This window comes from Sphaeramia orbicularis, chromosome 24 (assembly GCF_902148855.1).
Source record: "Sphaeramia orbicularis chromosome 24, fSphaOr1.1, whole genome shotgun sequence".
Taxonomy (NCBI): Eukaryota; Metazoa; Chordata; class Actinopteri; order Kurtiformes; family Apogonidae; genus Sphaeramia; species Sphaeramia orbicularis.
Genome location: NC_043979.1, coordinates 936,132 through 1,008,220, shown reverse-complemented (window position 1 = coordinate 1,008,220; position 72,089 = coordinate 936,132). Strand labels below are relative to the sequence as shown.

The 72,089-nt window shown below is 38.5% G+C and overlaps 2 protein-coding genes and 1 long non-coding RNA gene across 4 annotated transcripts; 1 reads left to right on the top strand and 2 right to left on the bottom strand.

The window, feature by feature from the left end:
* Positions 1-1,841: 1,841 nt before the first annotated feature.
* Positions 1,842-26,140, top strand: LOC115414758 (zinc finger protein 292-like). The gene is given in 9 exon segments (XM_030128049.1): positions 1,842-2,045; positions 11,464-11,618; positions 11,818-11,896; positions 13,788-13,923; positions 14,912-15,114; positions 17,294-17,430; positions 17,556-17,697; positions 19,074-20,690; positions 20,693-26,140. Coding segments are annotated over 9 exon segments (7,659 nt in total). The 5' UTR covers positions 1,842-1,880; the 3' UTR covers positions 25,718-26,140.
* A 5,644-nt stretch (positions 26,141-31,784) lies between these two features.
* gjb7 (gap junction protein beta 7) lies at positions 31,785-42,406 on the bottom strand. 2 transcript variants are annotated; one of them, XM_030127893.1, is made up of 3 exons: positions 42,251-42,406; positions 35,188-35,309; positions 31,785-32,954 (listed from the first exon to the last, which is right to left on the bottom strand). In XM_030127893.1, the coding sequence occupies exon 3, from the start codon at positions 32,946-32,948 to the stop codon at positions 32,151-32,153; it is 798 nt and encodes a 265-aa protein (XP_029983753.1). In that variant the 5' UTR covers positions 32,949-32,954; positions 35,188-35,309; positions 42,251-42,406; the 3' UTR covers positions 31,785-32,150. The 2 variants fall into 2 exon arrangements, with proteins under 2 accessions (XP_029983753.1, XP_029983754.1); XM_030127894.1 differs by lacking the exon at positions 35,188-35,309.
* An 18,300-nt stretch (positions 42,407-60,706) lies between these two features.
* On the bottom strand, positions 60,707-66,061 carry LOC115414656 (uncharacterized). The gene is made up of 3 exons (XR_003934693.1): positions 65,996-66,061; positions 65,621-65,752; positions 60,707-60,763 (listed from the first exon to the last, which is right to left on the bottom strand). It is a non-coding gene; the product is annotated as an uncharacterized LOC115414656 (long non-coding RNA).
* Between the last annotated feature and the right edge of the window lie 6,028 nt (positions 66,062-72,089).

Below are 72,089 nucleotides of genomic sequence, written 5' to 3'. Positions count from 1 at the left end.
CATACTTGGACATTCAGAGGCTCCGTAGTTACCGTGGAAACACCGTCATCTTCTCCAACATTGGTTCTCCAGTCAAACCCATGCAGGTGGATCAATGACAGTGGGTGGATGCACTGGGTTTATGTTCAGTTAATGACAGATTTTATTGAAAAAGTCACCTTTTCTTCAGTTTTTTCTGTTTTGATACAATAACCTTTAACTTTAATCTGAGCTTTTATGAACATCTTCATGATCTTCATGAATTAAATATAGGAAATAAATTATTTTCATGGGGGAAAAAAATGCAAAATTCAGAAGATAATATTATAATAAATTGTGATAAATCACATAGGAAAGGTGAAATAGTTTTCATTTCATTTTTTGGGTGTAATAGTGGACGATAAATTAACATGGAAGCCACATATTGCTTATGTAAAAAAAAAAAAAAAAAGGTGTCTAAAAATATTTCTGTACTGAATAAAGCAAAATATATGTTGGATTATAAAGTAATGAGAATTGGATATTGTTGACTTATTCTGCCATATTTGAGTTATTGTATTGAGGTTTGGGCCAATACATATATGAGGAACACAAAGCCATTGTTTTTATTACAAAAAAGAGCAATAAGAATCATGTATAATATTAATTTCAGGGAACATACAAATGAGTTGTTTATTAAAGCAGGGGTCTTAAACATGCGGCCCGGGGGCCATATGCAGCCCGCCAAAAGTTCCAATTCAGCCTGGGGATGTTTTTGCAAAGTCAAAAATTCCACAGTCTTGAATTGAATTAAGCAAAAAAAAAAAAAAAAAAAAAAGCTCTAATTAAGGAAAAAATGTTGAATTAAGCAAAAAAATAAATAAAAATCTTAAATTAAGCAAAAAATCTTGAATTAACAACTTCAAATTTTTGTCTTTGTTTTAGTGCAAAAAAATAACATTAAATTATGAAAATATTTACATTTCCAAACTATCCTGTGACAATAAAATGTGAATAACCTGAACAAATATGAACAACTTTAACTGTATGAAATTCAGTCCAGTTTGAACTCTTTTCTTCCTGTTCCTCAGTGTTTAGTGTCTTTGGAGATCTGATCCACAATGCACATGGACTAATGAGAAGTGGAGGAAGAAGACTGGGAAAACTGCACTGATTTTACTGAAGAAATCTCAGTTTTTTCAGGTTATTCACATCTTTTTTGCTTGGATAGTTTATATAAGTAAGTATTTTCATAATTTAATGGGGTTTTTTTGCACTAAAACAAAGACAAAAGTTTGGAGTCGTCATTATTTCTAGGTTCTTCCATTTTACTGGTTCGGTCCACTGCAGATCAAACCAGGCTGAATGTGGAACCTGAAAGAAAGTTAGTTTGAGAGCCCTGGGTTAAAGTCTCACTGCAAACATCAGCAGCATGTTTCTGTGTCCAGTCCAGGGTCTGTATCTTCTCCCTCCTATAGACTGCACAGACTGCAGGAGCCATCTGAAGCCTCCTCTGCTCCTGGCTCTGTATGTTTTCCATCCTATAGTTTGCACAGACTCCATTTGCAGCCTCCTGTGCTCTTACTTCTTTCTTTTCTCCATCCTATAGTTTGCACAGACTCCATTTGCAGCCTCCTGTGCTCTTACTTCTTTCTTTTCTCCATCCTATAGTTTGCACAGACTCCATTTGCAGCCTCCTGTGCTCTTACTTCTTTCTTTTCTCCATCCTATAGTTTGCACAGACTCCATTTGCAGCCTCCTGTGCTCTTACTTCTTTCTTTTCTCCATCCTATAGTTTGCACAGACTCCATTTGCAGCCTCCTGTGCTCCTCAGTGCATTCTGCAGTCAGCTCTACGTAAACACCGCTCGCGGAGCCTACGTCGCTACGCCGGACTGGCACGCGCTGGAGCTGGGTGTGAAGATGGCGGACGAGGAGGCCGAGAAGGACCGTGGTCCTGAGAACGGTATCAGTGCAACCATAGGGGAACTCAAACAACGCTTACAAGAACTGCAGGACGTCGTGTTTAAGGAAAGGAATGAATGTCCAGTCCAGGCTTCTCTGAACTATTGCCAAGAATTTTGTAGGGTAAGTTATTCCCCTCACACATATAACCAACAAGCTAGCATGTAGCCTTAGCAGTATTACGTCTTGGCTTATTATTACCTGATGATTTTAACATCAAGTTTATGTTGAATGGGCTACAGCGGTGTTTTGTCCAGCAACCGTCGCAGTATAATTAACTGAGAAGTTCTTAAACATTGGAACACGGACAAAGTGAATTGCACAAATATAGTAAAATGATGGTCGACAGTCACAGTAGCTAGCTTAGCTGTTAGCATGTCTTTTGCTTTATCTGCTTCCAGTGGTTCATATAAGCTGTTCCACTGAAATGCTCTGAATGCTATTAGAGGTCTGCAACTTTAGTGTTTGGAGAATGAAAACAGCTACACGCTAATGCCGGTCCTTTCTGCTTCGTAGACTGTAAAATCACCGTCTTCTCACCTCGGCTCTGTGTTAGCTTAGCTTTACGCTCTGTATGTTTAGCTTTATGCGCGTTCACGTGATAATCATTTTACTGATTGTCTGTGCTGGTGCTGGCGTTAACGGCTCCGGTTAAAGCTTCTGTAGCAGCTCATTTCACCGCTTTTGGTGTGCTCAACAACTTAGGTTTTTAAGATGAAGATACTTTAAGTCATGTATAACTATTTGATGGGATTCCAGGGGTGTGTGGCAGGGATTTGAGACTCTTTCCCGCGATGAATTTCGTGTGTGTACGTGCCGAATGGAACGCACGCCCTTGCGGGATAGCGCGCATTTCTTCTGTTCATTGTAGTGGCACAGTCTGGATAAAAAGCCTCTGGCATTGGGTCCGGACAGTCTGCATACGCTGCGGTATATTCCCCCCAAACATCTATTTGCACAAGTTAGTGGTCAGTAGTCCGTGTTGGACTGATGGGTGTGTGTGTGTGTGTGTGTGTGTGTGTGTGTGTGGGTGGGTGGGTGGGTGGGGGGTTTGGATCAGATCCCCCTCCTTATCATCACTACACGTATTGTCCACTGGATCTGCATCATATGCGTTAGCTGCACCGCTCTGGGAGTGCAATGCACTGCTGTCAGGTTTTTATGAATGGAAGTGTGACAAATATCCCCAGAACTAGTGGACAAAGGAATACAAGAGAACTGAGGCAGTAAAAGGTCAAAAGTGCATCGTCTGGACCAGGGCCCTCAAACATGCGGCCCTCCAAAGGTTCCAATGCTGCCCTTGGGATGAATTTTCAAAATGCAAAAATTTCACAGTCAAGGCTGTGGAACTCATTTTAGTTCAGGTTCCACATACAGACCAATATGATCTACAGTCAAATAACAGCAGAAGAACCAACAAAAAATAATGACTCCATATTTTCTTCTTGCTTTGATGTGAGAAAAACAGTCTTGTATTATGCCTATAAATAGTACATATGTCACATTTTTTTCTTGTTTTAGTGCAAAAAATAACATTAAATGATGGAAATATTTACATATCGACAAAAATTTCCTTAGGGGGTCAAATGAGTGGCCTTTTTTGTCAAAAAAAACAGTTGTCATAAATGCATAGAACTGTGTGTAAATAATGCTAATCCATTTGTGCACAGACTACTGATATTCTTTGACAGTGGAAGCTCTATTTTCATAAATATTGGATTTGGAATAGCACGTGTATGTGAAAACTTTTGCTGGTGGACGGACGTGACAGTGGACGGACGTGACATTACCCATGATGCTCTGGGTAGTACCAGTACTTTATTGGAAATAAACTTATAGACTTACTATTGCTAATTCTCCTCTTACTCGTAAATGTTAGTATTGTGGATCTAAAACAATCCCAGCTGACACAAAAACACTAAATGTGTCAGTGGACGGATGTGACATGGTTGTTGTGGATCCCATCATACTGATGCTCGGCAGCCATGTCACCGTTTCCATGTCATCAAAATTTATTGTATAGTTTATCATCAGACTAAAGAGTAAATAACAACATAGAATTATTATTTCTTTATAAAAATGCTTATTATTAGAAAACTGTTGATTTAAAAAGTGCCGTGTGCCATTCTTCATGTATGTATTGGTGTAACATAAACAGGATGGATCAGCACCATACTCCAGATTGAACCTGTACAAATAAAACATGTGATATGTAGGAGAGAATCTAGGAAGAAAAACTGGGGAATCTAAAAGAATAGAATATTTGTTTTTCAGGTAAATTCAGTTCAAATATAACTTGGCCATTTATGACATGAAAATATAGCATTAATTGTGCTGAAATTGTTCATTTTTGAGCTGAAAACATAGTTCATATGAGCATCAACATGTTGAACAGAACTGAAATCCTGTACATTTGCAGAACTGTCATTTACCAACACAAAGTTCCTTTGGGGATTCACTTCGATTGATTTACTATGAACAAAGACACAAATAAGACTTCTAAGCAAATTTTAGCCAATTTACAAACTATCCTGAAACAATAAAATGTGAATAACCTGAAATGTCTAAAGAAAATTCAGCGCAATTTTAACTATTTTCTGCCTGTTCCTCAGTGTTTAGTGTCTTTGTAGATCTGATCCATAATGCACATGGACAAATGAGAAGCTGAGCCATAACATTGTTTAAATTGCATTCAATTTTCTTAAGTTTTTTATTTCAATTTCAGTTTTGTCAGGGTTTTTTTTTTTTTTTTTTTGATAATTTATAAATTTAAGTATTTTCATAATTTAATTGGGTTTTTTTGCACTAAAACAAAGACAAAAAATTGGAGTTGTCATTATTAATAGGTTATTCTGTTATTATTTTATTGGTCCGGCCCACTGGAGATCAAATCGGGCTGAATGTGGAACCTGAAAGAAAGTGAGTTTGAGAACCCTGGTCTGGACGAACATTATCCATGTTTCTAAATTCAGATTTATTTATTGTCATTCAATAAAAACATCCCAGATGCTGTTACAGAATGAAATAGCAAAATGCACAGCACAAAATAAAACACAGAAAAGATTTTAACCCTTTCATGCATAGTGGTCACTACAGTGGACAACTGTTCAAAGCTGTTCTGTTGTATATTCATGGATTTCGTTGTTTTAGTTGCGTATCAGCCAACACATTGGGCGCTCATGCATCATCCCATACACTGCAATTCATACCATTACTGTAACTTTACTGTTCTAGATAAACCTGATCTCCAGTAACATGTTTGTGTGTAAAGCAACTGCTTGTTATTTTTATTACACTGTAATTAACAACAAAAAATTTGTTTTTTGGGGGTTTTTTTTTGTATATTATCTCCATGAAATGAGTAATGATTAGTGTTAGAATATGTTAAAATGTGAGAAAATATCAGATTAGCAGCATTAAAAATGTTTTTCTGTCATAGTTGCCACACATTATATTAGTAAATACATGTTTCTTAGCTTCAAAAATTAAATGCATGGTGTCCAGCTGAGTGGACATTTTGGCAAATCCATGAAAAATTGGTTCATAAAAATTTTTTCAATGGCATTGTTTTTTTTAATGCCTAAAGAGGGAAAAAAAAAAACACTCAGGAAAGAAAAAATCTTGATTAAGGTTCTTGTAATTCATGCACGAAAGGGTTAAAAACACCAACTAAAAACAACTTATGTATGTGATGAAACAGTAAAAACTGCTCTAAAATAAATAAGTAAGTTAGTAAAGGTAAAAAAAAATATTGCACTATGGAGGGGTCACTATTGCACATTCTCTATTCTATTGCACTTCACCCCCTCAACTTTTGTTGAGCAGTTTAGATTGGTCATCATCTTGGCTACTGTCATCCATATTCACAAAGTAAATTTATTATTACGTGGCACATAAAACCTTAATCAAATATTTGTAGCATAAGCTCTTTATCCACACTTTTCAGTTATTATATCAAGGTTTGTGAAAACAATGTTTACATGTGCATTATTTTGGTCAAAACATAGAAAGTTGATTGAAAGTATGGATCGATCTGATTGTTAATTCTGTTACATTTATGCCAACACTGTAGTGTAAGTCTAATATTAGCTTACTTATGTTCATGCACCTTATGAAGATGAGCCATTCATTTGCTGAGAATTTTGGAACATAGAAAAAATATATATTTCTATTAGTCTTTTGAATGTAAATATCAAACAGTAGATGTGCCATGACTAAAATATTTAAAGCCAAATACCGAAATATATTTAAAAATGTGGTCCAATGCTGATTTTATTTTGTTTGTAACAAAATCAAAATATGTACTATGACCAAATAAGGTCCTAATTTAAAGCAGTAAATTGGGCAGATGTGATGGAATTGCCTTTAAGTGTTTTCGTACAGATATTGCACAAGGTAGATTTGACCAGATGACAAAAGAGGGAGTCAAAGGTCAAACAATGATCAGTGATGTAGAAAGAGTGTTGAAATGTGACACTTCTGTTTGTTTCATCCAGCATGTTTACACAGACAAAAGGAACTTATTATCATAATTATACAAAATATTTCCAGTTTTCTCGAGCAGTAGTGATATGGCCTTACTATGAATGACTGGCAGGCCTAGTCATGTTATGTTCATAAAAATTCTTCTTTATCGTATTATATGTAATTTACTCACAGTAACAAATTGCAGCATTTCAATCTATGGTATTAATGTAGAAAATCTGATTTAATTAGGATTGGGCTTTTTGTGTAAATGGAAGTAATCAAGTAAACGGATCCAGAGCCCAGACAGATGTGGCAGATCATATATGTTTAGGCTGAAGTTTGGACATGTGAGAAGCAGAGCGCAGGGTCTGTAAATGGAGCTGCATTTGCACTGGGCTTCTCATCCCACAGGCTCGTCTGTTGAGGGTCAGACTCACAAACCTTCAGTTACTTTTCTCACCAAGGTCAACATAAATACTTGGAACAAGAAAACTGACCAGGTGGATTATTCTCAGCAGAATTTATCGTTTTCATTTTTCTGAACACTGAGTGTGACTTATGTTGACCAAGGCCTCTGTTTTAGTGAAGGCAGTTCACGTGTGTGTATCTGAGGTGTTTATTTGGATACAGTTATGATTAGGGGTGTGTATTGGCAAGAATTTGGCAATACGACATAAATCAAAATACTAGGATCACGATATATCACAATATATCACGATACTGTTAACAAGGTAATATTTTTTGTTTTGTTTACTTTTTTTTAAAGATTATATCCTGAAAAAACTTACAGTTCAGCATTTGGATAAATAAAGTTTTAACATGTGGCTTTACCAGTACAAAAAAACCCACAAAAATAAATAAAAAATGTTTTACAGACGTTACAGTTTAAGATCCTGCTGAAATGTTCGTATCCTATTGCGAAAAGAATACATAGTGTTCAGTCCCTGAATCATCAGAACATTATTTTTGTATATTCCCAATAAAAAAAAAAACATTTGCCTCTTTCAGACAGTAAAAAGTGCTTTTAGGATGCTTGAAATAACCGTTATCAATTTCTGAAGCCCTATGTTTCATTTAGGATCCATTTATGATGAGAGCAGCATGTTTTGGATATTTGAATAAAGTCAATAAAATGATGTTCATTTTCAGTCCCCATGTCACACACCAGGAATTTAAATTTTTTTACTCATAAATGTTATTTGTGTCAATTGTACCATGTGTCATGTGACAGTACTTACTCAGACCTATTCATACATGTATGAAACAGATCAGTTATTGAGTTTAAACACACACTATTGAACAGGACATGTGTCCCTGTGGCACTGCTGAATCTGGTCCTAGATTGACACATAGATTTTAAAGGTTGCTATTTTCCTCCATTGTCTGATTTCCACAGCCAAACCGAAGGAGTAACAGAGGTGAGACAGGCTGGACTTTTACACAGCTGACCTGCATTCACCAATCAAAGGGGTGGTGATGCAGCACAGCAGATAGCGTGACGTATAACTTCTGCGTCGGAAATACTCCAAACGTAGCGGTGTTGCTAACCTCTCCAGAGTCGGCCTGTTCCACAAATGTTAGCATGGATAGAGTCCTCTGCCCAAAGAGCATACAGCTGGTGGATCTGAGCGTCCCCCCAGTTCCACATCTGTCTGGTCCCGTTAATTTGTTTGGTTATTGTACACAGCCCCCACTCATTTTTAAATCTCCTGGTGCAGGAGAGACAGTGGGTGCATATGGAGGTACCGGCTAGGGATGTAACGATTACCAGTATAATGATAAACCACTGTAAAACTGCAGATGGTTAGTATTAATGTTGAAATTCTAATTATCATGATAACTGTGTTTGATTACCGCACTTTTCCGGAGAAAACACCTAAAGATTTGCTTTTATGTCAAATATTTGAGTAGAGTTTTAATTTATTACAATTTTAATTTTTTGTACCTAATATTTGGAACCAATATTCACTTTTAAAGTCTTTGAAAAGGTTTGTTAAGCATCTGTGTGTCATTTATGCAATAAATTATATACATTTTTCAAATCGTATTTTATATTTTTTTGTGGGGTTTTTTTTTGTCTTTTTATGTTTCTATAGTAGGTTAAAGTAAAAAAAAATAATAGACAGATGATATAGATGAAGTTGTGCTGAAAAAAGAGATCCCAAACATGGGTATCGTAAACATTTGTTTATGTAGTATATAAAAGCAAAATCAAACATACTGAAAAACGGACAAAATAGGCTCAGACCACTAAGGGTTAATATTTGAATGTTTCTGCAACAGAAGGGACATTGTGCCAATTATTTTATTTTTGGTTTTTTTGTTGTTATTTTTTTTTTACAAAATACAACTTGGTTAAATTATTTCAGTGTGTGTATTAGTACTTTTTGAACATTCTGAGCACAGTTTCAACAATAGCGTGATAATAATGATAACCGTGATCATTTTGGTCACAATAACTGTTATATGAAATTTTCATATCGTTACATCCCTAGTACCGGCATGGATTCTGCAGTAGTCATCCCGGGTGCTGCGGCTTCGTGCCACAGGTGAAAATGGTATGTAGCCATGGCACCTGTGGCGTCTACTGCAGAATCCATGCTGGTACCTCCATATGCACCCACTGTCTCTCCGGCGCGGGGGTCGCAGTCATCAAAACGTCACACCTTGTTGCGGAATTAGAGGTGTTCCTTTTCCATAGCATTCCGGAATCCTGATTCCACCTTCCTCACGGCTCTGTTACTACCTCCAGAGGAGTTACAGAGCCGCAATAAAGGTGGAACTAAATGATCCACCGTTTAATTTATGCAGACATCGTTCTGGAATAAAGGTGAAATATTCCCGTAACAGAACTGCTGTGGAAAAGAGGCTATTTAGAGCCAGACAACTAATCACTCTCACATTCACAACTATGGGCAGTTTTAGCTTAACCGGTTAACCCAGTGGTTCCAACCTTTTTTGACTCCTGACCCCATTTTAACATCACAAATTTCTGGCAACCCCAGACATTCAAAACAGAGACATTTACTTTTTGCTGATAAAATGAATTTGTTTTTGATCATGTAATAGTTTGCTATACTATTTTGCAAATAAATATTCATTTTAGACAATGTTTAGTGTATATAATGTATATTATTGTGCTCGGAGGCAGTAAATCCAAGTGTAGATTACTGCACAAAGGGAGAATTTTATTTTCCTTGGTCAGGATATGTACAGTCAGTCCAGCTGTGATTTACAAGGCTGACAATTAATACTGAACAAACAAGAACTGAAACTATGAATTATGAAAGAGCTGCAGCATCTGAAACTGACCACAATGAACATTTGACAGATAAACAGAACCACAGTGCTGCAGTTTCAGACTCACAGTTTGTCTTTTATGTAATGGGATTGTCTGTCAACTCAACATATATTTTTTATTAGTAATTTTTTTTTTTTTTTTTTTTTTTTTTTTTTTTAATCAATTACTAGAAATTTCAGGCGACCCCATTTGAATTCCAGGCTACCCCAAGGTTGAAAAACACTGAGTTAACCTATTGGTGTCTTTGGATGGTGGGAGGAAGCCGGAGTATCCTGAGAGAACCCACGCAAACACAGGGAGAACATGCAAACTCCACACATAAAGGTCCTGATGTTAGAATCAAACCCAGGAGGTGACAGTGCTCACCACTGCACCACCTGAAACTGAAAGTGCATCACACATTTGAACAATGACCAGTCTTTCATTTGATTAGAAATGGAGGTCATCAGAAGTATACTAATGATCAAACTCATAAACAGGAAGTTGTTGACATGCTGAAATGAGTGTTTAACCAATAGTTTGTGTCCCAATAAGTAGGGGTGTAAGAAAATATTGGTTCTGCAATATATCGCAATATTTCATTTCACAATACTGTATCAATATTAAAAATTACTGTATTGATATTTTTAGATATTTATTCAAATGCAGTTATTGTGGAGGTTCATTTTTGTTTTTGTTTTTTTATATTTTATTTATTATTTTTTAACAGTCTTTTATTAAATAATGTTAATTCCTTTGTTGGGATTGCATGAAAATACTGTTCTGATGTTAGTTCTAAACTGCTAGAATATGAACATTTGAACAAGATCTTAAACTGTAATGTCTGTAAAACAGAATTTAAGTTTTAATCAAGGTTATAATAGTTTTGGATTTTTCATTCTAGTTTAGTTTTATTTAGTTTTGACTTTTTTTCTCTAATTCAGTTAGTTTTAATTAGTTTTTAGAGCAGGTTTGCTAGTTTTTATTAGTTTTTGTAATTTTCTAAATGCTTAGTTTTAGTTTTTTTTGTATCTTTTTTCTTCTTTGCCGTCATATTCAAATAAATCCCAGACAGGACTCTGCTGCTTTTTCCCAGCTTTAGTCTCCATATTTCCAGGTAGAATGGGGTCAAGAAGATGTCTCTAAACCACAAGTGAACACAAGTGACGGACCATAAATATCATATGGTGCCAGCAGCTAAAATTGCTCGAGGGAAATAAATCGATTTCATATCAATCCAACATTGACAAAGACGAAAACAAAGGGAATTTTATCCATAACTTTTATCTGTTTTAGTTAGTTTTGTAAACACACAATACAGTTTCAGTTTAGTTATTGTTTTTTTCTTTTAATTATAGTTTTTATTTATTTCAGTTCACGAAAATGTTCTTACAATTCTAGTTTTCGTCATTTTGTTAGTTTTCGTTAATGATAATCACCGAGGTTTTAACACAGGAACATGTTGGGATATAGCATTAGATCCTGTTCTGATCAAATAGAAGTGTGTTTAGTATTTGTGCAGATTTCGGGTGTAATTCAATTCTTCAAGGAAATAATCATTTAAAAAAAGAAACAAGCAAAAAAAATCGCCTTTTTAACCGAATCATGATACATCGTATTGTGGTCCTAATATTGTGATTTGTATCATTTTGCCAGATTATTACCGATACACACCCCTACCAATGACAGTTGAGTGGATCTCATTTGGAACTGCTTTTGAAGTAAAAAAAAAAAAAAAATGAGCTGTGTAGGACATGAATATGTTCCCAGCTGATGGTGTGTGTGTTTTTGTAGACACTGCTGGAGTATGCAGGCCGATGGAAGATAGAGGAAGAACCTCTGCCCCTGGTGGAAGTGTACATGGTTGCCTTGCTGAGTTATGCCCAGGCCTCTCCATACCTGTCCCTGCAGTGTGAAAACGTTCCCGTTGTGGTGGAGAGGCTGTCACTGTAAGTAGCACCAGTCACTTCATTAAGCTCACTTACACTCATTGGTTTTTCCACATAATTATGTCAACTACACTGCTCTGTAATGCCAGCAGCAGTCCTGTTGACTAAGATCAGCTTTACTGAAGTGTCTGTGAACATTTGGCTTCTTCCAGATAGGAATTAATACCCCGTGTTTGTGTTTTGTCCGTTCTTTTTATAGGAGTTTTGTGGAGCTCTTACTTTCACTGAAGGACGAGGTACCAGATGGATTATGGACAGAATTCAAGTCGTGTATCCAGGTAAAGCAGCAGATACTTATTTTATTGGATTAAGAATCATCCTTACAAATTCCAACATCTTCAAATTTTGACTCAGATTAAACTGCACTGAAACTCAACTATAACAGGGTTTCTGCAGGTCACTAAAAAGCATTAAAAGTAAAATGGAGAAGGATATAAGAATATTTAGCTGGCCGGTTTATGCTACAAGTTTCAAACCAGGGATTATGAATAATAAATTTAAAGAGTGGGCAAATAAGGGTCTAAATATATTAAATACTTTTATCAAAAAAGGGGGAAATTATTACCTTCCAAAACTTACGACAAGACTTTGATTTAGAACATTGTGACTTCTTTATGTACCTTCAGATCAGAGACCATTATCAGAAAGAGATAAAACCAGACCTCCCAGGTGAAATAAACCAGATCACTGAAACTGTGGGTAAAGCGTATCAGAACGAAAGAGGAAAAGTGAGATCCAAACTGTATCAGGGATTGGTGTCAAACAGGAAAACTTCAACTCTGTGTATTAGAGATAAATGGAAAAAAGAACTGTTGGTAGAATTAAGTGATGATATATGGTATGAAATATGTGAAACTCAAGTGACTACATCTAATTCCAGAAATTGGAAAATATTTTGTTGGAAAAACATAATGAGATTTTTTATAACACCACAGATCCAGAAGGCTTCACTATCCTTACCTCAGCCCTGTTGGAGGGTGTGCAGTGAGCAGGATGTGGGTCATGTTTTTTGGCAGTGCACAAAATTATCCCAATATTGAAATAATATCAGCAAAGAACTTGGAAAAATATTGGCATATGAGCTACCAAGGACGTGTTCTGTGTTATATTTGGGTCATTTAACAGGAAAAGACAAACCAAGTAAGGATAAATATTTGATTAAAATCCTCTTGGCATCATCTAAAAAAGTCATCACACGAAAATGGTGCAAAGAGGACCCCCCCCCCCCGATCCAAAATAATTGGAGAGACAATGTGGAAAAAATTCATAACATGGAGAGTGTTACGTTTATCATAAGACTACAGCAAGCAACTTGTGAAGATCGATGGAAAAAATGGACAAAATACAGGACGACCACTGACACTATGTTCTAAATGTTTGTGTAGTCAAATTTCTAAAATGAAACAATAAAATGTAAGTTTAAAAAAAGCATTAAAAGTCATTAAATAGATTTAAATGGCATTAAAAACCATTAAATTTGATGTCCAGAGGCATTAAATACACTAAATACACTTGATGGAAAAAAGCATCGTTATTCATGATTTATTTTGATTATACAAACATTTAACAATTTTGATCCAAAGTATAGGGTGATGATTGACAGGCGGAACCCTTTAATTGGCTATTGTTTATGGCCGATACACAAAATCACAACACCAGATGCTTGGAATGCAACGTGCTGTGAGCATGCTCATGTCGTGGCGAAAGAGTGGAGGGAATATTAGCAAGTGTGGGAAAAATGGGGAAAATGCAAATTTCAGCAGAAATAATTGGAGGAGGAACTTTTCAGAACCTGGTTAAAGCCTGTGGACGGTAAACTGTCATAAAACTATATATAAAAGTGTATCTGCAGTTGGAAATGGGCATTAAATATGTTTAAAGTGGCATTAAAAAGGGCATTAAATCCGATTTGCTGACACCTGCAGAAACCCTGAATAAGGACTTGGCATACAATGACACAAAGAATTGTTTTTGTTCAGACACAATGAAAGTGATTGACTTGAAAACTATGCTGATGAATAAATGAGGCTCAGTCTGACCTCTGATTCTCACTTGTTTATTTGGTAGTGTTTGTTCCACAGTAGACTCAACTCCACCAAAAACACTGAGTATGTTTCTTACAGGTTGTCTGTATTGTGTATCTAACTGTAGTTTTTCTGCTGTGTGTAGTTTGCTCATAATAAGCTGCAGGAGAATGGGATCGCTCATCTGTCCATGCTGTCTGCTTTGGGCCAGCAATACGGCATTTGGACCAACTGGGTCCTACAAGACATTCTGTCCCACGCAGACGTACAGAAGGAGCAAAGTGAGTTCATGTGCAAAATTCTGACACTTGATATTAGAGTGACGTCTTAGGGAAAAGATCAGTTCCAGTTCTGGGTTTCAGACAGTAGATACATTCAGAATAAATATTTGTTCTAAGAAATGGATAAAAAGTAGGTACAGGTACTGCTGATGATCAGTAGGGATGTCCCGATCCGATCTACACATCAGTATCGGCTGCCGATCTGGCATTTTTTAGAAGATCAGATTGGATTTAGTCATGAGATTAGAGCTGAAACGGTTAATCGATTAGGTGCTTGAAGCCAATGCAAAAATTCACGATTTGATTAATCAACTTGAATTGATTGAAGGGAAATATTCTGTTACAGTTTTCCTGAATTGAAGCTTCTTTCTGCATGTGAAACACAACAGTGGAACCAATGTTAAACAGCAGAGAAATGAAGGAAACAAAGCTTTGATTGAGGAGAATTGTGGTTTAATGTGTTTTGTTTTTTTGGATCACTTTGAGTTAATTAATCGTTTCAGCTTTACACAAGATCAGGCCGATCCAGACCCAGTTCTGGGGTGGGGGTTAACACATGTCCTTCTCCCTCAAATTAAAGTTTCCAAAGGTAGGGAAAAGGAAAATTAGCTGCCCCCCTGTTGATCACCACCAAAATGTAATCGTTTGTTCCTTGTGCGAGTATCAACATTTCCTGAAAATTTCATTAAAGTCCTTCTGTAACTTTTTGAATTATCTCACTAACAGTGAAACAAACAAACAGACAAACCCTGATGAAAACTTAACCCCTGCCTTCCTTAGGTAATTAGCTATAATTTGTTTTATAAAAGAAAACCTCTAACCTTACATGTAATCTTCTGTCGTACTTTGTTTTGCTCCATTGGAAGGTACATATTTGGACTGCCTAACCTTAGTTTGTCATATCTGACATGTTGGATGTAAATGTATAAACTGTCTACCAGTGTTAGAAATGAGACCAAAGCTGATGAAAGCTCCTTGTGGTTTTCAGTCGAGGAGTTCATGGTGCAGGAGGGCCAGGGTCTGCTGGAGATGAGAGTGAAGCAGCTGATGAAGGACAGTCAGCCGGGGAAGGCCGCACAACTGGCAAAGACGTGTTTTGAGTGCACCGCCTTCGAAGGAAAGGGACTTTTCAAGCAGATGTACCTGGTCTGCCTGTGTACTACCTCAGAACAGGATCAGCTGATGGAGGAGGTAAATCCAGCAGTACTGATAAAAAGATTTGACATAAAAGCAGATCTTTACATAGGTGTTTTCTCTGGAAAAGTGCGGTAATCAAACACACACATTCAGTAACAGACTCACTACTAGCATGGGAGCTAATTACAGGGTTCGTCTAAATCTTCTTGAACGTGTTTCCTGTGTAAATGTTCATCCATAGTTGTAGTGGTTCCATGGTACCAGGCTCAGCTCCAGATTTGACTCCTGACAGTTTTCATGGTTGTGTCTCATACGAAATGAACCCAAACTTTGGCTCGTTTGTTTCCTGTAGCCTTGGTTCAGAAGCTTCTACTGCCCCCTTCTGGTCCTGGTCATTAGTGCACATGTGCCGTCAGTGCATCAAAGACACGTGTCACTCTAAGCTACGATCAAACATTGAGCCTGTTTACATGACCATAAAAAATTGATTACTATTAGTAATATGAAAATTGTAATAATCAGATCTGACACATTTACATCCACTTGAGAAATGCAACAATTGAAAACTCTGGTTTGGACGCTCCAGTCCATTATCAGTTTTCTGTCAGAGTACATATGTGTGTAATGACGGTAGACTCGGACCTTTGTGTTATTGTGTTCCATTCCCGTTTGACTACATCACTTCTGTTTTCTACAATTTTTTAATTGTGTTTACACATGCACAGATGTAAAAGAACAAAATAACTCAGATTTGTCCAGGGCTAGACTGTTACCCCCGCGACCCGGCCCTGGATAAAGCGGAGGATAATGGATGGAATGGATGGATGGATAGTCCAGGGCTCTCAAACTCATTTTCTTCCAGGGGCCACATTCAGACCCCGATTTGACCTCAGGTGGGCCGGACCAGTAAAATAATAGCTCAATAACTTATGAATGATTACAATAATGACAACAGTTTTAGTGCAAAACAAAACATTAAATTATGAAAATACTTACCGTACTTTCATAAACTTGACAAACAAAAGAGATGTGAATAACCTGAAAAAAAATGAAATTTCTTAAGAAAAATCAGTGCAGTTTTAACAGTATTATTCCTCAACTTATCATTTGTCCATGTGCATTATGGATCAGCTCTACAAAGACACTAAACACTGAGGAACAGGCAGAAAATAGTTCAAATTGTGCTTAATTTTCTTTAGACATTTCAAGTTGGTCATATTTGTTCAGGTTATTCACATTTTGTTTTTACAGGATACTTTGTCAATGTTAATATTTTCATAATTTAATGTTATTTTTGCACTAAAACAAAGACAAAAATTTGAAGTTGTCAGTATTTATAGACATAATGTAATATTATTTTTTCCACATCAAATCCAGAAGAAAATATGGAGTCATTATTTTTTGTAGGTTATGCTATTATTTTACATGAGATCATATTGTATGTATCTGTATGTGGACCCTGAACTAAAATGAGCTTGACAGCCTTGACTGTGGAATTTTTGCACTTTGCAAATTCATCCAGTGGGCTGCATTGGAACCTTTGGAGGGCCGCATTTGGCCCCCGGGACGCATGTTTGAGACCCCTGGATTAGCCTGTACACATGCAGGAAGACACCAGCATACTGGGGACAAATCCAGGTGTGTTAATCTGATTCCTCATAATCAGATTACTGCTGTTATCTGATAAAACCCATCAGATTATACCGTTGACATGATCACTTCAATAATCTGATAACTCCAGAAATTGGATTATGATCGGAGTATTAGTGTGGATGTAAGCAGGTTCTTTGTTTAATATGGGATTATATACTGAGGGATACACACGATGACATCACTAATGACCCGTTGACTAATTAATTAGTTGTCAAGTGGTTGTTGCAGCCCTATTTCCAGCAAATTTTTGGGTTTTAAATAGTCTACAAACTTCAGCTTCACACAACTGATCTGGTGAAGCCAATCCCACTGCTGACTTTAGCAGTTATGACCAAAGTTATGATTACTTGGACGATCTTTAATGTTCAAACTCCTCATTTGTGTGGCCTTAAAATTGCTTGCGCTACTATGAGATACCCTGTTACACTGAACAGCACCATTTCCTTTCTCACACTGGGCATGATGAAGTCGTGCTTTTCACTCTTTTCTGTTGTGATGCAGGACTTTTTCCACTAGATGGTAGTGTTAAGTTGTCTTTTTAATGATAAACGTCAGTAACATATGGCTGTGCTGTCTGCAGCTTTCGAAGGTGGACTGCCGCGACGCCCTAGAAATGATCTGCAACCTGGAGTCAGACGGAGATGAGAAGGCAGCATTCAGCTTGTGCTCAGCCTTCCTGACTCGACAGCTTCTCCAAGGAGACACCTACTGCGCTTGGTGAGAAAACTTCTATCACTGCCACCAAAATTTATGACACTTAACAGTAAAAGAGTCGACAGACAACATTGACCTCAACAAATAATAGACTGTTATTGATGATGAATTCCCGTTTGTCTGACCAGGGAGCTGACTTTATTTTGGAGTAAACTGCTGAAGCGGTTCGAGCCCTCAGAGAAGGACTTCCTCGACAGATGCCGCCAGATGTCTTTACTTTCCAAAACAGTGTACCACATCTTATTCCTCATCAAGGTCATCCAATCGGAGGTCAGTAAACTGTCATTTTCAGCGTCTGCTACTGGCATTTTGGCTGACCCTACCTTGGAGGTTCATAAAATGCCTTTAGAACAGGGGTCTCAAACTCATGTTCTTTCAGGGGCCACATTCAACCCGATTTGATCTCCAGTGGGCTGGACCAGTAAAATAAAAGCATAATAATCTATAAATAATGACATCTCCAAATTTTTGTCTTTTGTGTTAGTGCAAAAACACCCCATTAAATTATGAAAATACTTACTTTTATAAACTATCCAAACAAAAAAATGTGAATAACCTGAAAAAACTGAAATTTCTTAAGAAAAGTAAGTGCAAGTTTAACAATATTCTGCTTCAATTTATCATTTCTACATGTGCATTATGGATCGGACCTACAAAGACACTAAACACTGAGGAACAGGCAGAAAATAGCTGAAATTGTGCTTAATTTTCTTTAGACATTTCAAGTTCATATTTGTTCAGGATTTTCACATTTTATTGTTACAGGATAGTTTGAAAATGTTAATATTTTCATAATTTAATGTTATTTTTTGCACTAAACCAAAGACAAATATTTGAGGTTGTTATTATTTATAGCACAGGTGTCAAACATGTGGCCCGGGGGCCAAATCCGGCCCGCCAAAGGGTCCGGTCCAGCCCTTGGGATGAATTTGTGAAATGCAAAAATTACACTAAAGATATTAACAGTTCTTTTATTTCAGGTTCCACATTCAGACCAATTCAATCTCAAGTGGGCAGGACCAGTAAAATACGTTGATAATAACATATAAATAATGACACCTACAAATTTTTCTCTTTGTAAATGTAAATATTTTCATGTATTTAGACTCAAAGTATAAGTTTGCTAAAAGATTGTGAATAACTTGATATGTCTTAAGAGAAGTCGGTACAATTTTAACAATATTCTGCCTGTTACTGAATGTTTTGTGTGTTTGTAGATCCACTGTGATCTGTAAGTTCAAATGAACATGTGTAAATGATAAACTGAGGCAGAATATTGATAAAATTACACTTATTTTTTCAGTTTGTTTACGTTATTCACATCTTTTGAAAGGATAGTTTGTAGATGTAAACCTTTTCATAATGTAAATTAACTTTTTTCGCTCGAAAACATAGAGAAAGTTTGGAGTTGACATTATTTATACATTATTATGTTATTATTTACTGGTTCGGCCCACTGCAGATCAAATTTAGCTGAATGTGGAACTGAAGTAAAAAGAGTTTGACACCCCTGCTCTATTGTTGTACGAGAAAATGCTGAGTTATTAATTCTGTTTTTCCTTTGATACAGTTAAACTTCTTTGTTACTTTTTTTTTTAAGTATTTGATAGCTAATTATGTCTTTTTTTTTTTTTTTTTACCCCTAGATCAACAGCCTTGGACTGCCAGTGTGCATTGAAATGTGCATTCGAGCTCTGCGGATGGACTCAAATGATGGAACCACGAAGGCCACCGTTTGTAAAACCATTTCCTGTTTGCTTCCCAATGACCTAGAAGTAAAACGGGCCTGCCAACTGACTGAGTTCCTCCTGGAGCCCACTGTGGATTCGTACTACGCCGTGGAGACTCTTTACAATGAACCGGATCAAAAACTAGAGGAGGAGAATATGCCCGTTCCGAACTCACTACGCTGCGAGCTTCTGTTGGTTTTCAAAACCCAGTGGCCTTTTGACCCAGAGTTCTGGGACTGGAAAGCACTGAAGCGCCACTGCTTAGGACTGATGGGTGAAGAGGCCTCCATAGTGTCATCTATCGACTTACTGAATGATACTGACAGCCCTGAGGAGGAAGAACCCTTCTTCAGCCAGGAAGGGTTTCTGGAAAGCGCAGACCGCCTCGTAAGCGGCACCTACGAACTGAAAGATGTAACAGACAGGAAACAGAAAAACAGAGAAATGAAGAAACTGAGAGAAAAAGGTTTCATATCTGCCAGGTTTCGAAACTGGCAGGCATACATGCAGTACTGTGTTCTGTGTGACAAAGAGTTTCTAGGCCACAGGATTGTACGTCACGCACAGACTCATCTGAGCGGCGGAGTATACAGCTGCCCGATATGTACGGAATCCTTTAGCTCAAAAGACACTCTGCTCCCCCACGTCACATCGCATGTTAAACAGTCATGCAAAGAGAGGCTAACTGCAATGAAGACCACCAAGAAACTGGCTAATCCTAAAACGGCCGCTCCGGTCATTGCGGCATTACAGGCCAAGACGGAAAATCAATTTTATGAAAACGGTGCTTCTGCGGGGCGTAATGGGGAATTGATTGATAGCGTTCAGTCAAGACTGTCCTGGGGTAATGTAGAGAGAAGCGAAGACAATATCTGCCCCGTTGGAAAATGTAGAAAGACCTTCAAGTTCTTCAAAAACCTCATCGCTCACGTTAAAGCTCACGGAGACGACGAGGAAGCGAAGTCATTCCTCGAGATGCGGAGTAAAAAGGTCATTTGTCAGTACTGCCGCCGCCACTTTGTTAACGTCAACCACCTTAACGATCATTTACAGGTGCATTGCGGTGTGAAGCCGTACATCTGTATACAGTTAAACTGCAAGGCGAGTTTCCTGTCCAACACTGAACTTCTCGTCCACAGGAAAACGCACACTTTTTTTAAGGCCAAATGTATGTTTCCAAATTGCGGAAAGATTTTCAGTGAGGCCTTCAAACTGTACGACCACGAGGCACAACATTATAAAACTTTTACTTGTAAAGTTCTAGACTGCGGGAAGGTATTCCATACACAACAACAGCTGGATTTGCACCAGGAGGAGCATACTGCGAAAAAAGAGGAAAGCCCTTCCTCTGTGCAGACCCCACAGAATTTGGAGCCTGGCCCATCACTCATTGCACAAATGCTTTCCGATCAAACCCCCATCAAACAAGAGAATCCTCAAGAGTCAAGTGACTGTATTCCTGAGACTGTTGTTAAACCTGAACCTGAAAGATATCCAGAGTCCCTTGAAAGCTTGCTAAAATCTCCAAAGCATCTGTGGATCCCATGGCACAGTATGAAATGAAACACGAGCCACAAAATGTACCAGTCAGTCAAATGCCGAATTCACATAGTTCTGTAATTCAGGTGGTGAATTCACAATCATCTAATCCTAGTGGAAACAGAAGTGACTCAAATCATCCTACTTATGACTATATGACACCGTCCCAACATCAACACATCCCTCCATTTGAAGCTAATTTAGGTAAACTATCACATACCTGTGATACAGATGTATTACAAGCTCAGTCACAAATGTATCCTAGTAATGTGAGTAACAGATTAGGAAGTTACAGCTCGACACATCTAGGGCCAGTGTTTAATAGTAGTGTTAGTAACCCCCTAGTAGCACCGACCCAGAGCTACACAGAACCAGCAATGTTGCAGCCACTTCCTCCAACAGTAGTTCCACATCCTCTAACTGCGAACAGAATAGAAAACACAGAGAAACCTCCAGATTCCCTTCCAGCCCTTAGAGAGCGATACCACTGCGCATTTGAAAACTGCACACGGAATTACAGCTGTTACAAAAGTGCCGCCAAGCACATGAAAACAGTTCACCCAGAATTCTTTGACAAATGGAAGGCTGCACGAACTAAAATCAAGATAACCTACGCTCCTGCACCAGGCACACCCTCTGTCACGAATCACAGTTTGGTTCCCCCAACTGTACCATTTCAAGGAGCTGTAAGGCAGAATGTGATTCAACCACCGGCCTACACAAACATGGCCCCAAGTTCAAACTACGGTTCCTTACCTCCCCATTCAGCCTCCACTCTCAACCAGAATGCCTCACTCCTAATGGAAAATGTTTTAAATCCCATTGTTCTTTCTCAGTTAGAAAGCAATACAAGTCATTTAACTAACCCACAGTCCCACGACACAGGCAATCAAAACTGGCCTTCAGCCCCCGAAAGACAACAAATCCTAAACTGCGGTACTTCCCAAATGTATCGATCAAACACGCAGGACATGCCACTGTTGGGATCAAGCATAAACAGCTCAGCAGACTCCCTACAGGCACCAGTCATGGAAACCAGTGCTCAGTCCCTTTTGTCCTCTTATTCAAGGATGGAAGAAGTAGCAAAGCAGGTGACCAATTGTCATTCACTATATTCACCACAGATGCAAAATAATTCCATCCCCAGTTCCACTTTACCAGAAAAAACTAAATCATTGCATAGCCACATGCCGTCAAGTCTTGCCCCTACAACCAGTCAACATCAAAAAGACCCAACTGTCTCAGACAATAATCCTGACAATCCTAAACGAGCCAGAAAAAGCAGGAGGACAAAATGGCCAGCCATTGTTAGAAATGGCAAATGGATCTGTTGCAGATGTTATAGACAGTTCGATAGTCCCAAATCACTTGGAGGCCATTTGTCTAAACGTACAGTGTGCAAACCATACGAAGAGTCAGAACTGAACACGGACCTGCCCGCATCATTTCTCGACCTCCTCAATTCTGAACAAGCGGTTAGCGGTGTTGAGCCCGGTCTTTCGTACAATCCTGCCACAGTTTATCAGGGCAAGCCTCAGCATTCAGAAATGAGTAGTTCTGCAGGCCAAAAAGATTATAGCTCTGCTAATTATCCACAAGGAAATTTGCCAGTCTATGGAAATGGTGAATCAAATGAAGACATTCTCAAACAAATCATGACTGAATCAAACATAGCAGATCTGTATGTGCAGCCACCTGTTCCTCCACCCATGTTCCCAAACTCAGGTGTTCCCTACGGGCCAAGTGAACGTTATCCAGCAAGCTCGGTCATACAGCACACCGAAGACGTTCACAGGAGAGAAGCTGACTTGTGTAATGCTGCTCATTATCCACAGTCTAGGATTGATACATTTTCCGGTAATGAATTTCCTAACTCGCTTTTATCCCAAGTAGTAACAGAAACGCAGACTAATACTATTTCCAGCCTTGTTCCCACAAACAGTGTAATTCCAAGGGAAGTCCCTCCTCAACCCTATCACTCTGAGACAATGATCCAGACATCAGATATGGATTCAAACCCAGTGAAACAGACACTGTTACCCGATAGTGGGCTTAGTCCTATACCAGCAAGTGACACGAAGCAACCCGGGATGCAAAGGAAGAGCACTGAGCACGATATCAAAAAGAGACTGCGGGAGCAGATTCTCGCTGGTGATTTTCAACGTAGAAATAGCTTGTGTAATTCAAGCAACATGGACACTAATGTGACTTCAAGAAGTCCCATGTCATTTAGCACAGTGTCAAGTCCTAAAAACTTTGGACCTCATCAAATTGGTTGGGATGTAAAGGGTGATGCAGCTAATGGAGGACAAGAAAACTCTATCATTCCAGGGTCATCGGGCGAAATTGAAGTACTCCTAAAAACCCAAAGCTTTACCAGTTTTAGACAGACTACTACCCCGCAGCAGGAGGTGCAGAGCCCGACTTGCACTGTGGCAAGTGATCTAGATCCTGAACCCAGTCAGGTACCTTGCAGCCAACAACAGTGGCTAACAGAAATTCAGAGTGCGTTCGAGAGGCTTAACCTTGTCAGAGAATTATCTGATCAAACATGTAGCAAAGTGAAGCAAACTAGCATCCCCGACAGCCACAAAGCACCCGCAAAAGTCGTTTCACGTAATGTAAAACCATCAAACCCGGCCAAAATGTTTGCTTGTGAGAATGACAACTGCACATTTAGCACAGTGTCAAGTGAGGCGTTCTGGAGACACCTCTCAAGGTCTCATAATTACACATTCGATATGGTGAACGTGGTTAAAAAACAGTACGGCCAATACGCTCCCTTCCAGTGTCAGAAATGTAATAAAACATTCACACGTAATTCAAACCTCCGAACTCACTACCAGTCAGCTCACAAATTATCGGCCGAAGAAATTGCAAATCTGGATTTGAAACGTCGACTAGCCAAAGCTGCTGCAGCCGCTGCTACTCCAAACCACCCTCCACCCACTCAAGCCCCAACTGCTTCCTCATCAGTACCGAATGGATGTGATCCATTTGTCCATTATAATAACTTGAACAGAGCTAGTCAAAAATTTCAAGGTGACACCTGCTCCTCAGTAATTCACGCTTTGCAGCCAACAGTCTTACACAATCAGAGGCAACCAAACCTGACTCAGAACTCAGATCCATCTTATCAGGCCGGACAAACAGCAGAACATTTGCCCATGATACCAGTCCAGCACACGAGCAGGAAACAAGTTGGAGCCCATTCGTCCAAAGCCGGCCCTCATCAAGCGAACAGACTTCAGAGTCTAGATAAAGAAGTTAACGGGCAGGCGATAGTCAAACCCAGCATTGACTTAAACAAGAAGCCAAAGGAGAAGAAGCCAACCTTGAGCGATGCCATAAGTCAGTACAGACCTTACCGCTGTGTTCACCAGGGCTGCGTGGCGGCCTTCACCATCCAGCACAACCTGATCCTCCACTACAGGGCCGTTCATCAGTCCGCCCTCTGCGCTTTGGAGGTGAACAAGGATCAGGACCAGAGTGAGGGTTTCGACGAAGTAACGGAACACGAAGAAGAGGAGGCGGAGGTCCCCCACATTTCTGAATTCAGATGCCAGGTTAAAGACTGCTCCCGAGTTTTTCAGGAAGTTCCCAACCTTCTCCAGCATTACTTCCAGCTGCACGAGTTCAGCATCGACAAGGTGGGCAACATCTTGTGTGGCATCAGCCTCGGACGGTTCACCTGCGGTCACCAAGGATGCACCTCAAACTTCACTGGTTTCTGGAAGTACATCGGGCACGTCAAAGAACAACATAAAGACATAAAGCTGTCCAAACCAGAGCCATTAAACGGTTTGTTCAAATGTGAAATCGAAGGCTGTGATCGTTCATATGCCACAAAGTCAAATATGCTCAGACACGCGATGAAAAAGCATCAGGATTTGTACCAATCGAAACTAAAGACTCAGCAAATAACAGAGGACAGTATGAAAGAGAAGTCGACAACTTTGAATTCAAAGACTTTGCATTACCAAATATCCAAAACAAGTAACGGGAAGGAAAACATCGAGAGCAATAAAAAGGTCGTTCAGAAGGAAAGTGACGCAAAGAGAGCCCGAAAAGTGAACATTTACTGGACGAAGTACGAAAAACCCACTTTGAAATCCAATGTAGAGGCATCGGCAATGTGCACAAAGAAGTTCCCTTTGCAGTATCCCTGCATGATAAAGGGTTGTGAGTCTGTCATGAGTTCAGAGAAGAACGTTTTAAAACATTACGTAGGACACGGACTGTCCGAAAAGTACTTAGAACAGCACAGGAGTCACTACATATTCTGCAAAAAAGTCCCCAAACAGAAATGCAGCTCCATCAGGAGTGAGGATTCTAAATCGGACAATGGTTCCGATCTGTCCGACGGTGAGTTCCTGGGCCAGAGCAGCCCAGAAGGAGGGGAGTTCAACAGTTCCAGACCCCTTCTACGCAAACGCACCTGCACAGGCATCCCAGTTGTACTATTAGACAGCAAGTTATCCAATGACGACAGTTCTGACGGCTCTGTGGTGCTCAAACGAAAACGAGGACGCCCGCGAAAGCTAATCGAAAAGATAGTGAAACGCAAGAAAATCCCACGCGCGACGAAGGCCGATGTGGTTTACAGTCGAGACGACGAGTCCGACTCAACCTGTCCGCCGGCGCTGCAGGACGTGTCCGATCAGAGCGTCCAGCTAGCCTCCTTCAAACCCATGGGCTTCGAAATGTCCTTCTTACAGTTTCTCGAGCAGTCAAATAAATCTGATAACTCCCTGAGGAGTAACGCGGAGCCGACGGACACGCGAAGTAAAACCCCCAGTCCCAACGCCAAAGAAACCTGCATCAAGTTCAACAACCGGCGGAACCTGAAGTCGCTCAGTAAAGTTCGGATCGTTTTGGACGGGGCCGTCTCAGGCGTTACGGAGCTGATTGTGAAGCAGCTGCAGGACATGGAGCCCAGAGTGAGACTGGAAAGAAACAACCTGATGTTGAGACAGTTACACGACATGCAGCCCACCGTCGTACTGGAGAAACACACCTAACCTGCTTTTTCTTGTTTGGTTTTTTGGTTTTATTCGCAGAATCTCAGGACTAGAACAAGTCAAGTCTGCTGCAGACTGGTGCCCTACAAATCAAATGTTTTTTTACACATCCACTTATCAAAAAAAAAAAAACAAACGCTTTTGAATTATACTGTAATAATATCTGTAAAATGTGTCCTTTTTATATAGAAAAGTGTAAAGCATGTTTTTATTTATAAACTACAAAGTAACTCAATGAAACTCAGCTTTGTGTTGAATTATCCCTGTGGGACTGGCAGACAAGTGGACTTTGATATGAACTGTATCGTTGTGTGTAGTTTGTGATTTGCAGATGTTGACTGTTGTTTGTTGTGTATATACTTTGAAAAATCACCTACTGCCACCAGCAGTCTTACTGTTATTAAAGCAATTTTTTTTATTCCAGCCACTTTTCGTTGTTTTGTATCCTTGTTTGGTCCAACTGTTGTTTGACACAGTGTATACTTTATACCAGGGCTGTTAAACTCATTTTAGTTCAGTTCCATATTCAGCCCAGTTTGATCTGCAGCGGGCCAGACCAATAAAATACTGACTTCATAACCTATAAATAATGACAAATCCAAGTTTTTCTTTTTGTTTTGGTACAAAAAAAAATACAAAAAAATTACATTTTACAGAAAAGATGTGAATAACCTGAAAAACAGAAATTAGTGCAATTTTAACAATATTCTGCCTGGACTTACTATTTCTACATGTACATTTACACAGTGTTCCATAAATATTTAGGAACAGGCAGAAGATTGTTCAAATTGCATTTATTTCTCTTAAGACATTTCAGGTTCATATTTGTTCAGGCTAGTCACATTTTTTTGTAAAAGGATAGTTCATGTAAAAATTTTCATGTAATTGTACTTTTTTATATTAAAGCAAAGAGAAAATTTGTTATTATTTACAAGTTATAATAGTATTTTACTGGTTCTGACCAAGGTTATCGTTAATGAAAACTAACGAAATAACGAAAACTAGAATTGAAAAGACATTTTCGTTAAGTGAAATAAATAAAAACTGTAATTAAAAGAAAAAAAACCAACTAAAACTGTATTGTGTGTTGACAAAACTAACTAAAATGGATAAAAATTATGGATAAAATTCCCTTCATTTTTGTCAGTGTCGGATTGATACGAAATCAATTTATTTTGCTCTAGTAATTTTAGCTAGTAGCAATTTGTAGTTGTCATTATTTAATAATTTTTTTACAGGTTATTATAATAGTATTTTACTGGTTCTGACCCACTTGCCCAATTTGATCTCAAGCGGGCATGACCAGTAAAATACTGACTTCATAACCTATAAATAATGACAAATCCAAGTTTTTCTTTTTGTTTTAGTACAAAAAAAAAAAAAAAGATCATGAAAATATTTACGTTTTACAACAAAGATGTGAATAACCTGACAAAAACAGAACTTTCATTTGAAAAATTAGGTCAATTTTATCAATATTCTGCCTGGACTTCTTATTTCTACATGTACATTTACACACAGTGTTCCATAAACATTTGGGAACAGGCAGAATATTGTTGAAATTTAAGAGTTTGAACTAAAATGTGAACAGTTTCTCCAATATTCCATCTGTTCTTCTGAACACAACTGCAGATCCCAGTGGATCCATAAATGCACCAAACATTTAGGAACAGGCAGAATATTGTTCAAACTGCACATTTCAGGTTGTTCATCTGTTTTTATTTATGTATTTATTTGCATTTTATTGTGAAAGAATAGTTTTGTAAATGTAAATATTTTTAGTGTAATCTTTTTTTTTTTCTCTTCAATTTTTTCCACATAAGAAAATGTGTCGTCATTCTTTCTGGGTTATTGTGTTCTTTTGACTGTAGATCCCATTGGTCTGTATGTGGAACCAGAACCAAAAGGATTTGTTCAACCTGGACTGTTCAGGTTCATTTCTGACCTTTCATCCTGCAGGGCCGCAATAGGGGGGGGGGCAGATTTGACCCCCAGGTGGCATGTTTGACACCTGTGGTTTAGATGATCACATGTGCTTTAACAGTAGATTTACCTTTTTTTCCACAGCAGCTTTATTTCCACACAATCAGACAAACACTGTGAGACAAAAGTAAAAGAAGTATCTGAAGAAAAACTCAAAATATTAGTGATTTAAAAGAAGGACATTTTCAGGTTAATATTAAAACACACAAACCCACGACTGCAGTGGTTTCCAACCTTTTTTACTCCTGACCCCATTTTAACATCATTAACATTTTTTTTTGCTAAAATTAATTTGTTTTTGATCCTGTAATAGTTTGCTATATGTTGCAAATAAACGTTAATTTTAGAGGACATTTAGACAATATAATGTAAATCTTTATTAAGTTTTAATTTTTAGAATTTTTTTTTTTTAAATTATTAGAAATTTCTAGTGACCCCAGACATTCAAAACGGAGACTTTTTTTTCGCTAACGTTAATTTGTTTTTGATCGTGTAATAGTTTGCTATACTATGTTGCAAATGTTAATTTTAGAGGACATTTAGGCTATATAATGTCAATTTTCATTAGTAAGTTTTAATTTTTTATCCATTACTATAAATTCCAGGCGACCCCATTTGGGGTCCCGACCCCAAGGTTGAAAAACACTGCACCACTGAATGCCTCAAGATTTTATAATAATGAAATTTCATACAGATAAAACAACATTTAACCTTTAATCTCACAAATACAAATGTAACGTCGGCTTTTTCTTAAAACATGACATTTGAATTTTCAATGTTGCCTGAAAACTGTAGTTTATTAAACTGTAAAGAAAAAAGCTCAAACCAGTTCATGTGTTTAAATTCATATTCAAATGTATATTTAAGTTTTAGTGCACAGACCAGTGGTGTGTACGGTGGCCCAGAGGTGCAACAGCCCAAAACAATTATCCACTATAAGAAAAAAAATCATCATCCACCTTTTCAATGAAGGGGGCGCTGTTTACCCAAAAGGTCTTGCTTTAAAATTAAGGCCACCACAAAAAATAAAAGCATAGACTGAAAATTTTTAAGGCCTTCAGCTAATGTGGCTAATGCTAAGGAAGTAACCCACCGCGCTAAAAATAAAGTTATTCTAAAAAATACGTAGTGGATAATTTTTTGGGCTGTTCTCTTTTTTTTCTTGTAGTGGATAATTTTTGTGGGCTGTTCCACCTCTGGGCCACCACAGATGTGTCTGTTTACAATAAAAAATACAAGTTGTACAGATTTTTTTATTATTATTATTAAATCTTAAATTTCACATACAATTGAAAGATTCATCAGTGATAATAACAATAATGTAAATAATATTTAATAGAAAATATTCTGCATGAAAGTTAAAATATAAACACTCATTATTCTTTATTTTAATGTAACAGTAAATGTATCTGCAGATTCATATAAATATATAATGAATGACCTGAGTTAAATATTACAATAAAGCCAGGTTCCAGTATGATCAGAAGTGGGCGGGGCCAGTACAATAATAACAGATTGAAACATAATGTCAAATACAAACATTTTTCTTGGTTTTAGTGTAAAAAAAATGTAAAACACGATGAAAACATTTACGTCTACAAACAATCCTTTAAAAAATACTGTGAATAACATGAACAACCATGAAAATCTGAGCTTTTCTTAGATAAATCAGTGTAATTGTATCAGTATTCCTCCTCAGTTTATCACAGACACATGTTCATTGGAACGAACAGATCACAGTGGATCTACAAACACAGGACGATTACACTGAGATTAAAACAGTTCAGGTTATTTGCATTTTTGGTGAAAAGATAGTTTGTAAATGTAAAAATATTCATGTAACTTTTACAATGTTTACTGGCCTTTTTATGTTTTTTTTTATTTTAACCCTTTCATGCATGACGTCCACATTTGTGCACACATAATTGAAGCTCATTTTCAAAGGGTTCTAAAGACAATATTCTCCAAACCACAGGGGGGCAGTGTCTATAGACCTTAAGGAATACAATGAAAAAAAGGATCATCTAAGTTTTATAATTTGGACTCTTCTGTCATCTCATAAAGTTTACCTCCCAAGACTCAGCTGTGGCTTTACTGTCCAGTTTAAAGAGTTTCACAACTTTATACAAACCCCCCCAAAAAACTGTCAACTGCAAAGGACATTCCATAAGTGTTTTTAAAAATGCATCAGAAAAAACTGTTGCAGCGTGATCCTTCCAATATAGGCAATTATTTAATAAAAAAAAAAAAAAGCCATAACTTGTATTTTCCTGGGTCTCAGGAGGTTAAATGTTTTAATAAAGCCATATTTAAAAAAAAAAAAAAAAAAAAAAAAATTCAAAATGCATTTCAACTTTAGCCTAATTTTGAGCTATAAAATCAATCTAAAAAAAAAAAAAATCTTGATACATTTTTTGTAATTCATGTGTGAAAGGGTTAATGCGACACCATTAGTCAAACCTGTCAGAGGAACGCTGAACCTGAGTGTCAGAAAAAGAAATGAATAAAAAAAATAAACAAAATAAATAAACAAATACAATTCTCCTCTTTTAAGTAAAAACTTTAAGTGGGGTGACACCCGTAGAGCAAACTTTACCCCCTCAAATTATAAATGGAACAATAATATACTTTTTTAATCATCACCACCATAAGAGATAGTTCTAGAATTTTCTGAAAATCATCTCATGACCCCCCCCCCCCCCCCCCCCCCGAACCCCTGCAATTCTACATTATTTCAATATTAGCATAGGGTGCAAACTAATGAAGAAAATAACACTGTAGAGAAATTAATATTAACACATCATAGAGTCATTTTTAAAACTACATTTGGAGTAAAAATTACAGAAGTGTATTGTATTCACACAAAAAATAAATATTTGGCTCTGTTTATCTGAATTAATGAGATAATTATCTCGTAAAAATAGAGCCGAATTTTTATTTTTTCAGAAAAAAGTATCTCATTAATTCAGAAAAACGGAGCCGAATTTTTTTGTGTGTGAATGCAATACGCTTCTGTAAAAAATAGCTCTATAAAGTGTAATCACATTACTCTAACAGTGTGAAATAATTTTACACATTTCATGTTTAATTTTGACGCTGAACTGAGTAGAATTAACTCTGAAAATCTGACACTGGCCACAGAGTAAATTTTACTCAAATTTTGAGTGGGACCAAAAGTTATCTGAAACAGAGTTAAATTCAACTCTCTAACAGTTAAATTGACACTCTGTTTTTTACAGTGTAATCACGGTATAATAATTATATATCATAAACTCTGGAGTGTATTTCCTTCTAAATCCTTCTGATCTGGTTCAAACCTTCTTTATCTTTTCAGTGTGATTCTCAGTGTGAAACATCAGTGTTCCTTCTGGTTCTACTTTTACTCTACACCAGGTGGTGCTGTTCATTCAAAGGAAGGTTCTACAGTTCAGGGTTCCTCCGTCCTGCTGTCAGTTCCATCAGGTTGTGTCGGTTTTCTTCCTCCTTCATCACTGACACTAACGTTCACCTGAACTAAACTGTCGCAGTCTGAGAATTCGTAACATCCCCATGCACTGGGGTGCTGTAAGGGGGGGGGGGGGGGCATAGAGCAGTGGAGGGGGTCCAGTGGGTACAGGTTAGAGCAGGGCTGTCCAAGTCCTGTTAGTCCAGTTCCACATTCAGTTCCATCTGATCTGCAGTGGACCCAACCAGAACAATAACAATAATATAGAACTAATGACAACTGCAAACTTTTCTCTATGTTTTACAGTGAAAAAAGTAAAATTAAACAACGAAAATGTTTACATCTACAAACTGTCCTTTCAAACAATGTGAATAAGATGAACAAACTGAAAAAAAAAATTAATTTGAACAATATTCTTTCTCAGTTTATCATTTCCACATGTACATTAGAACTTACAGATCACAGTGGATCTACAAACACACAAAACATTTAGTAAAACGTGGAACATTCTAAAATTGCACTTCTCTTCAGACATTTCAGGTTGTATTTACATTTACAAAGAGAAAAAAATGGAGTTGTGAGTATTTATAGGCTGTTAGGAGGTTAAACTGGTCTGAATGTGGAACCTGAACTAAACGGATTATTTTATCTGTATGGAATTTTGCATTTCACAGATTCATTCCATGGACCAGACTGGACCCTTTGGTGGACCAGACTGGACCCTTTGGGGGGCTGGTTTTGGTCCCTGGACCATATGTTTGACCCCATTCCCTCCTGTTTTCCTTTGTAACAGTGGTGTACTGATGCGTTCATGTGTTCCTGTAAACGGAGCCGTTCTTCTAAATGTCCTGTGGTTTTTCACCTGTGGATGAACTGGACCTGCGGTGCCTTCAGGACCGGACCTGAGGTGCCTTCAGGACCGGACCTGCGGTGCCTTCAGGACCGGACCTGAGGTGCCTTCAGGACCGGACCTGCGGTGCCTTCAGGACCGGACCTGAGGTGCCTTCAGGACCGGACCGGCTGGTTTCCTTCGGTGCGTGTCAGCTGTTCAGGCTCCGCCTCCGTGTTTGCTGTGGGTTCGTTGGCGTACACAGACTTGTTGACAAATGAAACAGGGGTGTGGCTGCGACTCGGCCCGTGCGTCTTGTCGTGGACGGGCGTGTAGCGCTTCCTGAAACTCTTCCACAGCTGCTTCCACACGATGTAGAAAAACTCGGTGACATTCAGGGCGATGCAGAGGATGGAGGTGCAGCCCATGATGTAGACGAACACCTTCTTCTCGGTGGCTCTGCCGTTGTAACAGTCCACCGTGTTGGGGCAGGGGCTCTGGCTGCAGCGCAGTAACATGGGCACCTGGAAGCCCCCGTACAGGAAGTAGAAGGCCAGCAGGAAGCCCACCTCGAAGGCGGTCTTGAAGAGCAGGCTGAGGCTGTAGGTGCAGAACAGGCCTCCGTCGATGCTGCCTTTGTCGGCGTACAGCTTCTTCTTGTGCTTGGCCTCGCGGTGCTCCCTGTAGGCCACGTGCAGCGCCACCAGCAGCGACGGCGTGGACACCATGATCAGCTGCATGGCCCACAGACGCACCTGCGACACCGGGAAGAAGTGGTCGAAGCAGGCGTTCTCGCAGCCCGGCTGACGGGTGTTGCACACGAAGTCCTTGGTCTCGTCCTTCCACACCTGTTCGGCCGCCGCCACGTACACCAGGATCCGGAACAGGAAGACCACCGACAGCCAGATCCGACCGATGACCGTCGAGTACCTGTTCACCCCGCTGAGGACGTTCTCCAGGAAACCCCAGTTCATCTTCCTCTGAGAGAAAACAGAGCAGAGGACTTCTGGTTAATGGCGGCCGTGTAGGAAGACGCATTTCATCTCGCTCTGTGAACACTGTTCAAAAGATCTGCAAAAATACCCCTGCACATGGGTATTTTTTTGCAAAAAGAGTTTTTGGGATATGGCTAACCCGGCTAGAGCACAAAAAGGGAAGACTGAGGCATCAAAACAATCAGAGCTGTCGGACTACAGTCTTCGCAGCGAGGCCCCCAAAGCTACGAACGTTAGCATTAGCAGTAGTATGGCTACACTTGACGCTGACAAAGAACTCCTGGACAACAAGGATGACCAAACACCGGCTTCACTGAACAGTATGATAGCAGAGGTCAGCACAAAACTTGCCGGTATGGCAGTAACGCAACAGGACATGAAACAGGAGATTCAAGACAGCAACGAGCAGATATGACGAGCAGACGAACGGATTTCCTCTGCTGACGATAATGGGCTTAGCTTACAAGCTAAAGTGTGTACTCTGCAGGCTGAAAACAAACTGGTGGGTTTGGAGTCGAGATCTCGCTTGAAAAGAGAAAGCAGCGTTTGGAGAAGAAGGAAAGAAGAGCAACTGTTAGAGGCAACGGAAACCACGACGGAAACAACAGAGAGAGAGAGAGAGAGATCAAACAGGTTTAATTAAAGGTAGACGCTCTTTAACAAACACACTCAGATTATTACCTTCACTAGGAGCTACTGTGATCACTTTTGCCACGTTTCCATGGTTTCCATGGTATCGGCTCGACTCGACTTGGCCTTTTTGTGTTTCCATTATGAAAAAGGACCTGGACTCTGGTACCTGGTACTAGTTTTATGGACTCTGGTACCTGGTACTAGTTTTATGGACTCTGGTACCTGGTACTAGTTTTTTGGTCTCACCTCCGCTGAGGTTCCAGGACTGGGGACCAGATACTAAAGGTGACACTGTGTAAACACTGCAGACCACTGATTGGTCAGAGTGGTCTGTATGCCCCGCCCTTTTCCAGTAAATCTGTCAGTAGGTGAATCCACATGAGGACAGCCTGTAAAACTACACCATGGTTTGTCCAGGAGGTTCAGTCTTTGGTGGCCAACGTAGAAGTTCAGCAGGAGTTTGACCAGACAACATCAGCGACTCTGAACAGACGACACAGAAGTAACGCACCGCATCACTATGACGACCAGGTACTGGAAAGTGGGGAGTATCCTGGAATGGAAACGGTCTGGAATAGGACCTGGTACCAGAGTGGAGCCGGTTCCATGTAGTGGAAATGTGGCATTTGCTTTGTGTGTGTGTGTGTGTGTGTGTGTTTGTTTGTTTGTTTGTTTGTTTGTTTGTTTGTAACTTTAGTGTAAAACTCTTCCCCCCATCTTTCCCAGATCTTCCCCACAGATAGGCCTAGGCCCTGGGACCACCCCAGCACATTTTGGTCCCAGTAGGACAGAGTTCAAGGTCACAACATCTACAGTTTTCCATCTGTCATCACTGAGACGTTTTCCAAAATTCATCCAAAATTCCAAATGACTCCACTTAGACTCCAATTGGATCCACCTGTAGCTTAGAACGATATCTTGTTGGGGGGGGGGGGCTGTGTGGTGCCTGGTGGGCGGTGCTGTGCGGGTGGGCGGGGCTGCCTGTGTGGTGTCACCCTCAGTGGTGCACAGTTTGTGCTCGTCAGTTTTAACCGCTTACATACACACCTCACACTTCACAACACTGATAGGTGTGTGTGTGTGTGTGTGTGTGTGTGTGTGTGTGTGTGTGTGGGGGGGGGGGGGGGGGGGGTCTTCCCACACCCCTGTTTCCTGGATGTTGTCTGGGGCGGGGGACCCGGTGGGGGGGTGGGGGGGGTTGGTTTGGGACTCAGCTGGCTACATTGCTGTTAGGATGAAGGACAAGACAAATTAAAAGAAGAAAAAAAAGAGAGAGAGAAAGAGAGATTTTACTTTAGTTTCTTTAACAAAGAATTCATCAAGAAGACACGTCCCACAGCTTCCATATTTTATGTCTATTTTTTCTCTTGGTTTTATTTGACATATTTTATATATTAGATATTTATACATTTTTACATCTATGTTACATAGACTATAGTTTGTACTGTTTAACTCTATTATTATTATTGTTATGATTATTATTATCATATTCACATAGTCAAGTGCACCTCTATTAGTCAGTTTAGTTCTTGTGGATGATGGACAGTTTATTCGTGTGTACAGTGTGTGTTTTTTTACTACACACCTGTTGAAGGTACTGAACCGCTGGAACAGATCCAGTGTTGGGAGTTTGTTGTTGGTTCGATGTCGGTGTTTTCTGTCCTTGTGCAGATTAACTCCAGCTGTGTCAGCTGTTTTCTGCACCATCTGAGCACAAGAGGAACATGTGACCATATATGTTCAACTGGGGTTCTACTGGTTCTATATATGACCCACACTGTAAAAAATCTGTAATTTAACAGAATTTTCACTGTTTATTTGACAGATTTTTCTTGTATTTTTCAGATACAGGAAAATATCAATGAAATGACAAAAACAGACTGTGATTTTACATGTCAAATGGAAAATAACAAGAAAAAAAACTAACTGTGAATAACCAGAAAATTTCCATTTTTTTAAATAATTTTTTTTCTTTTCTCACAGAAAAATACAGTTGAAATACATCACACATTCATATCATAATTTCACAAATATTTATTTTCTACTTATGAGATTAAACTGTTAATTTAAAGTTTAATACTGTAAAAAAAAAAAAAAAAAAAAAAAAAAAACAATTAAAACCAGATAAAATTACTGACAGTTAACGGTAACAGAAGTATTTGTTCTGTCAGTTTAACCAGACTTGTTTAATTGACAAATATCTTGTGTAATTACAGGAGGTTTCACAACAAAAATGTGAATAAATGTATTTTTGTGAATGTATAACATGTATAAGCACTGATAAACTGTCCAAATACAGTTTTTATCAGTGGATTGGACAACTGAGTCTCACTGAAAATTATATATATATATATATATATATATATATATATATATATATATATATACAGGGGTTGGACAAAATAATGGAAACACCTAATATTGGCATCATAGAAGGTGTTTCCATTATTTTGTCCAACCCCTGTATATACGTATATATATATATATATATATATATATATATATATATATATATATATATATATATATACACACACACACAGGGTGGGGAAGCAAAATGTACAATATTTTGAGGCAGGGATTGAAAGACAGTGTATGACCAATTAGTTTATTGAAAGTCATGAGAATTTATTTGCCACAAGAAAATGTCCATAATAGAAAATGTTTTTATTCTATGTGTCCTCCTTCTTTCTCAATAACTGCCTTCACACGCTTCCTGAAACTTGCGCAAGTGTTCCTCAAATATTGGGGTGACAACTTCTCCCATTCTTCTTTAATAGTATCTTCCAGACTTTCTGGTAATAGTTTTGCTCATAGTCATTCTCTTCTTTCCATTATAAACAGTCTTTATGGACACTCCAACTATTTTTGAAATCTCCTTTGGTGTGACGAGTGCATTCAGCAAATCACACACTCTTTGACGTTTGCTTTCCTGATTACTCATATGGGCAAAAGTTTGTGAAAAGGTATGGATAATAGTGTTAGGTATGATTATGACATCAGTATATGTTTGGGTTCAAAACAACTGACGTAGTGTCTGCTGAGAAAAAACAACTAAATGTTCATTGGAAATTTTGCTTCCCCACCCTGTGTGTGTGTGTATGTATGTATGTGTATGTATATATATATATATATATATATATATAAAATTTGATTGTTTTAATACATGTAAATATTCTTTATTAAACATTAAAAAGTCAAAAAGTCAAAAAAAAAAAAATCAAAAAAAAAAAATCTAAATCTCATGTAAAGTCAGGGCAAAAAACTGTATTTGAATTATGGAAAATTACTGTATTTTCATGAGATGGTTATTTTCAGTTATTTCACAGTATTTTTTGGCACCCCTGCTGCCGGAATAATACCGTTTTCTTATAGTTTGTTTGTTTTTTTGTTTTTGTTTTTTTTACAGTGTATTATGACCCATGGTTCTATAATCTGACCCATGGTGCGTTAAAGGACCTTCCATAAATATGAGACCTGTAACAGCAGGTCATGGACAGATGTCCAACATGTGTCCATCACATGTGTCTGAGCTGACTGGAGTCTTTCTTAAACAGTTTTAATCCTTTCTTAAACAGTTTTCATTCTTTCTTAAACAGTTTTCTTTCTTTCTTAAACAGTTTTAATCCTTTCTTAAACAGTTTTAATCCTTTCTTAAACAGTTTTCTTTCTTTCTTAAACAGTTTTAATCCTTTCTTAAACAGTTTTCTTTCTTTCTTAAACAGTTTTCTTTCTTTCTTAAACAGTTTTAATCCTTTCTTAAACAGTTTTCATTCTTTCTTAAACAGTTTTCTTTCTTTCTTAAACAGTTTTAATCCTTTCTTAAACAGTTTTCTTTCTTTCTTAAACAGTTTTCTTTCTTTCTTAAACAGTTTTCTTTCTTTCTTAAACAGTTTTAATCCTTTCTTAAACAGTTTTCTTTCTTTCTTAAACAGTTTTCTTTCTTTCTTAAACAGTTTTAATCCTTTCTTAAACAGTTTTCTTTCTTTCTTAAACAGTTTTCTTTCTTTCTTAAACAGTTTTCTTTCTTTCTTAAACAGTTTTAATCCTTTCTTAAACTGTTTTCTTTCTTTCTTAAACAGTTTTAATCCTTTCTTAAACAGTTTTCTTTCTTTCTTAAACACAGTTTTAATCCTTTCTTAAACAGTTTTCTTTCTTTCTTAAACACAGTTTTAATCCTTTCTTAAACTGTTTTCTTTCTTTCTTAAACACAGTTTTAATCCTTTCTTAAACTGTTTTCTTTCTTTCTTAAACACAGTTTTAATCCTTTCTTAAACAGTTTTCTTTCTTTCTTAAACAGTTTTAATCCTTTTTTAAACAGTTTTCTTTCTTTCTTAAACACAGTTTTAATCCTTTCTTAAACAGTTTTCTTTCTTTCTTAAACAGTTTTCTTTCTTTCTTAAACAGTTTTCTTTCTTTCTTAAACAGTTTTAATCCTTTCTTAAACAGTTTTCTTTCTTTCTTAAACACAGTTTTAATCCTTTCTTAAACAGTTTTCTTTCTTTCTTAAACAGTTTTCTTTCTTTCTTAAACAGTTTTAATCCTTTCTTAAACAGTTTTCTTTCTTTCTTAAACAGTTTTAATCCTTTCTTAAACAGTTTTCTTTCTTTCTTAAACAGTTTTCTTTCTTTCTTAAACAGTTTTCTTTCTTTCTTAAACACAGTTTTAATCCTTTCTTAAACAGTTTTCTTTCTTTCTTAAACACAGTTTTAATCCTTTCTTAAACAGTTTTCTTTCTTTCTTAAACAGTTTTCTTTCTTTCTTAAACAGTTTTAATCCTTTCTTAAACAGTTTTCTTTCTTTCTTAAACAGTTTTAATCCTTTCTTAAACAGTTTTCTTTCTTTCTTAAACAGTTTTCTTTCTTTCTTAAACAGTTTTTTTTTCTTTCTTAAACACAGTTTTAATCCTTTCTTAAACAGTTTTCTTTCTTTCTTAAACACAGTTTTAATCCTTTCTTAAACAGTTTTCTTTCTTTCTTAAACAGTTTTCATTCTTTCTTAAACAGTTTTCTTTCTTTCTTAAACACAGTTTTAATCCTTTCTTAAACAGTTTTCTTTCTTTCTTAAACAGTTTTCTTTCTTTCTTAAACAGTTTTAATCCTTTCTTAAACAGTTTTCTTTCTTTCTTAAACAGTTTTAATCCTTTCTTAAACAGTTTTAATCCTTTCTTAAACAGTTTTAATCCTTTCTTAAACAGTTTTAATCCTTTCTTAAACAGTTTTCTTTCTTTCTTAAACACAGTTTTAATCCTTTCTTAAACAGTTTTCTTTCTTTCTTAAACAGTTTTCTTTCTTTCTTAAACAGTTTTAATCCTTTCTTAAACAGTTTTCTTTCTTTCTTAAACAGTTTTCTTTCTTTCTTAAACAGTTTTAATCCTTTCTTAAACAGTTTTCTTTCTTTCTTAAACACAGTTTTAATCCTTTCTTAAACAGTTTTCTTTCTTTCTTAAACACAGTTTTAATCCTTTCTTAAACTGTTTTCTTTCTTTCTTAAACACAGTTTTAATCCTTTCTTAAACTGTTTTCTTTCTTTCTTAAACACAGTTTTAATCCTTTCTTAAACAGTTTTCTTTCTTTCTTAAACAGTTTTCTTTCTTTCTTAAACAGTTTTCTTTCTTTCTTAAACAGTTTTAATCCTTTCTTAAACAGTTTTCTTTCTTTCTTAAACACAGTTTTAATCCTTTCTTAAACAGTTTTCTTTCTTTCTTAAACAGTTTTCTTTCTTTCTTAAACAGTTTTAATCCTTTCTTAAACAGTTTTCTTTCTTCTTAAACAGTTTTAATCCTTTCTTAAACAGTTTTCTTTCTTTCTTAAACAGTTTTCTTTCTTTCTTAAACAGTTTTCTTTCTTTCTTAAACACAGTTTTAATCCTTTCTTAAACAGTTTTCTTTCTTTCTTAAACACAGTTTTAATCCTTTCTTAAACAGTTTTCTTTCTTTCTTAAACAGTTTTCTTTCTTTCTTAAACAGTTTTCTTTCTTTCTTAAACAGTTTTCTTTCTTTCTTAAACAGTTTTAATCCTTTCTTAAACAGTTTTCTTTCTTTCTTAAACAGTTTTCTTTCTTTCTTAAACAGTTTTAATCCTTTCTTAAACAGTTTTCTTTCTTTCTTAAACAGTTTTCTTTCTTTCTTAAACAGTTTTCTTTCTTTCTTAAACAGTTTTAATCCTTTCTTAAACAGTTTTCTTTCTTTCTTAAACACAGTTTTAATCCTTTCTTAAACTGTTTTCTTTCTTTCTTAAACAGTTTTAATCCTTTCTTAAACAGTTTTCTTTCTTTCTTAAACACAGTTTTAATCCTTTCTTAAACAGTTTTCTTTCTTTCTTAAACACAGTTTTAATCCTTTCTTAAACTGTTTTCTTTCTTTCTTAAACACAGTTTTAATCCTTTCTTAAACTGTTTTCTTTCTTTCTTAAACACAGTTTTAATCCTTTCTTAAACAGTTTTCTTTCTTTCTTAAACAGTTTTAATCCTTTTTTAAACAGTTTTCTTTCTTTCTTAAACACAGTTTTAATCCTTTCTTAAACAGTTTTCTTTCTTTCTTAAACAGTTTTCTTTCTTTCTTAAACAGTTTTAATCCTTTCTTAAACAGTTTTCTTTCTTTCTTAAACACAGTTTTAATCCTTTCTTAAACAGTTTTCTTTCTTTCTTAAACAGTTTTCTTTCTTTCTTAAACAGTTTTAATCCTTTCTTAAACAGTTTTCTTTCTTTCTTAAACAGTTTTAATCCTTTCTTAAACAGTTTTCTTTCTTTCTTAAACAGTTTTAATCCTTTCTTAAACAGTTTTCTTTCTTTCTTAAACAGTTTTCTTTCTTTCTTAAACAGTTTTCTTTCTTTCTTAAACACAGTTTTAATCCTTTCTTAAACAGTTTTCTTTCTTTCTTAAACACAGTTTTAATCCTTTCTTAAACAGTTTTCTTTCTTTCTTAAACAGTTTTCTTTCTTTCTTAAACAGTTTTAATCCTTTCTTAAACAGTTTTCTTTCTTTCTTAAACAGTTTTAATCCTTTCTTAAACAGTTTTCTTTCTTTCTTAAACAGTTTTCTTTCTTTCTTAAACAGTTTTCTTTCTTTCTTAAACACAGTTTTAATCCTTTCTTAAACAGTTTTCTTTCTTTCTTAAACAGTTTTCATTCTTTCTTAAACAGTTTTCTTTCTTTCTTAAACACAGTTTTAATCCTTTCTTAAACAGTTTTCTTTCTTTCTTAAACAGTTTTCTTTCTTTCTTAAACAGTTTTAATCCTTTCTTAAACAGTTTTCTTTCTTTCTTAAACAGTTTTAATCCTTTCTTAAACAGTTTTCTTTCTTTCTTAAACAGTTTTCTTTCTTTCTTAAACAGTTTTCTTTCTTTCTTAAACAGTTTTCTTTCTTTCTTAAACAGTTTTCTTTCTTTCTTAAACAGTTTTAATCCTTTCTTAAACAGTTTTCTTTCTTTCTTAAACACAGTTTTAATCCTTTCTTAAACAGTTTTCTTTCTTTCTTAAACACAGTTTTAATCCTTTCTTAAACTGTTTTCTTTCTTTCTTAAACACAGTTTTAATCCTTTCTTAAACTGTTTTCTTTCTTTCTTAAACACAGTTTTAATCCTTTCTTAAACAGTTTTCTTTCTTTCTTAAACAGTTTTAATCCTTTTTTAAACAGTTTTCTTTCTTTCTTAAACACAGTTTTAATCCTTTCTTAAACAGTTTTCTTTCTTTCTTAAACAGTTTTCTTTCTTTCTTAAACAGTTTTCTTTCTTTCTTAAACAGTTTTAATCCTTTCTTAAACAGTTTTCTTTCTTTCTTAAACAGTTTTAATCCTTTCTTAAACAGTTTTCTTTCTTTCTTAAACAGTTTTCTTTCTTTCTTAAACAGTTTTAATCCTTTCTTAAACAGTTTTCTTTCTTTCTTAAACAGTTTTAATCCTTTCTTAAACAGTTTTCTTTCTTTCTTAAACAGTTTTCTTTCTTTCTTAAACAGTTTTCTTTCTTTCTTAAACACAGTTTTAATCCTTTCTTAAACAGTTTTCTTTCTTTCTTAAACACAGTTTTAATCCTTTCTTAAACAGTTTTCTTTCTTTCTTAAACAGTTTTCTTTCTTTCTTAAACAGTTTTCTTTCTTTCTTAAACAGTTTTCTTTCTTTCTTAAACACAGTTTTAATCCTTTCTTAAACAGTTTTCTTTCTTTCTTAAACACAGTTTTAATCCTTTCTTAAACAGTTTTCTTTCTTTCTTAAACAGTTTTCTTTCTTTCTTAAACAGTTTTAATCCTTTCTTAAACAGTTTTCTTTCTTTCTTAAACAGTTTTAATCCTTTCTTAAACAGTTTTCTTTCTTTCTTAAACAGTTTTAATCCTTTCTTAAACAGTTTTCTTTCTTTCTTAAACACAGTTTTAATCCTTTCTTAAACAGTTTTCTTTCTTTCTTAAACAGTTTTAATCCTTTCTTAAACAGTTTTCTTTCTTTCTTAAACACAGTTTTAATCCTTTCTTAAACAGTTTTCTTTCTTTCTTAAACACAGTTTTAATCCTTTCTTAAACACAGTCTAATCTCTTTTCTCTGTGAAAGCCGCTGTTTCCGGTTCCAGTGCACATCCACTGCGCCCTAAACGCACCATGTCCTGTGTCTTTGAACGCCTCTTTCTGCTCTTATAAACAGTCAAAGTGGATAAACCTACCGGTGCTGCAGTCCCACTGGGGTCTGAGTGGGGGGTTCTCCTGTGGGGGGGGTTCTCCTGTGTGGGGGTTCTCCTGTGTGGGGGTTCTCGTGTGTGGGGGTTCTCGTGTCCTCTGTGTGCCGTGGATCCGCTGTGCGCGCGTCCTCCGCTCCGCCGTCACCTGTCGGATGAGCTCGTGCTACACCTCACCCCCCCCTTTTATCATTTCCATATCCTCCTCCTCCTCCACAGACTCTCTCTCTCTCTCTCTCTCTCTCTCTCTCTCTCTCTCTCTCTCTCTCTCTCTCTCTCTCTCTCTCTCTCTCTCTCTCCACACTGGGCAGGTGTTGATGGGACCAGTCTGTCCAGTTCACCTGAGGAGGGAGGGCACAGGTGAGATCGGCCTGTGCGCGTGCGTGCGCGTGAAGTATCTGTGGGTGGACACATGTCTGAGTTCACCTGGACTGGGCTGATCAGCTGTTTGTAGGATCTACTGTTTGTTTGTTTGTTTGTTTGTTTGTTTGTTTGTTTGTTTGTTTGTTTGTTTGTGACCTCCACCAGTGAGGTTGTGTTTTTGCCAGTGTTGTTTGTTTGTTTGTTTGTTTGTTTGTCTGTGTGCAGATGAGTCCAACAGTTCTGACGGATTTGGATGAAAACTTCAGAACAGATGAGGACATTTTGGTGTGTGTGTGTGGGGGTGCTTTTCCAGTTTGTTTGTATTTGTTTGTTTGTTTGTTTGTTTGTTTGTGTTCCAGGTCCTCCATGCTTTGGTGGTTGCACAGGTGGAGGTGGAGCTGCCTCTGGTTCTTCAGCCCTTTCACTGAAGCAGATCCTGAAACAAACTCCAGTTTAAAGCGGAGCTGAAACACTGGACTGTGGACGTGGACTCAGACCACGTGGTCTAAGTCTGGGGGGTCAGACTCATGTTGGTTCAGTTCCACATTCAGCCCAGTTTGAGCTGAAACAGACTGAACCAGGAAAATACGAACAGACAAAAGGACAGTTCTAATCTGAGCAGGTTCTCATCCACAGAGTTTCCTTCAAAACCTGAAGAACATGAACGACTGGAACCGTCTGAAGACAAACCACAGGACCAATGTTCTGCCTCCGTTCATCAGTCTACCATCATCATGTGCGTTACCATCACACAGAACATTTACTAACAGACAGAATATTGGTCCAGTTACATGTTCTGTTCTACAGACGTTTGCTTTTGTTCATATTTGTTCAGTTTATTCACATTTAATGAAAACATTTTCAGGTAATTTTACTTTTTTACACCAAAAAAAACAAGAGGAAATATGGGCTTGTCATTATTTACAGGTTGTTCTGATCATATTGGACTGGTTCTGACCCAGTTCAAATCTGATTCAACTGTGTGTGTGTGTGTGTGTGTGTGTGTGTGTGTGTGTGTGTGTGTGTGTGGAACTGAATAGAAATGACTTGAACACCAGTGACGCTTCAGTTCAGTTTCATTCACATGTTTGACACCAGAGGTCCACTGAGCACACAGACCCTGGGCCCTGGGGGGGCGGGGTTACCCATCATGCCTCTGGTCGACAGTACCAGTCTGTGGGTCAGTATTATCTATCTATCTATCTATCTATCTATCTATCTATCTATCTATCTCTCTCTCTCTCTCTCTCTCTCTCTCTCTCTCTCTCTCTCTCTCTCTCTCTCTCTCTCTCTTAACCCTAACCCTAACCCTAACCCTCTCTCTAACCCTAACCCTAGCCCTGGACAGACTCTTTTATTTCATCCCTTTATCTTTCATTCCATCCCTTTATCTTTCATTCCATCCGTTTCTCTGGTTGTTCTTTCTTTCTGTTTCTTTTTTCCAGTGTGTGTTCGAACTGCTTCTGTTTTTAAAGGCAGTGAACGCAGACATTTGAGAACCTGTCATATGTGCCCGTGTGTGTACACAGAGACGTCACCATGACAACGCCCTAATGCAAATACTGACTGACAAATGCCCTGTTGACGCAGTGGGTGGGGGAGGGGGAGTAGGCGGGGCCTCCGGCGTCTCACCTGTCCTCAGGTCTAGACTCACCTTTCACTGAATAAAAGATGAAGCCTGGGGTTTGAACGGAACATGAAGACGTTCTGCTGGATCACATGTTTATGTTCCAGCTGTTTGATCCAAGAACAGCTGATCCAAACTTACACCAAGAGTCTGAGGCAAGGATTAGGATTTTACATCCTACTGTAGTTTAGTTAGTTCAGACTGAGTTTGGTCTCGAATTCAGGTCATTTTAATTTGTTTTTAGAGCAGGTTTGAAAGTTTTTATTAATTTTAATTTTTTTTCTAAATGCTTAGTTGTAGTTTAGTTTTATTTTAGTTGTAGTTTAGTTGTAGTTTAGTTTTATTTTAGTTGTAGTTTAGTTGTAGTTTAGTTTTATTTTAGTTTTATTTTAGTTGTAGTTTAGTTGTAGTTTAGTTTTAGTTTAGTTTTAGTTCAGTTATAGTTTAGTTTTATTTTAGTTTTAGTTTAGTTGTAGTTTAGTTGTAGTTTAGTTTTATTTTAGTTTTATTTTAGTTGTAGTTTAGTTGTAGTTTAGTTTTAGTTTAGTTTTAGTTCAGTTGTAGTTTAGTTTTATTTTAGTTTTAGTTTAGTTGTAGTTTAGTTGTAGTTTAGTTTTATTTTAGTTTTATTTTAGTTGTAGTTTAGTTTTAGTTTAGTTTTAGTTCAGTTGTAGTTTAGTTTTATTTTAGTTTTAGTTTAGTTGTAGTTTAGTTGTAGTTCAGTTGTAGTTTAGTTGTAGTTCAGTTGTAGTTTAGTCGTAGTTCAGTTGTAGTTCAGTTGTAGTTTAGTTGTAGTTCAGTTGTAGTTTAGTCGTAGTTCAGTTGTAGTTCAGTTGTAGTTTAGTTGTAGTTCAGTTGTAGTTCCGTTGTAGTTCAGTTGTAGTTTAGTTGTAGTTCAGTTGTAGTTCAGTTGTAGTTTAGTTGTATTTCAGTTGTAGTTCAGTTGTAGTTTAGTTGTAGTTTAGTTTTATTTTAGTTTTAGTTTAGTTGTAGTTTAGTTGTAGTTTAGTTTTATTTTAGTTGTAGTTTAGTTGTAGTTTAGTTTTATTTTAGTTTTATTTTAGTTGTAGTTTAGTTTTAGTTTAGTTTTATTTTAGTTTTAGTTTAGTTGTAGTTTAGTTGTAGTTTAGTTTTATTTTAGTTGTAGTTTAGTTGTAGTTTAGTTTTAGTTTAGTTTTAGTTCAGTTGTAGTTTAGTTTTATTTTAGTTTTAGTTTAGTTGTAGTTTAGTTGTAGTTTAGTTTTATTTTAGTTTTATTTTAGTTGTAGTTTAGTTTTAGTTTAGTTTTAGTTCAGTTGTAGTTTAGTTTTATTTTAGTTTTAGTTTAGTTGTAGTTTAGTTGTAGTTCAGTTGTAGTTTAGTTGTAGTTCAGTTGTAGTTTAGTCGTAGTTCAGTTGTAGTTCAGTTGTAGTTTAGTTGTAGTTCAGTTGTAGTTCCGTTGTAGTTCAGTTGTAGTTTAGTTGTAGTTCAGTTGTAGTTCAGTTGTAGTTTAGTTGTATTTCAGTTGTAGTTCAGTTGTAGTTTAGTTGTAGTTTAGTTGTAGTTTAGTTTTATTTTAGTTTTAGTTTAGTTGTAGTTTAGTTGTAGTTCAGTTGTAGTTTAGTTGTAGTTCAGTTGTAGTTTAGTCGTAGTTCAGTTGTAGTTCAGTTGTAGTTTAGTTGTAGTTTAGTTGTAGTTCAGTTGTAGTTTAGCTGTAGTTCAGTTGTATTTCAGTTGTAGTTCAGTTGTAGTTTAGTTGTAGTTCAGTTGTAGTTTAGTTGTAGTTTAGTTGTAGTTTAGTTGTAGTTTAGTTTTATTTTAGTTTTATTTTAGTTGTAGTTTAGTTGTAGTTTAGTTGTAGTTCAGTTGTAGTTTAGCTGTAGTTCAGTTGTATTTCAGTTGTAGTTCAGTTGTAGTTTAGTTGTAGTTCAGTTGTAGTTCAGTTGTAGTTTAGTTGTAGTTCAGTTGTAGTTCCGTTGTAGTTCAGTTGTAGTTTAGTTGTAGTTCAGTTGTAGTTTAGTTGTATTTCAGTTGTAGTTCAGTTGTAGTTTAGTTGTAGTTTAGTTGTAGTTTAGTTTTATTTTAGTTTTAGTTTAGTTGTAGTTTAGTTGTAGTTTAGTTGTAGTTCAGTTGTAGTTTAGTCGTAGTTCCGTTGTAGTTCAGTTGTAGTTTAGTTGTAGTTCAGTTGTAGTTTAGTTGTATTTCAGTTGTAGTTCAGTTGTAGTTTAGTTGTAGTTTAGTTTTAGTTTAGTTGTAGTTTAGTTGTAGTTCAGTTGTAGTTTAGCTGTAGTTCAGTTGTATTTCAGTTGTAGTTCAGTTGTAGTTTAGTTGTAGTTCAGTTGTAGTTTAGTTGTAGTTCAGTTGTAGTTTAGTTGTAGTTTAGCTGTAGTTTAGTTTTATTTTAGTTGTAGTTCAGTTGTAGTTTAGTTGTAGTTTAGTTTTAGTTTAGTTGTAGTTTAGTTGTAGTTCAGTTGTAGTTTAGCTGTAGTTCAGTTGTATTTCAGTTGTAGTTCAGTTGTAGTTTAGTTGTAGTTCAGTTGTAGTTCAGTTGTAGTTTAGTTGTAGTTCAGTTGTAGTTCAGTTGTAGTTCAGTTTTAGTTCAGTTGTAGTTTAGCTGTAGTTCAGTTGTAGTTCAGTTGTAGTTCAGTTGTAGTTTAGTTGTAGTTCAGCTGTAGTTCAGTTGTAGTTCAGTTGTAGTTCAGTTGTAGTTTAGTTTAGTTCAGTTGTAGTTCAGTTGTAGTTTAGTTGTAGTTCAGTTGTAGTTTAGTTGTAGTTCAGTTGTAGTTCAGTTGTAGTTCAGTTGTAGTTTAGTTGTAGTTCAGTTGTAGTTCAGTTGTAGTTTAGTTGTAGTTCAGTTGTAGTTCAGTTGTAGTTTAGTTGTAGTTCAGTTGTAGTTCAGTTGTAGTTATTTGTAGTTCAGTTGTAGTTCAGTTGTAGTTTAGTTGTAGTTCAGTTGTAGTTCAGTTGTAGTTTAGTTTTAGTTCAGTTGTAGTTTAGTTGTAGTTCAGTTGTAGTTCAGTTGTAGTTTAGTTGTAGTTTAGTTGTAGTTCAGTTGTAGTTCAGTTGTAGTTATTTGTAGTTCAGTTGTAGTTCAGTTGTAGTTCAGTTGTAGTTTAGTTGTAGTTCAGTTGTAGTTTAGTTGTAGTTCAGTTGTAGTTCAGTTGTAGTTCAGTTGTAGTTTAGTTGTAGTTCAGTTGTAGTTTAGTTGTAGTTCAGTTGTAGTTCAGTTGTAGTTCAGTTGTAGTTTAGTTGTAGTTCAGTTGTAGTTTAGTTGTAGTTTAGTTGTAGTTCAGTTGTAGTTTAGTTGTAGTTCAGTTGTAGTTATTTGTAGTTCAGTTGTAGTTTAGTTGTAGTTCAGTTGTAGTTATTTGTAGTTCAGTTTTAGTTCAGTTGTAGTTTAGTTGTAGTTTAGTTGTAGTTCAGTTGTAGTTTAGTTGTAGTTCAGTTGTAGTTCAGTTGTAGTTCAGTTGTAGTTATTTGTAGTTCAGTTGTAGTTCAGTTGTAGTTCAGTTGTAGTTTAGTTGTAGTTCAGTTGTAGTTTAGTTGTAGTTCAGTTGTAGTTCAGTTGTAGTTTAGTTGTAGTTCAGTTGTAGTTTAGTTATAGTTCAGTTGTAGTTCAGTTGTAGTTTAGTTGTAGTTCAGTTGTAGTTCAGTTGTAGTTTAGTTGTAGTTCAGTTGTAGTTCAGTTGTAGTTTAGTTTTAGTTCAGTTGTAGTTTAGTTGTAGTTCAGTTGTAGTTCAGTTGTAGTTCAGTTGTAGTTTAGTTTTAGTTCAGTTGTAGTTTAGTTGTAGTTTAGTTGTAGTTCAGTTGTAGTTCAGTTGTAGTTTAGTTGTAGTTCAGTTGTAGTTCAGTTGTAGTTCAGTTGTAGTTCAGTTGTAGTTCAGTTATAGTTCAGTTGTAGTTCAGTTGTAGTTTAGTTGTAGTTCAGTTGTAGTTCAGTTGTAGTTTAGTTGTAGTTCAGATGTAGTTCAGATGTAGTTCAGTTGTAGTTCAGCTGTAGTTTAGTTGTAGTTCAGTTGTAGTTCAGTTGTAGTTCAGTTGTAGTTTAGTTGTAGTTCAGTTGTAGTTCAGTTGTAGTTCAGTTGTAGTTTAGTTTTAGTTCAGTTGTAGTTTAGTTGTAGTTCAGTTGTAGTTCAGTTGTAGTTCAGTTGTAGTTTAGTTTTAGTTCAGTTGTAGTTTAGTTGTAGTTTAGTTGTAGTTCAGTTGTAGTTCAGTTGTAGTTTAGTTGTAGTTTAGTTGTAGTTCAGTTGTAGTTCAGTTGTAGTTTAGTTGTAGTTCAGTTGTAGTTCAGTTGTAGTTCAGTTGTAGTTCAGTGGTCTCTTTTCTCTTCTTCTCTGTGCTCCTATTCAAATCAATCCCAGACAGGACTCTGCTGCTTTAGTCTCCATGTTTCCAGGTAGAGTGGGGACCAGAAGACGACTGGAAACCACAAGTGAACACAAGTGACGGAGCAAAAAGTGTCGTATGGAGACAGCACAGAAAACTGAGAGAGACAAAGAAATCCATTGAACATCAATCTGACATTGACAAAGACCAAAACCAAGGGAATTGGATCCAGAATTTTTATCCGTTTTAGTTAGTTTAGTAAACACACAATACAGTTCCAGTTAGTTCTGTTTTTTTTCTTTTAATTATAGTTTTTATTTCTTTCAGATAACAAACATGTTTTTACTATTCTAGTTTTGGTCATTTTGTTAGTTTTCATTAACATTCACGTCCAATTCAAGTTTTTTTTTGCTTATTTTAAGAGGGTTTGTTTTTTTACTTAGTGCGAGATTTTTTTTTTGCTTAATTCAAGATTTATTTATTTTTTGCTAAATATAGAGTTGTTGTTGGGGTTTTTTTGGCCTAATTCAATGTTAGTTATCATTTTTTTCTTTTAATTATAGTTTTTATTTATTTCAGTTAATGAAAATGTTTTTACAATTCTACTTTTAATCATTTCATTAGTTTTCATTAACATCCAATTCAAGTTTTTGTTGCTTACTTTAAGTTTTTGTTTTTCTCATTAATTCAAGATTTTTTTTTTTTTACTTAATTAAAGAATTTTTTTTGCTTTATTCAGGATTTTTTTTTTTTTCTTTTCTGCTTACTTCAAGATTTTTATTTTTTTTTTCTTAATTCAGGACTTTTTTTCCTTATTCAAGATAAGTTATTGTTTTTTTCTTTTAATTATAGTTATTTATTTCAGTTAACAAAAATATTTTTTCAATTGCAGTTTTTGTCATTTTGTAATTTTTTTATTTTATTTTTTTTCACTTAATTCAAGATTTTTTTTTTTTAAATTTATCTATTTTTTTGCTTATTTCAAGATTTTTTTTTCCTTAATTCAGGATTATTTTTTTTTTACTTAATTGAATTTTTTTTTTGCTAAATTCAGGATTTTTATTTATTTATTTTGTTTAATTCAAGGGGGGGGGGTTGCTTATTTTACGATTTTTTTTTTTTTTTTTTACTTAATTCACCTTTTTTTTTTTTTTTTTGCTTAATTCAAAATTACTTATTGTTTTTTTTTCTTTTAATTATAGTTTTTATTTATTTCAGTTAACAAAAATGGTTTTCCAATTTCTCTTTTTGGAGCACATACTATAGCTTTACCATTTGAACACTAGGGGGCGCCAATGAATATTTAAATAAAGGACTGAAACATGTTGAAACACCTCTGGAAATGCCTGGATTAGCATCAATAATGATCTAGAGCACTTTTAAACCAGATTTGAACATGGTCCAAAATGACCCTTTTTGGAGCACATCCTATAGCTTTACCATCTGAACACCAGGGGGCGCTGATGTTGTTTAAGGGCCATTCCACTGAATCGGTGCCGTTTGCTTGTTCTAACTATTCCAAATTAAACTTCATTTTTTTTCTTTTTTCAACACTGAACCTAATAACACACATATTTAATTATTTAAAATGTGTGTTGGTCAATCTCAGGCAACTTCATTTCATTTTTTACAAGATTTTTAAGCGATAGATAATTGCATTTTTCTCAGTCCTGTTACCAAAACTCATGTGACATTTAAAAAGCACTTAAAAACTTGTCAACTAATTCCTTTGTTTTCCTCTCAACAAAGCGTTTATTTTAAATAAATGGTTGGTTACATGTGAAAAGAATTCATATTTGTGACTAAAAAATAACTATATATGCACGCAAGTTGTCTTTTTCTTAAAACTATAGTCATTTTTTCATTTTAAAGGAGACCCAAACCTCACATTTATCAAAAGTTTTATGATTCAATTCATTAAATACTTGGACAAATGATGGACCGCACATAAATGAAAAAATCTGGTGGTTTATTTAGATTTTTTTTTTAAAGAAAAAGTTATTTAGTAACAGGAATGAACACTGGGAAACAGGAATGTGTGTGTGTGTGTGTGTGTGCATGTGTGTGTATGTGTTTGTGTGTGTGTTTGTTTGTTTTTTTCAGATTTTTATTTAGAAATATTGAGTAGATTTCAGCATACATTGAAATTACACTGTGGTCACGTAACAAGTATGTGACCAATGACTAATGTTTCCATTCTCAACATTTCAGTTTTTCTTTTTTTTTTTTTAATAATAAACAAAACAATTGAACAGTGAACAATGGATGCATGTTACAGAAAGAAAACACACACGAAAGACCAAGTGACTCTGACCTCCTCTCTCAAAAGAAGAAAAAAACCCAAAAAAACCCAAAAACAGACAGTTCCAGGTCCATTGTCATTCTATTGTCATTTCTTGTACATTTGTGGTTCCAACAGATTGTGTTTGGTGAGTGTAAACAAAAAATATCCACTTTGACCATAGATCTGAAAATGTGTTCCTCTGTAATCGAAGGCAGAAGGTTCGTCTGTCCGTCTGGTAAATTTCATCCACAGTATCCACCCATTTTTCCACATTGGGTGGTTCAGGTTGGAGCCAGTGCCTGCTCGCAGCCTTTTTACCTGCAGTTATTCCACTTCTGTACTAGTAGGCACTGTTCACTAAAGTTTCAGTTTTTCCCATAATTAAAGTGGCAAATTCAAAAGGTAACATTAAGTATATATTCTATATTTTTGTGTATATCCTTCTAAAATTGTTGTATTTTTGGGCAGTCCCAGAGTATGTACCAGTGGTTGGCGTCTTGGCTTCCACACTGTCTCCAGCTCTTAAGCTCCTCCCCCTTCAGTGGCCTTTTTTGTTTAGGACGAATGAATAATAATAATAATAATAATAATAATAATAATAATAATAATAATAATAATAATAATAATAATGATAATGATAATAATAATAATAATAATAATAATAATAATAATAAACTTTATTTATATAGCACCTTTCATACAGAAATTGTAGCCCAAAGTGCTTCACATTGATTGAAAAAATACAATATTAAAATACATTGAGATTTGATTAGAAATACAATAAAATAAAAATAAAAACTGCACATTCCTGGTTCCTGAATTGTGACCCCATTTTTATCTCCTTTCAAAGGCTAATGAGAATAAAAATGTTTTTAATTTGGTTTTAAATATATTCAGTGAACTGGCTTCTCTAATGTCTTTTGGAATTGTATTCCATAACTTTGGTGCATAGTTAGTAAAGGCTGCGTCCCCCATTTTCTTTGTAATATTTCTGGGAGTCACTAGTAACCCTGCGTTTGATGACCTCAGTGTTCTAGTTTGTACATAATTGATCAGTGAGTTTGCAATGTATGAAAAACCTAATCAAGCATTTCCAGTTGAATTCCCTCCAAGAATATGAGTTTGTGCATTTCCACACACGTACAGTAACCTTGGCATTCTTCATCAGTAATAATAGTTATAGTAATAGTAATAGTAATAGTAATAGTAATAGTGGTGCTGTCCTTTTCCCATTTGATTTTCACATATTGTGTTGAATATGTTTTTTTCCTCAGAAACCCTTTGTATAATCTGGATAGAATACCTGTTTTACATTTAGCCCTGTAGGAATCTAGTTTTTCCTTAAGCGCTGGTTCCTGCACATCCAAAGGGAAGCTTATTTCTGATTAATGTAGTGGCGTACCTGCAGATATTTGTAGAAATCTTGTTTTTCCAACTTATTATTTTCTATGGGAGTTTGAAAATCTTTTATTTCTCCTTTCTCTGTTAAAGAAAAATAGGTTTTTATACCTTTATGGATCCAATTCTGAAATCCCATATCATTTTGACTGGGCTTAAAATCAGGGTCATATACACACCATCTCACAACCTGCAGATTATCGTGTCATTTATATTCATCTTTTGCATTTGACCAAAATTTTAATGATGACTCTAGCCGTGGATTTTCAACCTCATTAAGGACTTTTCCTAAATCTTTATTTCCCAACACTGCCTGTAATGGGGGTTCCCATATTAAAAGGACCTCAGTGTCCTTCCATCGAGCATGATATTTAGGATTACACAGGTTTATTAGCGATTTGATTTGTGCTGAACAAAAATAGTCTTTTAATTTAGGCACTGCAATTCCCCCATTTTCTTTGGAGAGTTGTAAGTGCATGTTTGTTTTTGTGTGTCTTTTGTGTGTGTGTGTGTGTGTGTGTGTGTGTGTGTGTGTGTGTGTGTGTGTGTGTGTACTTGGCTGTTCATGCATGTTGTGTGTTGCTAAAACCAGTGTTTTTTCTAGACTTGTCATAAACTTGTTGGCTCAGACTTCTTTCTCAGTCTCTGTTTTGACCTGTAGCTGACCTCAGGGGTGATGTCCTCAAACCAGGATGTGTTTACAGATGAAGCCACCAGTGCACAGTCAGCTTCAGCCTAAACAGCTCATATTTGTCTAACTCTTCTGTTCTTACTCTGTGCTTCATTTCTTGGTGGTTGTGGACTCTAATAGTTCTGACAGTTTGAATTTGAACCCTCCGGCTGATGATCAACTATCTGTAGATTCATTTGGACACATCCACTGGATTTTCACAACCTGTTTGAATTCCTGCTGAATTTGTTCCGTCTAGAATTAGTTATGTCACCACATTTGCACATATCAGGTCCAGACTTCTGATGAGCAGTTCTTAGTGCATATCTCTGGGTCCTTCCTGTATTTATCTCGGTCCTTTTCTAAATCTCTCTCTGTCTCCTCTGGGTCAGCGTTGGGTTGAGCACAACAGTGACGCTGCTTTTCTGCAGAACTTAGTGAAGGTCAGCTCCATGTAACTGTGGTTTTATTTGTATAAGACTGATCTGGAAGTCAACGACTAGTCATTAGAACTGAAACTTTAAAACACATGAACAGAAGGACATTAACATTCACTAATAATAAACCAGAGGAGGAGAACCAGAGGAGGAGAACCAGAGGAGGAGAACCAGAGAACCAGAGGAGAAGCAGAGGAGGAGAACCAGAGGAAGAGAACCAGAGGAGGAGAACCAGAGGAGGAGAACCAGAGGAGAAGCAGAGGAGGAGAACCAGAGGAAGAGAACCAGAGGAGAACCAGAGGAGGAGAACCAGAGAACCAGAGGAGAAGCAGAGGAGGAGAACCAGAGGAGAAGAACCAGAGGAGAAGAACCAGAGGAAGAGAACCAGAGGAGAAGCAGAGGAGGAGAACCAGAGGAGAAGAACCAGAAGAGAACCAGAGGAGGAGAACCAGAGGAAGAGAACCAGAGGAGAACCAGAGGAGGAGAACCAGAGAACCAGAGGAGAAGCAGAGGAGGAGAACCAGAGGAGAAGAACCAGAGGAGAAGAACCAGAGGAAGAGAACCAGAGGAGAACCAGAGGAGGAGAACCAGAGGAGAACCAGAGGAGGAGAACCAGAGGAAGAGAACCAGAGGAGAACCAGAGGAGGAGAACCAGAGGAGAAGCAGAGGAGGAGAACCAGAGGAGAAGCAGAGGAGGAGAACCAGAGGAGAAGAACCAGAGGAGAACCAGAGGAGAAGAACCAGAGGAGAACCAGAGGAGGAGAACCAGAGAACCAGAGGAGAAGCAGAGGAGGAGAACCAGAGGAGAAGAACCAGAGGAAGAGAACCAGAGGAGAACCAGAGGAGGAGAACCAGAGGAGGAGAACCAGAGGAAGAGAACCAGAGGAAGAGAACCAGAGGAGGAGAACCAGAGAACCAGAGGAGAAGCAGAGGAGGAGAACCAGAGGAGAAGAACCAGAGGAGGAGAACCAGAGAACCAGAGGAGAAGCAGAGGAGGAGAACCAGAGGAGAAGCAGAGGAAGAGAACCAGAGGAGAACCAGAGGAGGAGAACCAGAGGAGAAGCAGAGGAGGAGAACCAGAGGAGAAGAACCAGAGGAGAACCAGAGGAGGAGAACCAGAGAACCAGAGGAGAAGCAGAGGAGGAGAACCAGAGGAGAAGAACCAGAGGAAGAGAACCAGAGGAGAACCAGAGGAGGAGAACCAGAGGAGGAGAACCAGAGGAAGAGAACCAGAGGAAGAGAACCAGAGGAGGAGAACCAGAGAACCAGAGGAGAAGCAGAGGAGGAGAACCAGAGGAGAAGAACCAGAGGAGGAGAACCAGAGAACCAGAGGAGAAGCAGAGGAGGAGAACCAGAGGAAGAGAACCAGAGGAGAACCAGAGGAGGAGAACCAGAGAACCAGAGGAGAAGCAGAGGAGGAGAACCAGAGGAGAAGAACCAGAGGAGAAGAACCAGAGGAAGAGAACCAGAGGAGAACCAGAGGAGGAGAACCAGAGGAGGAGAACCAGAGGAAGAGAACCAGAGGAAGAGAACCAGAGGAGGAGAACCAGAGAACCAGAGGAGAAGCAGAGGAGGAGAACCAGAGGAGAAGAACCAGAGGAGAACCAGAGGAGGAGAACCAGAGAACCAGAGGAGAAGCAGAGGAGGAGAACCAGAGGAGAAGAACCAGAGGAAGAGAACCAGAGGAGAACCAGAGGAGGAGAACCAGAGGAAGAGAACCAGAGGAGGAGAACCAGAGAACCAGAGGAGAAGCAGAGGAGGAGAACCAGAGGAGAAGAACCAGAGGAGGAGAACCAGAGAACCAGAGGAGAAGCAGAGGAGGAGAACCAGAGGAAGAGAACCAGAGGAGAAGCAGAGGAGGAGAACCAGAGGAAGAGAACCAGAGGAGAACCAGAGGAGGAGAACCAGAGAACCAGAGGAGAAGCAGAGGAGGAGAACCAGAGGAGAAGAACCAGAGGAGAAGAACCAGAGGAAGAGAACCAGAGGAGAACCAGAGGAGGAGAACCAGAGGAGGAGAACCAGAGGAAGAGAACCAGAGGAAGAGAACCAGAGGAGGAGAACCAGAGAACCAGAGGAGAAGCAGAGGAGGAGAACCAGAGGAGAAGAACCAGAGGAGAAGAACCAGAGGAGGAGAACCAGAGGAGAACTAGAGGAGGAGAACCAGAGGAGGAGAACCAGAACTAGAGGAGGAGAACCAGAGGAGGAGAACCAGAGGAGGAGAACCAGAGGAGAACTAGAGGAGGAGAACCAGAGGAGGAGAACCAGAGGAAGAGAACCAGAGGAGAACCAGAGGAGGAGAACCAGAGGAGGAGAACCAGAGAACCAGAGAAGCGGAGGAGGAGAACCAGAGGAGAAGAACCAGAGGAGAAGAACCAGAGGAGGAGAACCAGAGGAGGAGAACCAGAGGAGAACTAGAGGAGGAGAACCAGAGGAGAACCAGAGAACCAGAACTAGAGGAGGAGAACCAGAGGAGAACTAGAGGAGGAGAACCAGAGGAGGAGAACCAGAGGAGAACTAGAGGAGGAGAACCAGAGGAGGAGAACCAGAGGAGAACCAGAGGAGAACTAGAGGAGGAGAACCAGAGGAGGAGAACCAGAGAACCAGAACTAGAGGAGGAGAACCAGAGGAGAACTAGAGGAGGAGAACCAGAGAACCAGAACTAGAGGAGGAGAACCAGAGGAGAACTAGAGGAGGAGAACCAGAGGAGGAGAACCAGAGAACCAGAACTAGAGGAGGAGAACCAGAGGAGAACTAGAGGAGGAGAACCAGAGGAGGAGAACCAGAGGAGAACTAGAGGAGGAGAACCAGAGGAGGAGAACCAGAGGAGAAGAACCAGAGGAGGAGAACCAGAGGAGGAGAACCAGAGGAGAACCAGAGGAGAACTAGAGGAGGAGAACCAGAGGAGGAGAACCAGAGAACCAGAACTAGAGGAGGAGAACCAGAGGAGAACTAGAGGAGGAGAACCAGAGGAGGAGAACCAGAGAACCAGAACTAGAGGAGGAGAACCAGAGGAGAACTAGAGGAGGAGAACCAGAGAACCAGAACTAGAGGAGGAGAACCAGAGGAGAACTAGAGGAGGAGAACCAGAGAACCAGAACTAGAGGAGGAGAACCAGAGGAGAACTAGAGGAGGAGAACCCCCTGGGTGTGAACCGTCTGCTGACCTGTGGACCTCCCAGTTTCAGACACACCTGCAGTGATGAAACTAAAGATTAGAACGACAGTTAGTCTCGTCTCGTTAACGAAAATGAAGAAACATTTTATCACAGTTGTTTATATTTAGTCTGTTTTTTATTAGTCAACAATATTGCATTACATATTTAATTATAGTTATTGTCACATGACCACCATTTTCATTACGTCTTGCCTTCATCACGCGATAAAGGTTTGTTGACGAAGACATTTCATCATAATTTTTGTTGTCAAAAGCAAAACTACACTACAGTAATAAAGTAGGCACGTAATTAGCCAACCAAATCAAACCAAATAAAGAAAAAACAACAACAGTTAGTATTAAGAACTCAGCAGAGAAGACAACACAATCTCCAGAAGAAATTAATAGTATATTCAAGAACTTGTATGCATGTATTCATCAGACAGAATAGACACACAATAGACTCATTAGATGCAGAAAAAGCTTTTGACAGTAAACTGGTCTGTCCTAACATCAACATTACAAACATTCAGCTTCAGGGAATCATTTATTAATTGGGTGCACATCTTATGCCATGTTTCCACTACGTCACAGGTGCCAAACATGCGGCCCGGGGGCCAAATCCGGGCCCCCACAGGGTCCAGTCCAGCCCTGGGGATGAATTTGTGAAATGCAAAAATTACACTGAAGATATAAACAATCCTTTTAGTTCAGGTTCCACATTCAGACCAATTCAGTCTCCAGTGGGTCACACCAGTCAAATACTATCAGAATAACATAGAAATAATGACAACTCCAATTTTTTCTCTTTGTAAATGTAAATAATTTCATGTATTTACACTAAAACAAAGCATATTTTTTGCAATAAAATGTGAATAACCTGAACAAATATGAACAACCTGAAATGTTTTAAGAGAAGTAAGTATAATTTTAACAATATTCTGTCTGTTATTAAATGTTTTGTGTTTGTAGATCCACTGTGATCTGTAAGTTATAATGTACATGTGGAAATGATAAACTGAGGCAGAATATTATTAAAATTATACTGATTTTTTCAGTTTGTTCATGTTATTCACATCTTTTGAAAGGATAGTTTGTAGATGTAAACCTTCTCAAAATGTAATTTTACTTTTTTTGCTCTAAAATAACAAGATAAGTTTGGAGTTGACATAATTTCTATATTATTCTGTTATTATTTTACTGGTTTGGCCCACTGCAGATCAAATTTAACTGAATGTGGAACTGAACTAAAATGAGTTTGACAGCCCTGCACTACATGGAGCCGGCTCACGTCCACTCCACTCTGGTACCAGGTCCTATTCCAGACCGTTTCTATTCCAGATCCTCCCCTCTTTCCAGTCCCTGGTCGTCATAGCGATGTGGCGCGTTACTTCCGTGTCATCTGCTCAGAGTTGCTGATAAACTCACTGGTTGCCTGTTGTCTGGTCAAACTCCTGCTGAATGTTTGCGTCTGAACCTCCTGGACAAACCATGGTGTAGTTTTACAGACTGTCATCATGTGGATTCACCTACTGACAGATTTACTGGAAACTTCTGCATCTGTTTTTTGTAAAAGGGCGGGGCACAGAGACGACTTTACACAGTGTCACCTTTTAGTATCTTGTCCCCAGTCCTGGAACCTCAGCAGAGGTGAGACCAAAAAACTAGTACCAGGTACCAGATTCCAGGTCCTATTTCGTAATGGAAACGCAAAAAGGACGAGTCGAGTTGAGTACCACCCTGAAACACAGCATTACACACCTCAGCCACAGCTGCAGTACTAACCAACGCACTAATATTAGAACCATTCCCACTGAACAGATGGACCAGGCAAGGATGTCCACTCTCTCCTGCCCTTTTAACCATATTCGTTGAACCACTTACTTACAATCCGTCAACGCCCGAACATTACAGGAATAGACACCCACTTCACCCCATAAAATCAGCTTATACGCAGACGACTTATTCCTTTATTTGTAAGGACCACACACATCCTTAACAGGAACTATCAAATTAATAAAAACATTTTCAAATATCTCAGATTATTCCATTAACTTTCACATATCCACAATCCTACTTTTACAGAAGAAGAGCTGGGATGCAGCGGCCCACACCCCACCTATACCCCCATGAACCAGTCACATCACCTGCCTGGGCATTAACATCTGCCCCAGGCTGTCACAGCTGGTCAATCTCAACTACATACCTCTTTTTTAAATGTATCACTGACAAACTCTTGTGTTGGATGAACGTCCCATTATCTCTCATCGGCCAAATAGCAACAATCAAAATGTCCATCCTCCCAAAAATAAACAACCTTCTCAACATGATCCCAACTCACACAACCTCATCCTGGTTCCAATCTCTTGACTCGATTGTTTGAAAATTCTGCTGGCAAAATAAAAACCCCAGAATAACACTATCAACTATAAAAGTCCAAATCACGAGGAGGACTTGCTGCATCAAACTTTCTCCACTACTCAATCATGATTCAACTGCAATAGATTTTTAAATGGACCCACTCACACCCTGCAGACGGCATCTGGTTTGATATCGAACAAACAATTTGCAACAACATATCAATCTCCGATCTCCCATTCCACAGCAGCTCGATTAAACGTCACCCATGCTTAAAATTTTTAACAATATCTTCAGCTCTGACAGCCTGGTGGAAACTTCATAAAATCACTAAGACCACCTTAACACCACCTAACTTCACACCCATCTGGAATAACCCCGATCTCCTACTAAACAAGAAACCCATACACTTTCGCACATGGGCAGAGAGCGGCACCACACACCTACAACATGTCCTCCAAGACAACAATCTGGTCTCATTTCCACACCTGGTCCAGAAGTTTGGCATCAGGAGCACACAACATCTGGAATACCATCAACTCAAATCTTTGATTCAAAAAGTTCACAATATCAAAAATATCCACACACACCCCCCCCCCCAGTTTTAACACTAATGAATATCAACTGCACAAAAAAATCCTAATCACATATATATACACACACAAACGCACCTGTAAATATGAGCCAACAAACAGCACATGTCACAGTGACAGTCATTTTTGTGTCACTTCTCAGATGTGATGCTGATCTACCCTGAGTACGCTCCTACTCAAAGTCTGGAGGACAGACGGACGTGGACCACCAGCTCTGATGTTAGTCCAACACTGTCAGTGTCTCAGCACTGAGTCCAACCGGGTGTTTCCTGTGAGTGGCTAGTTGATTATGTCACTTCAGCTGATCTGACCTATGGGTTTACTCTTTGTGCATTTGGGTAGGTTCCTACTCGCTTACTTGTTCTCTCTGGTTGATCTGCAGAATTTCTACTGGTAATTGGAGACTTTGGTTTATCACGCGAAAAGTGTGGGGGATGAAATTGTCATTTAAAAAAAAAAAATTAAAATGTTACAACACCCACATCCCCCACATGTGTGACACCCATGTCTGGAGGCCTATTTGGCAATAACTCCACCCCCCCCCACCCCCCACCCAAAAAAAGCAGCTCTATACAATCCACATGGATGACCAAATCTGAGTTCAAAACCTCTTAGTTCAGTGAAAGGCGACTAGTTTGCAGGTGTTCTACAGATACACAACTGCTGTGGTTGTAGCTGAAGTCTGTCTTGCTGGTAAAATAAAATAAAATACACAACTACACAGACACAACTCATCTACACACCACACAAACACAATGAGGATCCAGAATCGAGTGCAAACCCAGCAAACAGTGGTTCAGTGAATGTGGGTTTGAAGGTGTGGAGGTGGATCAGTTTGTCAGAGGAGACTGTGTAGAAAGACACAGATCCAGCAGGACAGTCCACATACACTGAGACTGTACCAGAGGAGGAGGAGGAGGAGGAGGAGGAGGAGGAGGAGGAGGAGCGTAAGGGGGAGGAGGAGGACTGAGGAAGGTATGTGTATGTGTTATTATGACAGACACTGTATCCACCTCTGTAACACCTCAGACTCCAGGACTGATCATTTCCTCCAAACCAACAGTCTACACTGTCTCCTTTCCTTCTGATTCCTCTGTAACTCACTGCTACAGAAACCTTCCCACTCCACTGGACCTCCCAGTAACAGCGACCAGTCAGACCAGTTGAACACATCAGCTGAGGACGGAACTCAAATCTGTCCTGATGATCAGGATATGACTGAAGCTCCTGCACTTGTTCCACCTTCTTGTTGTTTTCAGACAGTTTCAGTTCTCTGTTCGCTGTGTTTGGATCCAGGGTGAGTTCACAGAAATCTGATGGACAGAAGAAAACACAATACAGTTATTGATCAGTGATCAGCTCATTGACTGATCACTTGACTGGGTACCATTAGACTGTTATTGATGGATGGATCAAGTGTGATTCTAATAGACCCTTTTCACATGATGTCAGACAACTTCCTTTTGGCACCAAGCAGGATATCCTGACTCCCACTATCTTAGTGAGTGGTGTTTACAAATGGATTTCACGCAGTTCCTCCTCCAGCTACCCAAGATTGGTTTGGGAGATGTGCACAGACTGGCACAAAAAGTACCCACCACTCCAGCCTCCAAACGTGAACAAGGGTTACAAGTTCTTTATAGAACATCATGAAGGTAAGTGTTTTGCCTTCTTTCCTCTGACGTTAGCGGAAATGCTAGGCTAAAGATAACTTAATGTACAGCTGATTTGATCATCTATTAGTTGTCTGTTTCTCTATTAAGTTGCTATAGTAGCTTTATAAACATTAAACTGTGGCTATATCCACAATTCTATTTCACAGCTGTTAGCCACCATTTCATGCGTGGAAAATAGTTTAGAATTGTTTAGCCTCATGTTGAGTCCTGTCTCCCCTAACATTGTTTTGGAACAGTGTCAAACAGCTGTTGACCACTGGGTCACAGTGAGAACATACTGTCATGGGTCTATGAGGAACAACCAAGAGCCTCATCACCTCCAGGTTTTTCAAAGAAGATTCTATGGTTCAGTTTTCTCTTTTTTCATGTTATGCTGCAGGTGCAGACTTTGCAGGATCCACCAGATTCCACTGTGGGTTCAGTGTGTTTCCCAGAGCAATCATGTCTACACAGCTTGGTTTTCCTTCTCTTTTTGTAAAGTTGCTTTTGTTCCAGGTATTAGTCCAGTTTTAGAGTTCAGCACAGACTGTGGAAGGGTTTATTAAACTGATGCAGTTTGACGCTAACGTTAGCTACAAACACAACAACAGTAACATGAATTAATGGATCAATGAACTACAATAAAATAAACATAACATGCTGTTCACTTTTAATCTCCTCGGTCAAATATAGTTTTAGATTCTGTTAAAGTTCCGGCCCTATAATTTAGATTAGATTGTCTTTGTGTAAAACTTATTATATACATATTTATATTTGAAAGTACTCAGATATGAGGACTTGAGGCGGCATCACTATTATGGCAGCAGCTTAAAAAGTGAGCTCCCCAACTTCATGTTTTGGAAGCCCTGTACCTATGTCAGTGGGGAATTGTAATAAGTGGCAAGTGTAAAACTGAAAGGGCAAAGTTAATTATGAAAGGAAAATTGGGAAAAAAGTCACAAAAACTCAAGTTACAAGCTGGTGGACACTACAAACAACACACGCTGAAATTAGACCTAGCAGGGGAGGACAGCAAGCATGGCAAACTTGGAGACAATACTTGGAGAGTTATGAGATTTCTGTCGTGAAAACTCAGACACTCTTAAAGAAATCAAGGACGATATCAAAGAGGCTAACAGCAGGATAGATAGTGCGGAGAAACATAGTGGAAGTGCACCTGCAACTCGTTGAGGATGTTACACTTGAACTCCTGGAGTTACAGAAACAGTTCGAAAAAAGGTTGGTAGATAAGGAGGGACGCTCGAGGAGGGAGAATATTAGGATACACGGGGTGAAGGAAGGAGAGGAGGACAACGCCAGGTCGATGACTGACTTTATTGAGGCACTCCTATGAGAAAAGCTGGAGCTGCCCACATCCCTTCACCTCTGGATTCCCCACCAAGATCCATTGGGGTGAGATTCATGAGTTTCAGAGACAAAGAAGAGATCATAAGGATTGCATGGCAGAGGAAAGGATTCGAGTATGAGGGGAAAAGGGTGTTTCTGGACCATGACTACACTCCGGAGGTGTTGAGAAAACATAAAGAATATATAGAAGCCAACAAACTTTTAAGAGAGAAAAAAATATGATTCCAAATACCGTTTCCAATAAAATTACGAGTGTTTTATGAGGGCGAAACCCTATTTATATGTTTATAACACGGCTGAAGAAGCCACTACAGATATGGTGGTGAAACCTGTGGAGAGTGGACTGGACAGGATCAAGCGCCTAACCTGGCAGGCCAGTCGAGCAAAGGGGGCTCACACACCCAAGGAGACGGATCCAGGATTTAAACAAAAACTGCAAGCCTTCAGGAGGAACAAGGATTCCATTTGTTGAACAGGGATTTATGGACGAGGATATAACTTGGGTAATTTAAGAAAAGACAATCTCCTCTCTATACACTACTATATATACTATATACTATATATTTTTTAAATTGGGGCGATCAGTAACCTGTAACTGGGCCTCAGTCCTCACTGACTATGTTTGTTCACATTTGGCTTTGGTTACTGCTGTTGAATCTAATGGACTGAATTCAAACCTCAGTCAAATCTGCCCACAGTCGCCTTTACCTCTGCAGTCAAATCTATAACAATAATAATAATAATAATAGCTTTATTTATATAGCACCTTTTAAAACAAAGTTTACAAAGTGCTTTGACAAAGAAGTAAAGGGCGCAACAGCAGGATACAAGATGTAAGTAAAAACACTAAAACAGAAGCAACATAATAGGAGAGATGTGTACAACAATGCAGAAACACGACGCTTCAAATAAATTAAATGAATCAGAATAAAGAGGGCAGGGGTAACATAACATGATGCTGTTAAATCAATGCAAAAATGGAGGCGTGAGATAAAACAACATCATGTATGAGAAGATAAACCAACAATCAAACAGGATAAGATTCAAATTTTAAAAAAATTAGAATTTAAAATTAAAATTAAAAGGGACAAACATCACATAAAAGCAAGTCTATAAAAGTGTGTTTTAAGAAGTGACTTAAAAGATGCCACTGATTCCGCAAGCCTTATCTCCTCGGGCAGGCTATTCCAAAGTCGAGGGGCCCTGATGGAAAAGGCCCGGTCACCCTTAGATTTAAGCCTGCACTTTGGAACAGCCAGGAGCCCTCTGCCCCCCCCAGGATCTAAGGCTGCGTGCTGGCTCGTAGGTAACTAGCATTTCTTCTATATAACTTGGGGCCAGACCCATTCAGGCTTTAAAAGTAATCAGTAAAATCTTAAAATCAATTCTAAAACACACAGGAGCCAATGGAGGGATGCCAGGATAGGGGTTATGTGATGTCGTCTGTTAAAACCAGTGAGAAGCCTAGCTGCTGTGTTCTGGACCAGTTGGAGGCAGGACAGTGATTTTTGATTGATGCCGGACAGAAGTGAGTTACAGTAATTGAGTCTTGTGAATATGAATGAATGTATAACTGTTTCCAGATCTGAGTGAGGGACTATTGGTTTGATTTTTGAAATGGTTCGCAGATGTAAGACTGTATGATTGGATAACTTTATTGATGTGGGGATGGAATGTGAGGTCTGATTCAAATATTACTCCAAGATTTCTGGCAGTTGGTGTAATATTTGAGGAGAGGGGACCGAGGCAGTTTTTTACGGCAGTGGTGGAATGTGGTGGACCGAACAATATGACTTCTGATTTAGAGTTGTTTAATTGCAGGAAGTTCTGGGCCATCCAACGGCTTACATCATTAAGGCAGTCTGACACAGCAGCTAGGCTTCTGGGGTCATCCGGTCTCAGGGGCAGGTATACCTGTGTGTCGTCCGCATAGCAATGAAAGGAAATGTTGTGACGCTTAAAAATCTCGCCAAGTGGGAGCATATAAATAGAAAATAAAATCGGACCTAAAACTGAACCCTGTGGTACACCACAGGCAATCTGGGTTTTGGAAGATGTGTGGTTGCCTATGGTGACCGCAAAGGTTCTATCTAAAAGATAAGAATAAAACCAGCTAAGAGCAGTGTCCCTGATGCCGATCCAGGTTCTAAGACGTTCAATTAAAATATCATGATCTACAGTGTCAAAGGCGGCACTGAGATCTAAAAGAATTAAAATAGCGCTCTCTCCTCAACTGGCTCCAAAAAACTAGACCAGATCAGAAATGTTAACCAAAGGAATGGGGTCATTTCAGTTCAGTGGGGTTCCTCTTGAACCCATCTACTGGTTTGTCCATCCTTTTGGGCTCTTTCGCATCTTGGACAGTGACAGTGGATGAACCTCTAACCCTGGGATGACATGGATCCAACGGTCCATCCAGTTCCAACCACTGGACCACTGGTTCATCCACCCACTCTGACCGACAGCTCGGCGTTTATGTAAGGCAGTTGCCTATTTTGGTCAGTAGATGGCATTGTTGTATTATTTCTGCCCACAGGGGGTTTAGCAATTGTGGCCATTTGACATTATAGGCCACCGTATTTTATGGTAGACGACTTTACATTAATATTTTTCTTGTTGCTTGAAAGGTAAGCACGATGTGAACGTGTCCCTGCAATATAGCTAAATATTTGAACTGTTTACATATGTAATTTGGAATGAATGGTATGTGTGTTAAAACAAATATGAAAGGGTCTGATGATGTTTGGGAATGTACAGTTGTGGTTAAATATATTTTTTATGCTTATGTCGGCCGCGAGTGTGGCTAGTTTTTAAGTTGCATTTGTGCTAACTTCCTGGTTTCAGTCATCCGTGAGTTAGTGGAAATATAGCTCTGCACTGTACATGTGACTGAGTTTTATGCAACATATTCAGATGTTGACGTGTTTTTCTTGTTGCTTGAAAGCTGGAGAGAGTGAAGCTATCAGTGTCAGTGAAGTTGTGAAAATAAGCAACGCAGTCAAAGCTGTGATCAAATCGCCACCGTGTGTCTGTCTCATCTCTCTGCATTATGTCCACACTAAGACACAACGCAGAGTCTCCAGGTGTAGAGAGGTGCCATTGGCAGCGCACAGGTTGGGTTACACTCACATCTGGACAAACACTCACTTCCTGTTGACCTTCACTAACAGTAGGTGGGCAGGTCGTCACAGTGGGCAGTCTTTAATATTTAATCCAATGTAAATCCACGTACACTTCCTCAGACCTGGTCTCAACCATCGGACTCCACTGGGCTCCAACCTGAAAGGAGGGGGGGGGGGGGTGTGAGAGCAGCATTAAACATGGACATGACATCACTGTGATCCACTGCAGCTGTTCTGTTCACATCCACTCACTGGTTCCTGTCAGTCCCTTATTGAAGGTCTGGGTCTGTGACCGTGGTCTGGACCTTCAGTAAAGGATGTGGAACCAGCTGTGACAGTGTTCCTGTCAGCTCCACCTGTTCTATCACACATTCTGTGTGTGCATCAGCTCAGTCCATACCTGACAGTGTCCAGTGTCCAGTGTGGATCCTCCACTAGAGCAGACAGCTCCTGTCCTGAGGCTCCTGGATGGTTGTAGCTCAGGTCCAACAGTCTGAGATGGGACGGATTGGACTGCAGGGCTGAGACCAGAGAAGAACATCCTTCCTCTGTGATCAGACATCCTGACAGTCTGCAACACAAAACATCACACATCTGAGGAGGGAAAAGAATCAGCGTCAGCTGTTGGACACAGTTATTCTGAGGATGGATTTCAGCACAAATGGGATTGACCTGGAGACAGTTTCTATTTGACTGACTCGGTTCAGGACAAGATCTGAACTGGACTCAGACTAGTCCAGTCCCTGTCCAAAGTCTGGAAAGACCTGGTCTTTTATTGTTTCAGACAAATTTAACTGGATGAAGATTTACTTTGACCAAATAAAGACACAAATGTACAGATATTGGTCCAAAAGCATAAAGTGCATAAATGAACATCCTTCAGCAGCTCCACATCAAAGGTTCAATAGTTCTTGGGTTCCTGTTGTGATGTGGACTGAAGGAACAGACTCAGGTGCACAGTGCTGAAGGGAAAAACGGTGCTGATTTAACAGAAAACACAAACTTAAGGAACAAACCACAAACCTACAGGGAGAGGAGGTCAGAGGCTGCTGGGTGGAGAGACAGTCCAGGAGAGTCTAATGAGTCTGAGGGAGGGGTCAGCAGGGTCAACACCTGCGTTTGAACAGACAAACCAGTTCCACTCCAGCCCAACCCTCAGACTGTAGATACTCTGACCTGCTCCACTAACAGACTCAGGAACTCTGTCATCCCCCTGGACATCAGACTGAACATCTGATCACTTGAGTGGTCAGGGGGGGTCTGGGTCTCAGTCATGACCACATTAGGACTGATCCAATGAGACTTTAAAATATCCAAGCACCTTATGTAGTTGGACGACACCAACTTTCCAAACAACCATAGATCACTCATATAACTGTTTCACTTTATATAACTGCCCTGAAATGTGTACATACAATCAGAAGTCTTTATTTACAGTACTGTACAGGAAGCTCTATTAGAGTAGCTCTTTAGCAAGTGTCTTTTAGAGTATAAATACTAACCTTAAAGTTGTGGGAGACTTTCGTGACCAGTTCTTCATCAAATCTGTCCATCCTCAGTCATATCCTCAGTATCATGAATCTGTTAGTCTTTCTGTCATGACTCAGCTGAATCTCTTCCCTCACAGTGAACAGTTTCTTAGTTCCATCCACCAAAAACAAACCATGTGTTTACCAAAAGAGCCGGGAGGGAACTTGGACATCTTCGAAATTTTGTTGCAACATTGTGGGAAGCGGAGGTTTGTGCAGCCGCCTGGCAGCGGCAGCACATCCATATGGTATTATATGGATGAAACAAACACAATGCAGAAACGGCTGAAATGCAGAAACGGCTGGAGGAATATGCACAGAGGGAAGGGAGCTCCTACCGTTTCCGCATCGTGTCTTTAGCAGCTGCCGCTGCCAGGCGGCTGCATGAACCTCGATTTCCCACAATGCACGTCGTGACAAAATCCCTCAGATGCCCGAGTTCCCTACTGCCTCTGTTTGTAAACACATGGTTTGTTTCTGGTGGATGGAGCTAAGAAACTGTTCACTGTGAGGGAAGAGATTCAGGTGAGTAATGACAGAAAGACTAACAGATTCATGATACTGAGGATATGACTGAGGTTTGACAGATATGATGAAGAACTGGTCACAAAAGTCTCCCACAGCTTTAATGTCAACTTGGTTACTAACCCACTGTTGTGTTGTGTTTTGGTCTGTTTGTTTTTTGTCTTCTTGTGCTGTATGTAAAACAGCTGAATACTGTAATTTCCCTCGGGATTAATAAAGTATCTATCAATCGACCGACCGACCGACCGACCGACCTACCTACCTACCTACCTACCTACCTACCTACCTACCTACCTACCTACCTACCTATCTATCTATCTATCTATCTATCTATCTATCTATCTATCTATCTATCTATCTATCTATCTATCTATCCATCCATCCATCCATCCATCCATCCATCCATCCATCCATCCATCCATCCATCCATCCATCCATCCATCCATCTACTTTACTGTCCTTTGGATAATATCTGTACATTTAGACTCATTTAGTTCAACTAAAACTTCAAACAGTTTAATGACTGTTTGTTTCATCTAAATAAAGGAACATGCATGTGTTTCATGTCAGACACTGAACAGCTGGTCTGAAAACCAGGTCAGACTGATCCACTACAGGTACATCATGGATTTAATCATCATCTGGTTGAACAATCCAAACCTGAGAGTCTCCAGTTTACAGTCTGGACTCCTTAGTCCATCTGACAGGATCTTCAGTCCTGAATCCTTCAGGTCGTTGTTGCTGAGGTCCAGATGAATCAGACTAGAAGACTGGGATCTGAGAACTGAGGACAGACCTTCACAGCCTGTTTCTGACAGGTCATAGACAGGAAGTCTACACAAACAAAACAGACTGGTTAGTTTTATTCAAAACAGCAGCAGATAAAACTGATCTTCACTAAACTCCACTTCATTTCAGTTCCAATACTTCTACAGATAATCACTAGTTTTGGTCCAATATCAAGTTTTAAAGTCAATGTATCACAGAGCTCCTATTTCCTATGAACACTCAGACAAACCGTCTGGACCTTCACTGCTGTTCATTTATGGTTCTGGTTATGACCCCTTTATTTATCTGGGGGTCTCAGTAACACGTACATTTACAGATTTATTTAAAGAGAATCTGCAACCAGCACTGAAGACCAAACAGGATCTAAATCCATGGTCCACCATAAACTAACTCAGATGTTTGATGGAATGGATCAGATGTTCTACTGTCACAGATGAAGTGGATTGGATGTGAATTCCATCAAGTTCTGATGTTGATTAATATGATCAGTGTCATTTGACACAGAATGAATAAGGTGTCAAAATGTCCTACACCAGACTCTAAATTCAATAAACTCTGTCTGGACTCACACAGCTTTGGTGGAGGCTTTGACCACTGGCAGCAAATTCAGAAGAACCTCCTCTGAACCGCAGTATTTCTTCAGGTCAAACTCATCCAGATCTTTATCTGATGACAGTAACATGAAGACCAGAGCTGACCAAGCAGCAGGGGACAGTTTAGACCTGGAGAGCTCTCCATCTCTCACATACTCTTTGATCTTATCCACCAGAGATCGATCCTCCAGTTCATTCAGACAGTGGAACAGGTTGATGCTTTTCTCTACAGACACTTTACCATTGATCATCTCCTTGATGTACTCAGCTGTCTTCTTCTTGGTCTTTGAGGTACTTCCTGTCTGTTTCATCAGACCTTGTAGGAGACTCTGATTGGTCGGCAGTGACAGACCCAGGAGGAAGCGGAGGAACAGGTCCAGGTGTCCATTTGGACTCTGTAAGGCCTGGTCCACAGCGGTCTGGTAGAACTGTGCCTCTGCAGATCCAGACCTCTGGGATGTGGTTTGTTCTTCTGACAGCAGATTGACTCCAGTGTTGGTGAAGGTCTGATGGACATGAAGAGCAGCCAGAAACTCCTGGACACTCAGATGGATGAAGCAGAACCTCTTGTCCTGGTACAGTCCACTCTCCTCTATAAAGACCTGTGTGAACACTCCTGAGTACACTGAGGCTGAGCTGATATCAATGCCACACTCTGTCAGGTCGGATTCATAGAAGATCAGGTTTCCTTTCTTCAGCTGCTCAAAGGCCAGTTTTCCCAGAGACTCAATCATCTTCCTGGTCTCTGGACTCCAGTGTGGATCTGTCCCAGATCTTCCATCATACTTGACGTTCTTCAGTTTGGCCTGAACCACCAGGAAGTGGATGTACATCTCAGTCAGGGTCTTGGGCAGTTGTCTTCTGTCTGTGGTCTTCAACACGTCCTCCAGAACTGTAGCAGTGATCCAGCAGAAGACTGGGATGTGACACATGATGTGGACGCTTCGTGACCTCTGGATGTGGGAGATGATTGTGTTGGTCTGTTCTTCATCTGTGAACCTCTTCCTGAAGTACTCCTCCTTCTGTGGGTCCTTGAACCCTCTGACCTCTGTCACCATGTCCACCCACTGAGCAGGGATCTGATTGGCTGCTGCAGGTCGTGTGGTTATCCAGAGGCGAGCAGAGGGAAGCAGGTTCCCCCTGATGAGGTTCATCAGCAGCACATCCACTGAGCTGGACTCTGTCACATCAGTCAGGATCTGAGTGTTGTTGAAGTCCAGAGGAGGTCGACACTCATCCAGACCGTCTAAGACGAACACCACCTGGAGGTCTTCAAAGATCCAGATTCCTGCTTCTTTGGTTTCAGTGAAGAAGTGCTGAACCAGTTCCACCAAGCTGAACTTCTTCTGTTTCAGCACATTCAGCTCTCTGAAGGTGAATGGAAATATGAAGTGGATGTCCTGGTTGGCTTTGTCTTCAGCCCAGTCCAGACTGAACTTCTGTGTTAAGACTGTTTTCCCGATGCCAGCCACGCCCTTTGTCAGCACCGTTCTGATTGGCTGATCTCTGTCAGCTGGTGTTTTAAAGATGTCTTCACATGTGATGGTTGTTGGTGGTCTGTGTGCGTTCCTGGATGCTGTTTCAATCTGTCTGACCTCATGGTCCTGGTTGACCTCTGTAGCCCCTCCCTCTGTGATGTAGAGCTCTGTGTAGATCTGGTTCAGGAGGGTTTTGGGGTTTCCTGCTTTAGCGATGCCCTCAAACACACACTCAAACTTCTGCTGCAGGTTACGTTTCAGTTTCCGCTGAACTCCAGACTGACTTCCTGAATGCAGACCCAGATCATACCATCAGTCTCACAGTAAATCCAGTATTTTCATCTGTTCAATCTGTACAGAATAGGGATGGGAAGATTATCCGATACATATTGATACGCCGACGCGCGTGCACGATCCCAGTGCATCGGTAGAGAAGCTGCGAGTGAATGAAAAGTTTGGAATGATATCACGATGCATCAGTTATTGAATGTATCGATAAAATTCTATCCATTCAATAGAATATATTTTTACTTGCATTTAAAAGTATTACTATTTATTTGGGTAAAGTTTTCTTTCCTTCAGACCCACATTAACATGCGCCATGGATTGGCGGATGTGTACACTGCACACTAACAGTCTGAGCTCTGTGGATGGACTGTCGCACAAACGCTGCGGATGAATACTGTAATGTCCGTATGTGAATCTGACAGACATAGAAGGAGGAGACGACATGTGGTTTCTGAATGTGTACTTCTTACTACATCAACTGTACTGAATACTGCCATACGTACCAGAGATACCTTACCAGTCAAAAGTTTTAGAACACCCCAATTTTTCCAGTTTTTGTATTGAAATTCCAGCAGTTCAAGTCCAATGAACAGCTTGAAATGGTACAAAGGTAAGTGGTGAACTGCCATAGTTAAAAAAAAAAAAAAAAGGTAAGGTTAAGCAAAACTGAAAAATAATGTACATTTCAGAATTCTACAAAAAGGAGAACAAGAAATGGGTGAACAACTGAAAGCATTTCTGCAGCAGTGGAGGTTGATCAAGTCTGGAAAGTTGGTGGTTCAATTCCTGCAGGTGTCCCAACGTTTGTGAATTCCTTCCACCCCCTGTGTCTGCAGAACAGGAGTGTGGAACACACTGTGGTACCAGACCCATGGAGCAGTACTGGAACAGGACTGGACTGAAGAAAGGAGTGTGGTACTGTAAAAATGGAAAAGAGGAAAAGGAATGAACCAGAGAAGAGAGACAGAGCATCAGAAGAGGGAAAAATGGAGGTGTGTCCTCCAGAGAAATGTCCAAGAAAGTCCAGGTGTCAGGAAGTCCAGTTTCCTTCAGCATCCAAAGGCACTGAAACTGGACTGGAAATGCAGACAGAAGAGGTCTGGAAGAAGAACAGACACAACAGAAGAAGAAGAAGAGTTTAGGACAGAAAACAGCTGGAGAGAGAGGAGACTGACAGGACAACAGCTGAAAGAAGAGAGAAGAGAGAGGAGGAGGAAGAGAGGAGGTCATAGAGGAGGAGGAGAGGAGACTGACAGGACAACAGCTGAAAGAAGAGAGAAGAGAGAGGAGGA

Bases quoted from the DNA above. Each gene is read 5' to 3' on its own strand.
- gjb7 (XM_030127893.1), bottom strand. From the start codon at position 32,948: ATGAACTGGGGTTTCCTGGAGAACGTCCTCAGCGGGGTGAACAGGTAC.